Source organism: Corvus kubaryi, unplaced genomic scaffold (genome assembly GCF_017639235.1).
Source record: "Corvus kubaryi isolate FWS band 111438036 unplaced genomic scaffold, C.kubaryi_AGA036_p1.0 66, whole genome shotgun sequence".
NCBI lineage: Eukaryota > Metazoa > Chordata > Aves > Passeriformes > Corvidae > Corvus > Corvus kubaryi.
The window spans coordinates 26,783,970-26,855,117 of record NW_024582054.1 but is presented as its reverse complement, the minus strand read 5'-3'; the positions used below and the strand labels follow the sequence as shown (position 1 = coordinate 26,855,117).

At 45.2% G+C, this 71,148-nt stretch overlaps 2 protein-coding genes across 4 annotated transcripts; one reads left to right on the top strand and one right to left on the bottom strand.

The window, feature by feature from the left end:
- Positions 1–30,014: 30,014 nt before the first annotated feature.
- Positions 30,015–53,610, bottom strand: TRMT61A (tRNA methyltransferase 61A). 2 transcript variants are annotated; one of them, XM_042048195.1, is made up of 4 exons: positions 53,391–53,610; positions 50,395–50,759; positions 40,276–40,542; positions 30,015–31,425 (listed from the first exon to the last, which is right to left on the bottom strand). In XM_042048195.1, exons 2-4 carry the CDS (start codon positions 50,723–50,725, stop codon positions 31,097–31,099), a joined length of 927 nt encoding a protein of 308 aa, XP_041904129.1. In that variant the 5' UTR covers positions 50,726–50,759; positions 53,391–53,610; the 3' UTR covers positions 30,015–31,096. The 2 variants fall into 2 exon arrangements, with proteins under 2 accessions (XP_041904129.1, XP_041904130.1); XM_042048196.1 differs by having other exon boundaries at positions 53,450–53,610.
- A 4,239-nt stretch (positions 53,611–57,849) lies between these two features.
- On the top strand, positions 57,850–67,409 carry CKB (creatine kinase B). Of its 2 annotated transcripts, none has more exons than XM_042048193.1 (8): positions 57,850–57,951; positions 58,802–59,014; positions 60,130–60,284; positions 61,185–61,317; positions 62,206–62,377; positions 63,839–63,962; positions 64,686–64,875; positions 65,451–67,409. In XM_042048193.1, exons 2-8 carry the CDS (start codon positions 58,822–58,824, stop codon positions 65,627–65,629), a joined length of 1,146 nt encoding a protein of 381 aa, XP_041904127.1. In that variant the 5' UTR covers positions 57,850–57,951; positions 58,802–58,821; the 3' UTR covers positions 65,630–67,409. The 2 variants fall into 2 exon arrangements, with proteins under 2 accessions (XP_041904127.1, XP_041904128.1); XM_042048194.1 differs by lacking the exon at positions 58,802–59,014 and adding an exon at positions 59,462–59,649 and having other exon boundaries at positions 57,863–57,951.
- Positions 67,410–71,148: the final 3,739 nt, after the last annotated feature.

Below are 71,148 nucleotides of genomic sequence, written 5' to 3'. Positions count from 1 at the left end.
AGGCAGCTGACATTCTCTTTCTTCATTTCATCCTGCCAGCTGTCTTCTCAGTTCTGTCTTTTAGACCTGTTTTTGTTCCTGGGCAGAAATACTTGTGCAGGTCAGCACTGAGCTTTCATTCAGTAGCAAGCTAAGGAATTTTTTCAATGGCATAATGTTAGCCTATTTTAATCCCTGAATAAATTCACTCTCCTATAACCTGGATACATTTAATTTAATGACAACATTGAGCCACATCAAGAAAACAAGTGGAAGAGGTAAAAAAAAGGTCCCAAACCTTTTCTTTTGGCTGTCTCAGACAGACTGCAAAGTGGATGAAGAATGCAGAAATACACCTTACACTGCACCACCTTGGTGGCTTTTCCAGGCCACCAGAGCAGTTACTCAGTATCTGCTATTTCAGTTCCTAGCTCAGCCACAGATTTTACAGAGATAAATTTTCTACCTTTTGCTGGAAGTTGCTGACATAAGGAATAAGAAGCCAGGTTGCAGAATCAAACCTTGTGTCTCCCAAGCCAAGAGGGAATGATGCAATGGTTCTAAGAGTGTTTGGCAGTTCACCAACACCAACATTTCCCAAGTATGAATGTCAACCAAAAAAGCCCTCTTCCTAGCTAAAAAAAAAATCTAAGAGCCATCTCCATGTCTGCTTCCCCAAGGTCCCAATTACAGCCATGTAAGAAACTCTCCTCTCCCTTTCCTTTGCTTGCAGCCGTGTCTTTGTGGTGTGGGTGGAATTGCTCTTTGTAGGTAGCAGTGCCCCGGGGCTTCGTTCTGTGAATTTCGCTACAGCAGCCACTTCTTCTTATCTGCCAATCAAGGTGTTCTCCCACTAGTCATTTTATAATCTACCATGTAATACTTTACAATCTACTGTAGGGTAGACTTTTGACAAGATATTTCATGGTTTATTCAGAGTAAATGCACACTAAGCTCATTTAATCGAAAATCCATGTGGTTTCCAAAATTTCCTGTGCTCTCTGCATCCTCTTTATAAAAATACCAGCTTTTCCTCCTGCAGCTTGGATTCTAACAGGACTTTATTTCATTCCTCTACCTTTTGTCTTTCTTCTTTAACTGAAAGTTGCTACCAGCTTCTCCTGAAGACAAGGGCAAAGCTGTGATGGACTTCAGCAGGTGAAAGGCTGGGTCTTCAGCTATCACGCTCATCTACCAGAAATGAGAAGACCAGCATCACCTCCATGGGACGTGAGGGCACCTTTGAAACACATTATCCACCGTAAAAAGGAGGCCGTCCAGCAGCACAGCTGCAGGCAGACCACTCACTCAACACCAGATTGAGTTACCAGAAATCAGAGTTTTGAGTTACCACAATTACCCTGAGCTTTACACATTAGTCCTAGCAAATGCTAAGAAATGATTTCACGGTGTGAAAATCACGTTGTTGTTCCAAATGGATGTGCTCTGCACCAGCAAGAGGTTTGGTGGCTGCAAATATAATGTCTTTGGGGGGCATTCTTATGTCCTGACTGGTTGGGAGAGTTTTGGTGACAGCACGATTTCGCTGGACACAGCTCCTACAGAGTGGATCCCTGTGAGCAGCCTGAACATTCCCGGGGTGCCTCTCCCAGTGCTGTGCAGGGCTGTAACTCCCCAAGCTGAGGGTACAACTTGGTGCCAGCACCTCTCTGTGACCAGGGCGAGTGATGTTATAGAGGTGTGTATTTTCTCCATCCCTGTTGAGCAGTAAAATCAAGCCCTTCACATAGATGTGGGCTTGCCCCAGGGTTTCTGCAACTGGGCTCAACTGGTCCCATCTGTCACCACCGGCTGTTAGACACACAATGTGCCTCGCTGCAGGGTAAGTCCTGGTGTCAAGGGCCTGGGCTGCAGCTGCTGCACACCCAGATGCCCCCAGATCTCAGGTATCAGTTGGGGATTTTGTGGAGGTAAAGGGATACATTGACTGAATTCCTTGCCTCTCATTCCTCCTTTTGTTTTTGCAGAATATGCTGAATTGGAAGGGACTCCTCAGGATGAGTCCAGCTCCTGACCCTGAGCAGGACACCCCAAGAATCTCATTATGTGCCTGAGAGTATTGTCCAAATGCTTCTTGAACTCTGACAGGGTTGGTGCTGTGACCACTTCCCTTGGGGGTTTATTCCAGTGCCCAGCTACCCTTTGCATGAACAACCTTTTCTTGATATCCAACAGAAACCCACCCAACTCAGCTTCATGCTGTTTCCTTCTCTCCTCTTCTGCAAGCTGAACAGACCAAGTGACCTCAGCTTGACCTCAGCTACTCCTCATACAGATTCCCCTCCAGACCTGTCACCATCCTCATGGCCTCCTTTGGAAGCTCTGTAATAGCTTTATGTCTTTCTTATAATGTGGCACCCAAAACTGCCCCCAGCATTTGAGGTGAGGCTGCCCCAGAGCAGAGCAGAGCAGGACAATCCCCTCCCTTGCCCGGCTGGTGATGCTGTGCCTGATGCCCCCCAGGACAGGGTTGACCCTCCTGGCTGCCAGGGCACTGCTGACTCATGTTCAACTTGCCATCGACCAGGACCCCCAGGTCCCTTTCCACAGCGCTGCTCTCCAGCCTCTCATGCCCCAGTCCATACACACAGCCAGGGTTGCCCTGCCTCAGGTGCAGAATCCAGCACTTGCCCTTGTCAAACTTCATGCAGTTGGTGATTGCCCATCTCTAACTTGTTGAGGTCTCTCCGCAGGGCCTCTCTCCCCTCGAGGGAGTCGATGGCTCCTCCCAGTTTAGTGTTGGCAAACTTACTCAGCATTCTTTCCAGTCCTGCATCCAAGTTGTTAATGAACATTCTGAGTAATTCTGCTCCAGTCCTGCATCCAAGTTGTTAATGAACATTCTGAGTAATTCTGCTGGAATTACTTCTTCCTCACATTTTGAGGAAGCCTCTGGTCTGTGGTAGATCTTCAGGACATCAAGCAGACACATAGGAAGCGAATGGCCCAGAATTTTGTGAGGCCACCATGATTTTGCAGATGTTTTTTCTACAAGAAGGTTTTGTGAGGAGTGACACGTGTGGGAATGATGAGCACACAGCAGGGGGCAGTGCTCTATGGAAAATCCATCCACCGTCCTTCAGCCATTTTGAGCATGGAAACTCTGACATTACAGGGCCTGACGTAGCAGCCTGGAGCTTCTTTAACATCCCTTTTACTCCCTGTCCGGGAAGAATGATTGCAATGGAGAGAGGCTTGTGCACAACTCTCTCTGCACATCGTAGGCTTTGGTTCTGTCTCAGACACACACTTGGTTTTGAGATTGAAGAAAATTATCTAATGTTTCAGTGTTTAAACCCAGGCGTGTATTTCCCCAGATATATCTGGTGTCTCCTTGGGCCATTCCTAGAAAGAAAACCCAAAATGCCAAGCACCTCCAGAGCACCCTGAAAAGGGAGCCCTCGGCAGCTGGCCTGCCTTTATCAGCCATCAGGAATCACATGCTACCCCAAGAGGGGCCATTTTAATTAAACTTGAGACTATTGCCAGCCTTTCCACTTGACTCCAGCGTCAGCCCTTTTCCTGTGTTTACTGCAGACACATCCTGCCTGGAACTCTATCCAAACACAACAGCATCTTGCAAATAAACACTCAGTAGTGAAGTCCAAGCCTTCTCTCCTCCCTGTTTGCACTGCCCCGTGCTCAGGAGGCAGTGGCTGTGCTGTGGGATGACAGACCACTGTTTGGGAGGGAGCAGGGACGGGTGGCCCTGGTGAGCCGAGCTGCAGCTCACTTCTGCAATTAAACCGACTCAAAGCTTTGCTGAAGGTTTGCTGCTGCAATTTAGGGTAGAAAGTGGTTGTTTTCTCATTGTTTTGGACCATGTTGCCACTGGGGAGCTCAGCTAGAGGTAGTAAGGAGCTCTCTGTTCCCCTCTCCATCTCCTCTTGCCATTCTCCAGCGCTCACAGGTCTCAAGGGGATACCTTGTGTGAACCTCCACAGTACTTCCTGCAAGTGTCAGGGCAGTGAGAAGATTTTCCTATCTAATCTGTATCTAAGTACTTGCTTAGACTTGTAATAGGTGCAAGAGAGTGAGACTGCTCTTGCTGGTCCTGCCCTTCCCACCCAGGACGCAGGACCTCTGCTCGCTCTCCCGCTGGTGACATTTCCATGGAAACCACAGAAGTGGCATTCAGGGTAGAAGGAGTTTGGAAAGGATTGCAGGTCCTTGAAGAATCCTTTCACACCACAGGCTTTGTCTCCTACATCTTCAGAGGCCCCACAGGTTCCCAAAGCCACCAGAAGAGGCACGATGGAGCTGCCCAAGTTTTCAAGGGCCTCACAATGTTGGTCCTGTGCTTTGCTTTTTGTTTTTGTGATCTCTGCTCTCTGGCTTATCCCCTGATCCCTTTCTCCTCCCCTCTCTGACGTGCTGCTCTGGCTTTCCCAAGCACTATGCCAAAACACTAATTACATTCCTCGTGCTCCTGTTATTCCATTAATGGCTGAGGACTTGGACCCATTCCTTTTTCCTTCTCTCCTCCCAGCATACCTGCCCCTGGCCCAGAGATGGTCCTGTTCCAGGCAAAGAGCCGGTGCTGAGGGTGCCACATGGGATGGGGCAGGACTCTGTAATCCAAGCAAGCAGAGAGGAAACAGTCTGCACATTCCCCAAACACAAGTGTGAAGGTGGGACATGTCACCCCAAGGTTACACAGGCTCAAGAAACAATTAGACAAACTCACTGAAGGTAAGTATGCCCAGGGCTACTAAACACACAGACATGACCCCTAAATGAGAACGCCCCTGAGCTGTGGGTTGCAGGGAGCCAGGTGAGTGTTCTGGGAAAGGAACACATATTTTTGCTCTATTTGTAGCTCTTTTAAGTGTTGCACCAGCAAGTGCTCTGCAAAGTCAGAAAAATCATATGAGACCATAAATTCTCTTCCACAGGAATCTCTCTCAAAATATCCCCTGCCATATTCCCACTTGCTTGCTTGCAAGTTTTCAAAATATGGAGCTAATCGTCCAGCACAGGGAGCAGGGAACTGGCTTCACCTTGTGAATGGTGTACCAAGGTGGCAATGGTCTATCTGGCAAGAGAGAGCTCATGCAGATGGCTGCCTGTCCCCCTGATGGCGCAGGGTGCATCATTTTAGCACCAGCAATCCTCCTGGTTCACTGGCTGTATGCAAATAGAATTTTTTGGTATCCAAAACCAAGTTTTTGAGCCTTTTCAGTGATGTGCTGGAAGCCACACAGGACTTGATGGGAAGCTCCCCCAGTCAATCTCAGAGCTCAGCATTGCTGCTCAGCCTGTTGCTGTTCATCCAGGTGCTGCTGCTGCTGCCCATCTTGCCTGCACACAGCCTGTCCCCTCTGAGGGCTGGGACCCTGCCCCATATTCATGATCACTATCAGGTCCCAGCCTTGGGGTGCTGTGGGGTTCCTGTGCCTCCCCTGCACCGTGCACCCTCCGAGGGGCAGATCTGGGTCCCAAATTGTTTCTATATAGAGGAGGGGGCAGCCCTGGGAGAGCTGTCACTGCATCACATCAGTCCCCCAAGACAAGCTGCACCAGATCTGCTTAAAGCAATAGTCACCCGAAGGCTGTGCAGTGTCGCTCCCAGAAAAGGCTAGAGAAGCTGTTGTGCAAAGCTGACCTAATTTACAGCTTTTGGTGCTATTCTAGTAGTTTGGGATGTAGTGAAAAGGAACCTGGCATCTATCCTCATTTAATACCCATCTCAGCCTGACTTTGAAATGTCCTACTGAAAGTGCAGCCAAGGGAAACTTTTTTTTAAACAGACCAACAGCCAAGGGGGGAGTAAAAAGCAGGGAAGAGGGAGTGAGAAAGAAAGAAAGAAACAGCAACCAAGGATTTGGGGACGGCAAATAGCTTCATGAATAATATTATCCCCTGGAAATCAAGTGGCTAGAAACACTTGCTTGACCCAATATGCAAATCTGTCCTGGGAAGGGATGGGGCAGACGGGATTTCTTGTATCCAGCACTGGGCTGTTGTGGAGGGAGGCAATCCATGAAGGCTGGGCGCAGCCAGAGGTCTCCACCATGTGTGCCACCTTTGGGGATGCTACTGTGAATGAGGTCAGGTCATTTTGGTGAAAACTGGGGGAATGCTTTGAGGAGGAAGGGAATGCATGTGGTGGGTGGGGGGGCAGCACTTGCCCAGGGGAGCTCAGAGCACCTTGTGGTGGGAGCCCCTCTGCACCCACAGATAAATGTGAATGTGCATTCAAGAACAGACAGGGATCCCTTGCAACCCCCCTGGGGAATGTGGATCTTTTCTGAGGAACAGCAAAGAGTCTCCAACCCCATGGCATGGCTGTCACTGGCACCGTGCCACCAGCCCCTGTCTTGCAGCACACGAAGGGTGGATGCTCCACTCTCTGCCCTGCCAAGGCAGCTCCAACCGGCCCAGTCGGGAACACACTGCAGCAAACACACCTCTGTTTACAAAGTATTCATGGATAATGGCCCTGAGAGCGCACCAAGGCAGGCAACAGATCCTGACCAAGGCAAAGGGCGTTTGCTCGCCCTTGCCCTTGTCAGCCCGTGGCGTGGAGGAGCCTTTGCTGCTGTGTCCCTATTGCAGAGGAAGGGCCATCCCTCCTGCTGGCCTGCATGGTGCTTACTGTGGGATGTGGCTGCTGGATCCAGGCCCCTCTGTTCCCAGGAGCCCAGCGCAAGACTGAGACAAGGACTGTGTTTTTTACCTGGCAGTTTCTCAGGACATTTTCATGCATGATAGACTTGGCTTTCCAAGGCTGAGAGGTCCAAAATCAGAGTGACTTTTGTGAGTAGAGGTTATTAGGTTCCAATGACACATAATGTATCACTAGACATTTCCTCATCCCCAGTGCACACATGTGTACAGCATTCCCAGGACACAGTGTTTCACAGGGGCTGGCTGCTCTCAGTGACACACAGGGACTGGCATGCTGGCCTGGCACAGTAGGTAGAAACCACAATAAATGTGTCCTGGCAGAGGTGTTTGCACAAAACTGGCATTTTTGCCCTCAGAGTCCAGACACATGTGGTCATACTGTAGTGTAGCAACGCTCTCGCTGTGCCATTTCAGATCCCTTCCAGGGGTGTGTCTGCTCCCAATGGCTCATCTCACTCTGAAGACTTTTTCTTCATTTCTAACAAGAACATTCTTCTCTTTTTCTCATGACTCTGTTTTGACTCCCTACCCTTTCCCCTCCCTGGATAACCTTGTAACTGTTTTAATATGGAGTTACTGCCTCTGTTTATGGCATGGAGCTTGGGGATCACAGCAGTGCGTGCTTTTTGTTTTCATGTGACACATCATTCCATGTTTTGCACTTTTTATGTTTATTTGGGGAGTTGTCCCCATGGATGTGGCTCAATCCAGCTGCCTCTGGTGCAAATAACTTTGAGCATCCCTTTAGCATCAACACCCCTTTAAAGTATTTGGCACTGGAGAGTTAAGAGAACTCCCAGAACCACGATACATCTTGTCAGTCTCACATGAGAGGCCAGGACATTAAACTTGAGCACAAGGTGCCAGGACTTGAATTAAAATTAATTTGTGTAGCACGTTGTTGCCTGCAGTGCACTTGATAAAAACTGGAGCCAGCAGAGACCACCAGCAATTTGCTGGGGTGCAGCTTGCTGACCTCTCTCCTAACAAACCCACAGTGGGCTCATTCCTGCTTTGGTACAAGGAGCAATTGCAAAACTTTTAAAGACTGAGTTCTGATCGCTGCAGTTTGGTTCACCCTTTCATATGCCCAGGCAATTTGCATAGATTATGAAGGGTGAATCCTGCAATGGCTGCCTTGGATATCGAGGTACTGATGGGACTAAGCCTGTGTCAGTTGTGCTGTCTGGCACACAGCTGCAGTGGTTCCATGCTCTTACCAGGGTCTCTGTGCTTTGGCCTGCAAATTCACATGTGGCAGAAACCCACCCTTAAGCTACAAAGTGCTGTACTTGAGCTCCTTTCTCAACCAATTCTGTAGCGTTGTTCTTCATTTGTCTAGGATGGACTTTTTAATTTTAATCACTGGTCATGCAGCAGAGCCTGAAGGCATTAAATGGAAAAGGTTCTCCATAATTACAGTGAAATTGCTAATTTGAGGGTCAGTTTTAACACAAGCTTCAATTTTAACCACAGTTGCTTTGAAGACTGACAGACACAAAAGGGATCCAGGCCCGTTTGAGTTCAGATGTAAATTCTGCTCTGTAGTAGGACAAACAAATGGCAGAGCTCAACATCTCCAGGTGTAATGAAGTTTGATTTTCTTGATACCACAGCTGAAAATCTGACTCTGGGCTTTGCAGCACAGGTGTTGCTGACCCTGGGAATGTTTGCCGGGGTGTAGCTGTGTGGAATGGGTCTGGGTGAGGCTTGCAGCATAGTTTGAGTGTGGTTTGCAGCATTGCATAAGGTTTGCAGCACAGGCTACAAAGCCAGGAGCAACTGACCCCATGTATGGCTCCCTTCTCAGCCACTTCTATAGTGTTTTTCTCCATTTGTCTAGGATGGACTTTAATTTAATCACTGCTGTATGATTCCACATGTCTCCTCTGAGTTTGGGGCAGATTTTTGACTTCATCAAAATAAATACCCCAGGATAAAGATCTCCAAACCCAAACATACTGCTAGGGATGCATGGGATAGCTGTTTTCTTCCACCATCTTCTCCCCTTGCTGCTTCCACTTTTCCTCTTGTGCCAGTAGAGTGAGGAGGTTTAAGGAGATGGACAATCTGAAAAACTAATCCCACAAGGAAAAGGAGGATATCTGTTTGGTTCCTCCACATACTTGGAGAAACCCCAGTGCTTCATTGTAGGTGAGGGGAGGTAGGACCACCATTTTCAGCTCTGCAACCAGCTTAGCTGTATTGTCCTCATGCTTTCCTTTAATTTTCATTGCTTTTCCCCCCTCCCAGAGACATTCTTGTCATTTTGTACATGCCACCAAAATATAAAGAGGCAGTTTCCAGAAGGCAAAAGACAGGTAGCATCAAATGACTCCAGAAAACAGATTAGGAGTTTTAGAGCATGTGCTATGATAGGAATCTTCTTCACCTGCTATTGGGAAGAAGATACTTCAGCAGCTGTGGATATAAATAGCACTTATCAGGCAGTGAAAGGGAAACAAAGGTTTGGGTAATTACAAGAAGAAATGTCTATGGGAAGATGATTTTTTTAAAGAGCGATTAAATCGGCTCCCATGAAGCTGGTGAAGGAAGGAGATGTTTGGCAGCATGGTACAGAACAGCCAGGTCTAAGAAAGGTCGTTCAGTAAAGGTCAGATAAAAGCAGGGGCTGGGAGCTTGTGCATATATTGGACAAAAAAAAATCAGAAGTAAAGAAAGATGATTGTGACTTTAATAACTAAGCTAGAATTTCTCTGACTGAGGAACAAGAGCCTGAACCTCTTTCAGCTAAGGGCTGTTTTTTTCACAAACAGCATTTTTCTTGTATCTTCACCTTCCAAAGATGGGCAGCACATAATAGAAAAGCATAATTTCTCTGATGATTGTACTTCCTCTTGATTTCTTAATTTAAAAGAAAGATCTTGGGAATGACTTGAATGCCAGCAGGCCTCTGCAGTGTGCACAGATCCTTGGCATCAGCAGACTTGTGGTCAGGATGAGGTTGGGAATAGGGCAGGGGGCAGGTGCAGTGGTGATAGAGAGGTATGCTGCTGCATCCTTTCAACAAAGTGGTCTTGAGTGGGCCAAAAAGAAAGTTCACATGAACTTTCATTTCACATGAAAGTTCACAGGCAGAGGGCGTTGAAACCAGTGGAGCTACAACCACGAAATCAATAGAGGCCCAGGTTATTAATTCAGCATAAACCACATGACCAGTGATTTGTTTGACTGTGTTCAGATTGACTGCACTTACCTCAGTTCTACCCAACCTGCCAGTTTTGCCCCTACTGGAAAAGGGGCCAGGAAATATTTTACTAGAAAAAGGAAAACCTGCAAACACACAGCCCTCACTCAGGCAGCTGAGGCTCAGTTTATATATGTGGGATTACATTTGACTCATACAGTGCTCAGATAAATGGTGTGTGCTGCTTGAAATGTCAGCAAGGTTGCCCAAGGTGCTGGATGTGACAGGAAGGAGAGCTGATACTGCGAAGCCAGGCTGTTACCTCTGCTGTTCCTGCTGCCTGGAGCAATGAATTTCTGTATTTTGGCTGTGCCAGTGATTTGTTGCAGTGCACATGCTGCTCTTCAGAGAACAAAATGGTAATATGGCTACATAGATTACTTATCTGCTAATAAACCTCTTGCAATGAAAATTGGGGGAGTGAAACACTGCTGATCATGTGAGAGTGAGCAAGCAAATGCAAATACCTCAGCCTGTATCAATCTTTGGAAAAAAAAAATACATTCAGGGCCAACATAGTAGCAGGATTGTTGGTCACTTAGCTCTGCCCTGGAACAGTTTACTCCCAGCTTTTTTTGGTTTTAGTGACAATGAAGGACAAATTGCAGCTGCATCACGTGAGAAGGAATTACTTAACTGTGCTACAGTGTGTTTTTCATTAACTGTTGGGAGGCTGGTGCTTAGTGACTTAGTGACTTAGTGGCTAAGACTCTGGTGCATTTTGAAGTCTCACAGTATGAGAAACATGAGGGAAATAAAGTTTCCCTGAGATCCAGTGTGAAGGCTTAAGTCCTTAACAAAACTTTGCAAACCCTCCTCTCTGGCCCTGCCACGCTTACACATAACAGGGTCAAGACAAAACCAGCAAATAACAGTGAAACTTTTCTCAATTCTTAAGAACTGGATTTTTCAGAAGTGATGCTGGTATCTGGCTCTGGTCTTTGCTTGCCCATTTGGAAAGCCAACCCAAATAATCCTGCTCTCCCTAGACAAAGGGTCCTGCCTGTTTTTTGTTGCCCAGAGAAATGGACTTTTCTTGAGTTGGGGATGCTTCTGTCCACAATGCCGAGCCCTCAGCCTCAGCTCCCTGCCATTGTTCTGATGTGCACTGTGGAAAATGATGGGGATCTCAGGGTTAAAACAAGTTAGGATCACTTTTTTTTAGTAAGGCAAACAATCCCAGGGCTGCAGTGCCTAGGAGAAGCTCTGCCTCTTTCCATTCTGAGTGCTCAGACAGCACTCAGGCGTGCCAGGCATTTTTTCCCTTTCTGAACTAGACACTACTCTGTGGAAGAAAACTTAAAGAGCAGAAGGAAACTCTGCATTTCTTGGTATAAAATACTATGGTAAAATTTCTTACTGGTCTCACTGCATCTTGGGGTCTGCTATGAACTGGGCTTTCAAAGCCTCAATTCTCCTTGCAGGAGGTTGGACCCTCAGTGGTGTAGAGGCTTCAAGTCAGAGAGCTCGGTCACTCACTCTAGCCTTCTGCTAACAGCCAGAGGCAGCTGATGCTAGAGACATCCTGGTTTCCTTCTTTGGTTCCTGACCCCCAGGCCTGTGGGGAGGGGTCAAATGTTGCTATGTTTAGTGACATTTTTATGTGTGTTTGATTTTGATCAGTACTGGTCCTTTTGGAGTACCTAACAGCTTCCACAAGCCCAATCTGCAGCCATGGTGCTCGTTGGTACCAGGCTGGTCCTAACAAATCAGCTGCCAAATGGACTGCAAAGGTCACAGTCCACCTCCATCCCAGCTAATTTTTTCTGCAGACTAGCTGTGAGATACAAATCTTTCTGCAGGGAGGGCTCTTCTTGCTTCTCTTCTCTTCTCTTCTCTTCTCTTCTCTTCTCTTCTCTTCTCTTTTTTCTCTTCTCCTCTCTTCTCTCCTCTCCTCTCCTCTCCTCTTCCCCTCCCCTCCCCTCCCCTCCCCTCCTCTCTTCTTTCTTTTTTCCTTTTTCTTTCTTTCCTCTTCTTTGTGAGTGGTTTGCACATCTGAGATACCAAAGGAAGGCTGGTCCAACCCCATCTAAGCACATAGCAATGGACAGTGTATCTCTGTTCCTGGAGAGAGCATTGGGATGCAATGGGATGTGTTGATGTCTTGAGGCCCCTGAAAGCTGACCTGTTCAGGCCTAATGCAAGGAGGGTGCTTACCAAGAGCACCAGGAGAAATCTCCTGCTCACAAGGTAACATTATGGATTGTGCCCTGGATTCTTTAAAGCCCTTGACTTCTCTTCTCACTGCTCATCAATGATGTCAGTGAAGATTTTGTAAAACTTCAGCCTCCTCCATGTACACGTGCCCACACACCTGCCCTGAAGATGTGGGGCCAGTCAACACCCACCACTACTGAGACCACATCAGCACTTTGCATCCTGCGGCCCACCCTAACCCCTGTTCTGAATGCAAGTGGAAATAAGGAAGGCAAAAAAAGAAAGTATATCAAGGGAAATCAGAAATACCAGGAAAGCCTCAGGGGCTTTATCAAGGAGTTCAGTTCCAAATCAGTTTAAAATTCACAGGGCTGGATTGCAGTAACAATGATTGCAGTAACAGTGATGGACTGTGATTTTCCTGGGTCTGTGCGTCTGCCACCTCCTCTGGGCACAACCGAGTGAGAGGAGCTAATGAGGTCCAGGCTGATCCAAGTTGGAAGGAACACACAGTCTGCTTCTCAGAAGGATTAAGAATTAAAGAGCCACTGTCAGGTCCCATAAGTGTAAGCACGAGGTACAAAACCCAGCAGCCCTGAGCTGCTGAAGCCGAAAAAACTCATTGAATTCTTCACGGCAGGACGCAAAGGGCATCAGTCCAGCAGCGTCTGCAGAACAAGACCTGGCACTGTGTCAGGAGGAGGGGCTCTGCCAGGCAGGTTCTTGCAACAGGTTGAAAATGCAGTGATCGACAGAGGCAGATTAGCACCTATTTACCCAGGGGACAACTTCAGCCTGCATGTCCTGGTGCCATACTCTTCTCTGAACATACAGCTTTGTTGTACTGACCTGGTCCAAAGTGCATCTTGGAACAGCTCATCCCAAGTGCCCAGGCAGTAGCATGTCCCCCAATAGGTAGCAGAGGAGCAGAGGTGTTTTTGGAGAGGTTGTCCCAGCTGTGGTCCATGTGGATCCTGAGTCACCCTGCTCTGAACCTGGAAATCTGAGTCTTGGTCCCATTTCCCTGCTGGGCCAGGAGGGTTTGAATCAGATCACAACAGTGTGAATCAGGACTGGAACGCGCTCTTCTCCTGAGTGTCAGGAGGCTCTGAATCAGGTTGTGAATGAGTCCTTTCCTTCCAGACATGGAGAACTTGAGTCAGGGTCTAAGCTGATGCTCCTGCTCAAGAGCAGAGGGTGTTTACAGAGCATGATGGCGAGAATCCCTGGCTGGCAGAAGAAGAAGGGGAATCGTTGCGTGGTTTGGTTAAAAACTGCCTGAATGCTCTCGTTCTCTGCCAATTTGCTATACTATCACAGGACCTCCGAAGTGCAGACAAGAGAGAGGAATACCAAGAGGAGTATTCTGGACCAGTAATGATGATTGTGTTGGAGAAAGGGCACTAAATAGGATACTTGCACTAAATAGGATCCTTACAGGGCTGTCCTGATTCCAGAGAGGACATCTAGTAGTCTTCAGCCCACTACAGAGCCTATTGCCTCACTGCCTCTGCATGTAATGCAGCCAAGCACAGTCTGTGCAGACTGTTACCAAGATCTTGAGGGTTCCTGCCTAAATGTGGGGGTTCCTGTGTGCTGGGCAGAGGATGGTCACCTACCAGGGGAACTTGGAAAAACACCAAATCCAGACGATTAACAGTGCAGGAAAGGAGGCACCATCCATATTTTGTAGAATGAACATTGACATTATCCAAAGTCACCCAAGGGCACAGTGTTGCCAGCACAACTTCAGGCTCAACTTTTCCTACTGCTTTTGAAGCTTTGTTTTGCTGACACAGGCGTTCTCCCTCTCTGTCAGGGACTAAGGGATGCTTTCTTCAGCTTTATGCATTTTTGCACGCATTCACTTGCATGCTTTGGTTCATTGACTTGTTAGTGATGGGAGTAATTAGAGTGGGCTGCACGTGCTCTTCTGCACTCCTTGCTTTCTTTATTATTGCCCTTGACACTAATAGTGCTCTTGGGCTGGGATGGGGATGATTCATGTGACACATTTTATCAACTGGGAATGGAGTTTACAAGGTGTTTTTTCTTCTAAGCAGCACCATGGTAGCATCTCTCAAACCTTGGTTGTACCTAAGAGCTGCTGCAGTGGAGTACTGCTGTTGTGTGACCCATCCAGGGAGATGGTTTGTTACAAGAGAAGATGGAGGCAGAAGGAAAAATTTATTAAAGATGTGGGCCAGTTCCATTTGTGCATGCAGCTCTCTGGTTTCAGAGAATGTATGGGACAGGACAACATGGACAGCCAGTCACTGCTGACAGCTGATCACTGGCAGACATGAGTGGATCAGGCAGGATTGCCTGAATGTTTTCTCTCCATCTTAGCAGCTGCAAATGTGACAGCTGGGCGCCTGCTCCCTGCTTCCAGTGTCAAGGCAGAAGATGCTGGATCACATTTGGAGAAGGAGGATAGAGAGTGGTGCTTCTTTAGTAGAAGACATGTTGTGGTTGGAGACAAGACTGACTAATATCTGGCAGGAATGAAAGGATATTTTGAGCAATCTGTGTAACCTTCTGTTTCCTTTACCCTTTTCCTACAATATTCTCCCCTTCTATTACTTGCAGCTGCTGCATGTTGTATCTACTTCTGACCTGCTTTAGCACCCCTGGGAATCCCTCTGCTGAATTGAAAGGGACTTCTCATCTAACTGTCTCTGTGGTTTGTAGGAGAATTGTCATGCTATGTTTGGGTCAACAGTGATGATCAGAGCTTAAGTATTGAATTAAAAATAAAATAATAACTAAGTGGCATCTGCCCCTGGAGTGGTTTCCCAGCTCCCATCACTGAGCACAGAAACAAGTTTGGTCTTGTAGTTAAGTCTGTACACCCAGGGACAAAGTGGCTGTGCCACTGCTTTCTAACGCCATGCTTGGCATGTCCCAGATCATGCTGCTCCTCCAGCCCTGAGGAGTCAGTCTGGCACTTCAAAAGCCCCAGAAGGTGTAGCTCATGTCCCTGTTGCTCACCTAATGCCAGGTCTATGCCTTATGATGTGCATCACAGTAGCATTAAATGGCATGGAAACATCTGCTCAGGAGCTGAGGCCAGACCGGAGCATGGTGACCCAGACACTGACTGGTGGGAGCTTCAGCAGTGACTGAGAGCACCCAGGGACTGAGCCACCTATAAGAGTTCCATCACTGGCAGAATAAAATAAAACTGATTTCTACCATTTTTTTCACCCATCAACCCTTTATCAAGCAGTTCCTGTTTGTGCCAGAAGTGGAATTAACAGCTCTTATTTAGGTTGCCCTTTAAAGACTCACTTGGTGCCTCTACTTAATTGCCAAGTTACAACAGGAGGCAACTTCGCAGTCTGGAACATGACTTTGAATTTAACTGCAGTCGGCAACACTCAGGACGGATTTTTGCTTTTGTTTTGTTGTAGTCTTGTGGTATTGCCCAAGTGTAAAATGCTGGTAAGAAGAATAATCCCTCTAGTTTCCAAAGGGATGGCTGGCAGGAGTGTAACAACATTAGTTTGCATCCAAAGAATCCTGACACAGGAGGCTGGGAGGCCAGGAGAAAGGGGATATTGCTTGCATCTGAGCAGTGTTTGCAGCTCTGACAATAGCTATGGGTCTGGAGGCTTGGGGTGCTGCTCAAGGCCAGAAAGAAATCCCTGGCTCCTGCTGATGAGCTGCACAGCAGGCAACAGGTGGGAAGGATGGAGCAACTTGGCACAAGCAGTCATGATGGAGAGGAGACCGGCTCCTCCCTGCTTCTGAAAGGGCAGCAGTGACATGCCAGCCGGTGCCAGACCTTCCCAGGTGCTGGGAATGGGGACAGGCTGTAGGCACCCAACCGTCCCTACAGAGAGGTGTCCTGGAGGTGTGAGTCCAGCAGGAGAGGAGACAGCTCAGCCACGGGAGCAGTGGTTGTTCCTGTGTGTGGTTTGCTCTCTCTCCTCTCACAACCCCTTTGCTTTGGGAACCAGAGCGTGTCTGCTAATGGCAAGCTGACAAGTGAATCAGTGCATATGTGCAATCAGCAGTGCTGGGGAAAGGAAACAGGGATTTATCCTCCCCCCGTTGCTTTAGACAATGCTTCCGCTTGCAGCCTGAGCTCTGGTTAAGGACATTTATTGATTGCTTCTCTGGTTTACTACTGGCTGCCCAGGGAGCAAATAACAACATTTTAAATGAACAGGCTGAAATATGGCAAGGCGGGAGCTGACAGGCAGTGATTAAGCAGCTCTCTGATCTGGAGGAGGGTGAGAAACAAATGACAGTATATATAGATGTATGACAGCTAATATAGCAGGGGAGAGAATTAACTCATTGTAGGAAGGTGGAAGATCTTTCAGCTACTCTTATTCCTGTCTGATGATTAAGCTGCTAAACAAGAGGTTGCCAGAGGAAGAAATTACCCCAAATACATTTTTAAAAGGCTGCTGCCAGAGCACTGTGTATCCCTGTTCCCACAGCACCCACAGGAAAGGGGCTGATTCAAAGGCTGCTGAAGTCAATGGGAGGGTTTCCAGTGATGTCTGTGGGTGTAGGACTGACCCCCACATTCTGAGAATGGTTTCATTGAGAATTACACTTACTACATGGCACCCTTGAAAACTGGTCCCCAAATTACTGTCATGAGAAGAAAGGAAGCATTGCTGGTGACCTTCTGGGTGCCACAGTAGCAAGCACCCTGGATCACAGACATGCAATTTGTATTACACACATTTATATTATTTTGCTAATCTCAAGAGTTTAAGGGATTAAAGCCATATTTTCCCCTCCCCCCAGTTCTGAACTGGCACGTATAGGCTACGTTAGAGGGTCCACTCAGTGGTGGTCTGTAAAGCCTTTTGCTCAATGGGTCACTTGTGCTTAATGGTTCATTCCTTTTAGTTAGAACAAATAACTTTTTAGGTGGAAGGAATCCAGCTGCTGTTCTGCATGGTACCATGTGCTACCACTGTGTCACCTCGAGCCCTAATCACATATGTCTGGTGCTGCAAGTGCATTATCTGCTGATAAGAAATATTTGCGTAAGGCAGATCGATTTTTTTTTTTAATATATCTGTAACTTATATAAGAGGAAGTAAGTTCTTGGAAAATACTGGCAGAGAACTGGAGAGATACCAGAGTTCCTCTGACATCCGCCATCAGCCTTTAATCTCCCTCTATCACCAGTATTGCCATTTGCAGTGGGGCTAAAAGGCATTTCAAAGGGCTCAGGTGGTAAAAGAGCTGACTACAAGCTCCAAATCCACGGCTGAAGGTTACAGGCTGAGGTGGGGCCAGCAGTGGCAGGTCTGACAAATGGGTTGAAAGTCAGGTGCTCACTGTGCCATTGCTCTGTTAGACATGAACTCAAAAGCCCTTGAAGGTCACTGGGTGAGTTTTATAGCAGGCTGAGGGGAAAGGACTGTCTGCAAATCAGGTTTTCACCAAATGCAATGTTACTGTAGAATGAAAGTCCTCTTTGTTTAACTAGGACAACAGGTTTATAAAGATCTTATCATTGTGAGATATTACTATCGCTCTGCAAAAGCACACAGCAGGGTGCCTGAGAACACAGGAGGGACATCATATCATCTTAAAACTTGTAATTAAAAAAAGAGTTCTTGTTTGGAAAAAAATTAACAGAGAATGCCAATTCTTCAATTTTTTGAAGGCAGGCAGAATTGAGAGAGACATCATGCAAGATGCCCATGTTACATTGCGTCAGGCTGGACTCCACTGACTGTGCTTTCTGGGTGTCCCACAGAACCAAGTGGTTTCCACTGACAACATAAGCTGGCTTTGACTTTTGTCTCTGGGCATTTTCTTTTCTTGTCATTAAAATTAACTTTCCCCACTGGCGCTTTCTCCTGGTTGCCATTTCTGAGTTGTTGGACTTTCCTCGGGGAGAAGCAGCTGCAAGACCATATCACGTATACTCCATAACATGGACTTTGGAGGAAAGTGGGAGGAAAAGAAGTTGCAGATTTGGAGAGATGCAAAAGACACATTTAAAGCTGTTAAGGAAATGGCAAGCTTTCAAAAACAAGGCATTTTTATGAATAAGGAAAGCTCATTAAGACTTTTTAAACATCGCCAGCTCTAAGAAAGGGGCATTTTCATTTACCTTTGCGTGCGAGGGAGAACTTTTTGAGATTCTTGATATTTACATTGAGAACAGGCTATATCTTGTGAAGATCTGGAGAAAAATGACAGAACACTTTCTTTACTAAAGGGAAACGTTGCTCGTGTGTAACCCAGGCCTATGGGATGCAGGTGAGAGGAGATGCCCCAGGGCTCCATCACATTAATCCCTTCATGATATGTGCTACCACAGGCTCATCTGGCTCCCTGATAGTGTGTGTTAAAGCTGAACTTGGCTACTGCAACTCTATTCCAGAGACCTCCAAACACTTTGCTTTCTTATTAGATGAAGAGTAGAGTCCTTATTTTGTGCAGAGATGGGGCTGAATTATATTGGAACTTTCCCTGGCTTTCAGAAATATAAACTGTAGACCTGAATGATGTAATTATGAGAGATCTTTGCTTCTGTGTACATAAGAATTCTAAAAGACATTAATTTACTGAATAAACCCCTGATAAGCTGACTTTATAAAGCACCCTTCACTTTGCTTTTAGCATATAATCGATCATCATGTCCATATGGCCTTCGCAGAGTAGAAGGTAATATTATAAACAAGCATGTTAGAAGGCTTTATACGAATAATAAAAAACCAGTAGAACATTAAGGGCAGAGCCAGCAGCAGTGCCTGGCCCCATGCAGGCTGACTGCAGAGCTCTTGCCTGTGACAGTGCTGTGCTGGACCCAAATGAGCCATCCAAGGTCGGACACAGAGACCAGTCTGGCAGCACTGGCCCTACTCCATCAGCTGAAACTTTCCTGTAGGTAATCACATTTTCCTTGATTTCTTTGTTTTGAATTCGCAAGAAACTGCCCTGCCAATGGAGAGATTCATTCCCCAGAGAGGGGCAGGGGCAGTCTCCCTGCCTGTGCCCACCCCAAATCCGCAGTGGTGTTCCTGGACTTTAGCATTTCCTCAGTGACAGGCCTGACTGGGAGGAGGAGGACTGGCAGAGAAGTGAAAAGACTAATTTCAGCAAGGAACATGGAAAAAGCCTTCCCAGTTCTGGGGTGTGAGTTTCTGAAATTGCCTCCTCCCTCCTCGTGAGCTCCTGGTGAGAGATGTGGAGGCAGCATGGTTCCTCCAGAGGGATAACATCCGTTCCCTGCAGTGTCCCACGAGGTGACAGGGACACATGGGCACAGTGCACATGTGATCCTCCTGCTCTTGCAGCTCACAGCAGCATTGCCCCTGGGGAACATCCACCTCAGGGGGGAGCTTTCTGTTGCTTTGCAAGTGCGGACTGATGGCTGAGTGGGATTGTTTGTGGTGGAGGTACAACTGATTCATTTTCCCCAAATAAAACCTTTAATGCAAGAAAACCCCATCCATAACTAATGTCTGAATTTGCAGCACATCACGCAGGCAGGTGAAGCTATACAGGTGATTCTGGAGATAAAGCAAAGGATGCTGACTGCATGGCCTTGGCACATGCTGAAGTGCCAATGTGCCTTTTGGGGCATAAAACAGCCTTTCTTGTGCCTACCATGATGTGCAGTGCCATGAAATGAGGATGTGCTGCTGCTGTGAGAGCACTGTGCACTGTTCCTGCTCTCAGGCATCAGCCCCAACGCCACCGCACACCCTGAGAGCTGCCTGAGGAAGGGGAAGAGATTTAAACTGACACATTAAAGAGACCAAAATGAAAAGTTGTGGGTGCAATTGGGAATAAATGCTTCAGAGCTGCTAGAGCTTGTGCTCGAAAATAGCACAGAGGAGGGGGGTTTAAGCCCTGCACAGTATTTCCAAGTAGCCCTTTGGATAAATTAACACAAATTCCAGAGGGATTTTAACTATTAGGACAAGGATCCAGAGCCTCTGCTCTGCCTGTGCACAGGCTTTAACCATGTAATGGAAAAAGCCTGATTTCAGTTCCATGGGGCAGGGACAGGAATTTGGGAAGGATTATTTTTAGGTGTATGTATTGTACCTGGCCAAAAGAGTATGAGCAACACAAGCTCCCTTCAAATACAAGACTATATAGTTTTGTGAGAAATGACAAAATAAACATGTACCTAGTGAAAAGCTCAGGAATAGGGTTATTTTTTATTTTGGCTTCAGCTTGATTTTCCTGTTAAATAAATAATACTGCTGTTAAAGCTTCATTTGCAGAGAAGTGTGGTCTTCTTTTGAAACCAACTTTAAGCTGCATCATGGGGAAAACATCTCTTGGAATTCCCAAATGCTTCTCTTTTTGTGAGGTGGTGGTGGGGGACGAGCTAGGAAAGTGAAGCAGATGTTACTAGGATTCAGTTTATTCCTGCTGACTTTCCCCAGCTCCTGTGCTGCAGTGCAAAGCTGCTCTGCTCTGAACTGCGCGAAGGCACAAAGCTTCGCTGAGCAGGTTTACTCCAAGGTCCTCAAGAGGTGAAAGAGGAATTTGTCCTTTCGCTGGCAAAACCCACTGCTTACTCTGTTGCCCCTATAGTTCCTTATCTGTAGTTAAATACAGCAAAATTCCTTACAAGGCTGTTCAATCACCCACAGTCTGTGCCCCTCAGCCCAGTGCAGTGCAGTGCCAGAATTCAGACTCCAGCACTGGTACATTTGTCATATGGTTTTGAGGCTGCCTTGTCTCTTTTATCTGTATCTCAAAGATAATGAGCCAAACACATTTCTGATGTCATTGGTTTAAATTTCCTCATTAATTCTAATTGCACTGGGTATGGCATCAGGCTCTAATTGCACTGGGCATGGGGACAGGGGCTCTGGGCAGAGACATGGCAGTTTCCTGCTCTTGGAAGGCAAGGAAGGATGGCTTTAGGTGGTGATGAAAAGGGGAAATCATTAGAGCCATCTTATATACAGGTATCCCCCAAGTAAGCATAGAAGGTAACACGGTCTGGGGTGTTTATCAGATCAGAGCAAAGAGCAGAGCCTGCCCAGCCCATTCAGCCCCCATGAGCAGCTTGATAAGCCCAGTGCCAAGAAATGCAGATGAGAGACCTCCCATAAAACTGTACCAATGAGATCAGGAGGTCATCCTGATTGTGTGTGATTAACCAAGGAGGCAGGTAAAAACACCTCCTTAAGGCACGTAGGAATTAACAAGGTCAATTTATGCATGACAGGTTTAATCCCAGAGAGACCTTTCTGAGTTTGTCCATGTTATCCCATCAAGCCTGGGAAGGGAGTATCCTTCTTCCAGACCAGCGCTGAACCCACTTTTCCAGTGCCTGTTTTTAGGCTCTTGCCTGTCAGTGGCAGTTTTTGGACAGGGCTTGAATTACGGGGCCATTCCCATCCCCTCATTGCGTGAAACCTGCTGTTGCAGGCAGACAGCTGCTTTTACCTCTTCTGTGAAATTCTGTGAATTTTGGACCCTGTTCAAGACTGAACAAATCAACGGGGACTTTCCATTGTTTGCCGTGAGCTTTGGAGCAGCTGTTATTGTTCTTCATCATCTGCTGGAACATTTCTAATCGAGTTATTGTTGTCTCCTGAGGAAACTTTTAGAAGACTTTCAGAAACCTTCACATATTGGCAAAGCAAGTTTTTGGTTTCATTCCCAGGGCGATAGTCAGGCTTTTTCCTTTTTACTGACGTCATGGTTTTTGGATGTGCTCAGACTAACTCGTGGGTGAATTCAATATTCATCTTCGCGGCTTCTGCTACTTTTTCCTTTTTATCCCACGGTGGTTTACGGCCTCTAGTTCTTACAGAACCATGTTTAATTTCCACAAAAGAGTGAACTAAAGGCAGAAAAAGCCTTTATTCTTGAAATATTTCGGAAAAAACCCCCAAATGCTGTTGCTTATTATCCCAATGTCTTGTTGTTGTTGTTTTTGGGTTTGTTTTTTAATCCTTTTCCTTTACAAAGATTTCTCACACATATGTCCATCTGTAGCCATTTTTCTTGTATGTCTGGGTTTTGTCTCTCTCTTGTTGTGTGAAGACTGATAGGCATTGTCAGCTTTTTCCAAAGCTGTGGATTTAGAGATCCAGAAATCTACTAATTAGTTCATATTTAATCTGCATGATCTGCAAGAGCAGTTCTGGAGTCTTGTAGATTTGTTCCAGCACAGTCAAATTATGCTGATTAGATTGGTAAAAAGCCAAAAAAAGGGCATAAATAGCAATTATTTTAAATAAATTCCAAGCACATAAAGACTGATTTTAGCCTGGGCTGTTGAAAAATTTTGTGTAAATTGTAGTGTGTGTTTATTGCCTTTTTTTTTTCCAAAAGAAGTGGAAGAGTTGGACCTATAGTTGTCATAAATAAGCTGAAATATGATGGGCAGCTGTGATCAGGAGCAGTGAAACAGATCAACCCCACAGCTGTGTGGTGCCTTGCAGGGGAGAGCACCGTCACCAGTGTTTGCTGCATTGCCTGTTCCCAAGGCAGAGCTGCCTCTTAAAAATCCTTGTAACATCCCACTGCCTGAAAACAAGCCGCTGCTATTGAACTGTGCTACCTCCCAAGGACACTGGAGCTGCCAGGCGGGGAAACAGGGCTGCTTCCTGCTGCAGCCACGGAGCCCAGCCCCTGGAGCAGGCAATGGGCTGGGAGGGGCGGTCGCAGTACAGGGAGGGGTGCCCAGCTCTCCACCAGTCACTGCAAACAAAGGTGCTACCTGGCAGTGCCATTCCTGGCGCTCCAGTAGCTGCTGCCCTCGTTTTTGGGGTGTAATGGTGTTTAAATAAGTAATATAAAAGTCTTACTCTCTGGTTCATCACAAAGTCAAGCATGGGAGCCAGGAGGTTTAGCTCCCCAGGCTGCACTGCAGGTAGGAGGTTTCTTCTGTCTGTCTCTGAGGACTGCTGCACGTGCTAAACAGCAACACGCACACACAGAGGATAAATACAGGGTAGAAAACAAGTCAAGTATAATTTGAATGTTTATGGACACAGCTGAGCAAGCCCTCTGTTTTTCAAAGGCTTTCAAATGTTTAGGAAACAAAGTCATAACGAAAACCTCCCATCTTACAAGGGGGCAAATGTACTGTTAAGAACTACTAAAGTTGTGCAAGATAAATCTTATTATGTGATTGAAAACACAACTGGAACTTGACTCTGACTTGCAGCAAGCAGCCATTACATGTTTGGGAAGTGTCACAGAGCTTTAGACCATCACTGGCAGGAAAGTACAGAGGGACATTGGAGTAAATGGGAATGATCTCCTAGATTAGCTCCACTTAGTCACACTCTGCAAGGAGGTTTAAAACAGCTCCTGTGAAAAGGAACAAGCTTGTACTTCCCTCAGAGCATGACAGTGCTCCTCTCATGGTGTTTCTCAGCCTGGAGCAGCCAGCTGAGTACCGAGCTTCTCTGCCCTGGTGCTGCGGCCCCGGCAACCATCAACTCCCAATTCCCAACAGGGTTGTCCCCTGGTAACTCTTTGCATTTATCTGCAGGAGTTTCACCTGCCCTTTATTGCCCAGTCAGTCATTAGGCAGGAGTGACCTGTAAAGTCTTTCCATAGTTCCTTACAATCTGTCCCTATCCTAGTGCCATAAATAACTGTGCACTGTCAGCAGACTCCCCGACAAAGTGCTCAGCCCTTTTTCCAGGTCATTTATAACAACGTTGAGCTGCACAAGTACCAGCACAGACGCCAGGACGCCACTCGTGACCTCCAGACTCCTGTGAGACCCAGCTGGGACCTCAACCCTCTGTCCCTTATCCCTGAACTCATTACTCAGCCTTATTTATCCTACAACTAATGGCTTCAGAAAGTGCCTTAATTCTATTAGAATCCCTAGCTTTTTGCATGGGTGGCTCTGCAGCCTTACTCATGATCTTTTAATATTATTTTGGGGTGTATAATTGAATTCAACCACTCTTAGGTATTCTACAACAAAGTGGGGCAGGCATGGAGGAAAACACTGTGTTTTGAGCAATTAGCAGCCTTTGTGGTGTTGCTGCTTTGTTGATTTTTACTTGAGAAAGTATTCTGTAAAAGTGAAACAAAATGTGACTTGTTTCCTGCTAGTGTGACTGCTTTGGATCCAGACTATCCAAAACCAGTGCCATGTTTCAGCTGGTGGGGGAAGAGCACAGGATCTATCTATAGTCACTGATCCTTCTAATTCACAGGGAATTTGGGAGGTTTTTTTCAGCTCTGATAAAACTAATGCAGCACATAAGCCTCTTTGAGTCACCCTCTCTGCTATAAGAACTACCATAAACAGCTGATTTCTATGAGGCAGATGTATTTATAGGCTTGGGATAGAATGTAGATAGATTTTAAAATGCCACTTTTCTACTTCAAAGAGATTGACTTACATTTTTAATCTGTATAAAATTAATGCAGCTAATTAATGAAAATGGCTACAGAGTAAAATGAATTAAAGTTTCAGAAGATCATTAAGCATTGATATGGCTGCCTGCTCTGATTTGGTAATGAGTTGTGACACGAATCAAGACATTATCTGACTGTATTTGCATCCAGGTACTGTAAGAACTTGTGGGCACTGAGGTGCTGCCATGTGAGAGCTTTGCTCTGGAGGAGATTCTTGCTGAGCATTAGGAGAGCACTGTTATTTAGGAAGGAGTTGTGAGAAGATCTGGGATGTCAGGTCCTGTTTTACATTCTGCCACTGCCTTGCACAGTCCCCATCTGCATCAGCCTTTGAAAGGAGCACAGTGTTGTGTGATTTCCAAAGAGCCTACACAACCAGAGCCCAGGTGATCAAGGAAGTTGTGCTGAAATCCTACTGAAATAAGTAAGTAAGAGAAGTCAGTAGGAGCTGGGGCATGAAATCCCTTTACCTTCTTTGAGAAGCCTTGCTCTCTCTTCAGGCAGCCAGCTGCTCCCTAACGTGGAGGTACCACCATGCTCTCACAACAGCCGCGGGTACTTCCATCTCCTGCCACAGCCATTTTGCAAATCCCTTCCCCTCTCTGAGTAAATATTTGCAGGATCAAAGTCAAACTGCATGAGAAATGAGGATCTGTTTCCTTACGAAGCAGAAGTCCTGCCTCACACAGAGTTACCATGAGGAAGAACTGCATTTTCTTCTCCTAGGGAAGCACACTGCACCCTGACTCTTAGACTACAGCTCTGTCAGAAGTGGCACAGAAGGAGCTGGCAGGTGCAAAGGCACTTAGTCTGAGGGGAACAGTGAGCCCTCCTATTCCCTTGGAGGCAGAAGATGCTCCAAGGGATAATGCTCAAGACTCAGCACTGTCCCCGAGGCAGGAGGAAGCCCCGGGCTCGCTGCAGTGCCATGCAGTCGTGCACAGGTCACATTTTGCTGGTGGCTTTCTCAGTTGTGACAGGCCCCAGGTTTATGTGTTCAGCCCACTTGGGCCTCTTGGTGCTGTTCTAATGCCAGCAGTGCACAGGGCTGGGTGTGATGCCTTCAGAGGGAATACAGTCCCATTTATAGTCCATGTAAAAACCTAAAGGAGTCCAGCGCTGCCATCCTTGCTCTGACGTGTGTCTGCAGGCTGGTACTCAGCTGTAACCATGAGAGTATCTGCACATCCTGCTGAAAAAGGGCACTTTCCTCTCTCTTTAAAGGGCTGTTAAGATCAGTGAGGAAATGTTGACAATGAAGGATCCTCCTGGGAGCACTGGGTGGTAAAATCTGGAAGTCAATCTCCTGTCTGGGAAGATTGATGTGCTTGTGGGTTTTGTATTCCACTCAAGTATTATCCATTTTCTTACATGTTTCCACCTTATCTGACAGAGGACACAGAAACACAAGAGAACATGCAGAAACTGCAGCTAGTTTCTTAGTTAAACCTGTTTTTTCAATGTAAGTAATCAAATCTCTCTCTTATTCAATGCTCTTGCCCAGTAATGTCTTGAAATGGGTGATTCTTTATTGTATAATATATAACCATACTGTCTATTTTGCTAATGTAATTTAGACCATACTGAACTCCTCTAACAGTGTGACATGATGCACCTGTAATCCAACAGGCTGAGCTGACTGCAGACTTCTCTTCCTCTCCCTCCCTCCTTTCCACTCCATCAGCTGTAGATCCCACCCTACATCCTTTGTTAAAACAGCCTGATTGAACCAACATCCTCAGTAATGAGCATTTCTGATCCACAGCTTTCAAGAAGAGAATCTGGAACTTCCTGGGAAATTGCCTGTTTACTGCAAAAGGCCAGGAAAGGAAGAGCTTTCTCCTAGAAATCATTCTCTACCTTCCTACTGCTCCTTCCCCTTCTTCCTCTAAGCAGATTTGGTTCTCAAATCCAGCTGATTCCTACAAATCGGTGGCTCCTGATTATTTTAATTATTCTGAAATGGTACTTTATGGACAATCTCTAAGGGGATTGGGGACCAGTGTAAAAAGTATCAGAGCCTACAACTTCATCACCTTCCTCACCCCTCAAGTGGAATAGACTTCTGGGTCAGAATATTTTGACATCACAAACCCAGAATATTTTGGCATCACAAACTTTCATTCCACGTGCCCAGGGACCAGCCACGCTGAATTGCAGACACGTGGTAGGCGAAACTACTGCAAATGTATTTTTGACTCAGGTTAGGAGGGGGGACTACAGCTCTCCCAAAGCAACATGAGGGAGAGGAAAATCCCACTGCAGACTTCCCCTTCCTGCACAGTGCCTAATACAAAGGGAGGTTGCTAAAGCAACAGTTTCTCTGAGCTGACTAGACCTAGTCACACACATGGGCTTCATGCTGAATCAAGATCAGCTTTCAGAAAGAGATGGAAAAGGCTCCTTCTTCTCCTTACGGAGCTTTGACTACTCAGCTTGTACCTCTGGGAACAGCAGCTCTGAATTCACTCGGTCCTGGTCTCTGACATATCCTGCAGCTATCTGGACCCCTGGGGAGAGCTCCACAGCTCCACTGGAACCACTCATGCAAATTGGCCTCTTAACAACTATAAAGGAGTACGATATTTAGCATCAACCCACTCAGCCCCCACCGAAATAACTTCAGGCTGAGGTCTTCAGCAGCTCAAATGCTGCTGTGCTGCTCTGCTGTCTGCAGGGTGCCTGGTCAGGAGCACTCAGCTGTACCTGCAGGTCCTGATGGGGTGGCAAAACACAGCCCTTGTCCTGCACTCCAGTAAAGAGGAGAGGAAAATGCTCTGCCCCAAAGCCTGGCTGTGCAATCTCAGCGGGCTCAGAGTGGCACGAAGAGCTGGTGCATGCTGTTGGTATGGCTGTCGGCTTTGGGTCTGAGGGCAGGAGCAGGGAGACGATGGGAAGGGACCACTCACAGCAAGGGAAGCCCAGCTGTGGGCAATCGACCTTAGCAGCCAGGGGGAAACACGAGGTACAATGAGATGCCCAAAGGATAGTGTTCCCAGCTGGCCTTTGTGGTTATTCCTGTCAGCATATCAGCCAGTTTACCTCAGAGTTCAAAGCTGTTGCCCTGCAGCAGAGGAGAGCCTGCAAGAGGACACAGATCTCCTGGGTCAGATATGCAGGTAAAGGGCTGGATACCAGTGAGGAGAATTATCTTTATTTCACTGTTTAATTCAAGGTTTCTCTCTTCCCCGTGTTGATGCTGATGCAGATTCATTCCAGTTCAGAAGCTGTCACGTAGGGAGAAAGGAAATAACACAGTCTGGCTCCCTTCTTTTGGCATCTAAACAACATTGTTCCTCAGGAGCACTTGAGAGTCCAAGCAGCATGTAAATGCTTTCCCTCATGGTGACACAGACAGAACTTTCTGGTACTACAGCAACCCCCTTCCTTCCTTTGACTGGTCACAGCTGCACGTACCTTTGGTGTAACATCATGGTTATGAAATGCTGACTCTCCTGCTTGCTCTTATCGTGCCTCTCTCCTATTTGTGCAAGCAGAAGCCAAGACGGAGCCCAGCAACAGCCTCAAAGAGCTCAGCCATTTCTCAACCTTCCCTTTCTGAGCCTGCACTGCTCCCACTGGCAGAGAGATGAGCTGGGAGCACCAAACACTCCTGAGCTGCAGCCCAGGAGGGCACAGTTCTTCACTCTCTGACCAGAAGGAACCTGGGAAGGCATGAACACACAGGCTGTCCAGCGCACTCCTGCTCCCAAGTGATGCAGACCCTGCTGGGATGCGCACTCATGTTCCCAAATACATCACTGCATCTCTGGGCCCCCCTCATTTCTAGGTCACCATGATTTCCGCAATCATCCCATTCACCACGACTAATGGAGCACAGATGTACTCTCAAGGGAGTGAGTGTGAAGCGGAACCCTCATCTCTGGAACACTTCCCAGGAAGAACCATCTCCTGACCATCACGTATCCCAAAGTACCTAAGGAGAAGGCAGAGCAGGAAGCTGAGCAGAAGAGTGAGTTCCTAGAATTTTTGCCACTTTATCCCTTTAAGGTTCTCAAGCAGGATTTATGAGCATCTCTTCTTCAGAGAAGAGTGTTGTGCTAACAGGTAGGCAGGAAACAACCACATGAGATGCAGATCTGTGATGCTTTAATTAAAGCACAGGTAAACTGTGAACAGCAGCAGAGCTCAGAGTGTTTCTTAGTCACTCATCTTAGTCACTGCCGTTTGCCTTGTAGGCTGCCAGGTGTCACAGCCTGCTCTCCACGCCAGTCTTCAGGGCACAGGGCACAACCGGACCTGGCTGTGGTGCAGAGCTGTGTTCCAGAGCTCGTCTATGACTGAGGGATCCCAGTGCATGGCAGGAGTGAAAAGGTGCAGCCTGAACAAGTGAGTGAACTGCACCAGGGCAGGAAGAAGTATTTTATTCCATACTGGAGACTAAAATGTATTCAAAGGAGAAATGAGTCTCTAAATATATGGCCCAGGCAGATTCCCCCAGTGGGGAGGGAAAGACCCATCTTTCTGATCTACCCTTTTTGGCAGGGAGTGCAGCCAGAATGTAGAACGCAGGTGACCATAAGCAGCATTAAACAGTGGGGGGTCTGGCAGCACAGTACTGTCCACGCTGGACAGTGTGGGATCCTCCCTGTGACCCTGACAACAAAGCAACAGCAGGAAGTGGTGCAGTGCTGCTGGCCATGGCTGCCATCGGCAACAAAAACACAGAAGCCTTTTTAATATTGCAAAGACAGAAATGAAATCCTTCTCTTATGCAATGCTTGCCCTTCCTCAGCAGAGATCAAATCAATATGGGACCAAGCAAAGTCAATGGTTTATTTCAATTCAATTTTGAATTGGGCTTTCTAGGCAAAAAGGCATCAGCCTTGTTTCTAACTCCAGGAAGACTCCTTTGGTATTTACATTCCACATCTATTTGTAGCACAGAAACGTGACTTTGTTCCTTTTTAGTCCTGTTTAAATGTTACATTAGTTTAAAATAAGGTCTGTCAGGAAAAAACAATCAAGTTTAGGGCTAGAATTATCCCTGGAGAACCTTGGGGATCCTCCTTGCTAGTGAATGAGGATCACCTTGAAGGAAGTTAAGAAGAACCTTGTGGTTGAAATTCCCCCTGCTTTCTTCTGGAGTCTCTCAGCAGTGGAGCCATGCTGCTTGGTGGTGATCCCAGCACACACAAACATGTGCACACACACACACATGCACACACATTCTAACACAGCCACCAAACCCACACACAGCGTCGGCAGTTTACTGCATGGCCTGGAGAACATGAGCAGCAGCAGAAAGGGAACTTTCCCATAATTTCTGGGGAAATGGTGCAGTTGTAGGCCAACTTACATAACTGATTTAGCTGAACAGAATTGCTTTCTGCCTTTAATCTGCTCAACAGTTTATCTCTGCTGTCGTGATCGGTTGAGCTCTCTTTAAACCGTTATGGATTAGCGTTCTGCTATAACACGTTAAAAGCTTAGCTTTGTTTGTTTTTGTCAAGAATGGGGGAGGGATATCAGGTTAAATGTTCAGGCAGCAGTTTGTGAATGGCTGTTTTTCTTGCACAGCAATCGATATGCTCAGGTACCGAATGCAAGGCACAGCTAAATGCTTTGAGTGGCAGCACTAGTGGCTGGAAGAGAAATATTTGTGAACTTACTAAATAAGGAAAAAAGAAAAAAAGGAGGAACTTAATAAATTTGCATAATTATTTTAATCTATAAATACAAAATGTAATCCAGCATTCAAACAGTTCATCACACCCCCCACCTCTGTATAGAAGACCAAAGAGTAAATGATCTGAAAACTTAATTAATAAGGCTGGTTGAGGATTTTACTAAGTTTGCATTATTGATGTAATTTGGAGACAGAAATCCTGCCAAAAGCAATCTTTCTGTCATTCAGCTGCAGGAAAACAATATACCATAATGGAAATAAACCACCAAATAACTGGAACCTCATCCACACCACTTACAAAGAGGTGTTCAGATAATATTAGCCAGCTGTTCAGTTAATTTTCACAGTGGATTCATCAACTATGCAAGTGGTTGTTCCATTAGAACATGACTGTATGGATCCAGGTTCAAATTTTGCTACAAACTGATGAGCACAATATACCAATGTAAATTAAATTCAACGATTACCACACTTCTTTGACCTCTGTGTAGTCAAAATGATTTGCAGATGCCAGCCTGGAATGAGTAAGAGGTTGCGTTCCTGAGCGCTGCCAATAATCCACTGGAACACTATTCCAAGAAAACACTGATTCTGTGAACAGTTGTGCTGGGAACCCTATAATCTTGGAACTTTCTTATCTAAAATGGAGGAAGTAGGCACTTTCACATTCTTAAGAGCAACATAGACACTAGAGAAATTTTAAAAATAGTGTCCAGTGGTGCTAGGAAAAAATAAAAACATAAACCCGGGAAAGTAATTCAGAAAAAAAAGGAGGGGAAAATCCAACTCTTTGTAAATTGTCTGTTGTTTGTTTTGCTCTCTTGTGAGAAATCTTAATTCTGCGCATTCCAGTGAGTGGCCATTCGCTATTAATTTATCTTCTTTCTGACAGCAAGTGGAGCACCATTCCAGAGTTTCAACATTCCCTTGATGCTGCTCTGCTTAATGCTTGTGTGCTATTTAAACAAAGCATATTCCAACCAAATCTGACTATATATGGAATTCCCTGACAAGTAAAACTTTGGATGCCATACAAAAAAGAGCCATGAAAACAGAATGCACACAAAAACCCATTCCAGACTGCACAAGCTGGGCATGCACTACACCAGGCTCTTGGTGGCGAAGGTCAGGTACCCAGTGTGCCCAACCACCTCCCTCAGTGGCACGCCACTCTTGAACTGCACAGTCCCTTGCTGCAGATTAGCACACGGGCTACCTTGGTGTGATGGGTTGTTGCTGTCAAAGCCTGTGCTAGAATTATCCTCAGCTGCTTTTCCAAGGTCAGGGATTTGCAAGCTAATTGTCCTTACATTGTACACTCGGAGCAGAATTTCCAAGGTGTTAATTTCTGTAAAACCATATTCTTCCATTGCTAGGCAGGTTCTTTGAACTTGTTCAATGCAGGGGGAGAAAGAGCAGATGCGGCCACCTGCAAAATAAGACAGGTAGTGGAAAAGAGGGCAAAAGCCGAAATGAAGCAATTTTCATCTTTTTTTCAAATTCTCCCAGATGCCCATAGAATTATTATTATACAAAGTGAAAACATTCTTCAAGAAAATCTTCATAAGGCAACTTTGTTGGTTTAAAGCGTCAGCACAAAATCAAACACGGACAACTCTACAGGATGCTTCAGACCCTTTAAAAACAACAACAGCAACTTCATTCATCTTCCACATCCAATGCTGCCCTCGACATTTGTTCACAGTTAAACTGTTAAAGTTGATCCCTTTAGAGCAGTGGCTCTTTTGGAATCATTCTCCAGTGTTCTGGACTGAGGCACCAAACTGCAGTTGGCACGTACACAAAGCCAGAAGTCATTCTTTACACACTGCACAGGGCTAGAGCCCCAGCGTGCCTGCACACGCCCCTGACAAAAGGGGCTGTGTTTAGCTGAGGATGATGGTATGCATGGACAGAATAAAGGGATCTCTCCAGGCCATAGATGGAGTGCTGTTAAGGCTTTACCCTTTTAATCAAGCTGACTAGCATGTCTCCTGAGCATTGAAGTTTACTGGCTATCACATCATGCAGGCTTACAGTAAATGCTGTAAAACTCTAGGACAGGACTTTTAAGTGATAAACTAACACTTGTCTCCTTGTCTGTGCACAGTTCTGATTTTTGATTCTGAATACGGAGTATTAATAGGCCCCCTACACCTTTCTAAGTGATGCAATGTCACCTTAACAGCTGAGAATAGAATGATTCAGATTTACTCTGAAAAGCCACAGCCAAATCAGATCAAAGAATTATAAGGACACTGTCTGCCATAAAGCCAGGGCATGTGCTTTCACCCAGGACACAGTGTCCCCCGAGGCAACTGCCCTTCCTGAAAAGCTTTTGTGCAGGAGGAAGAAACACTGGGCAATGCAGCTTCAGCTATTGTTTCACTTATTACAATTAGATGAAAATGCCTGCTGACCTGATTTACATTCCTTCTCAGTCCTCTCCTGGGCTCATCCAGTCAAACCCTCCAACACCAGTTCATCTAAGTAGTTAAAGAACCCGTACAAGTCAGAGCAAAGCATCCTGCTAAAAACAGAGGCAATGCTGGGACTACACGAAGCCTGCTTTATCTCAAACTCCCCTTTCTTTCCTTTTTCGTTTCTAAAGTCAGATCTCTAAAAAAAGAAAGCATCAGGTCTGAACGCGTCACTGTAGCACTCTAGTTACTGTGCAGCAATGATGTGCTGGGTACTGCCTCGGGAAGAACACTTTCCACAACTATTAATCTACCATACACTAAGTGGGATTTAATTTTAGTCCTCAAATAAAGTCTCTGCACCAAGGGGTTCTTATCATGAATCTTCAGAACAAAGTACCCTGGACAAGTAATTCCCTGGAGTGACAATTAAAGCCCAAATCTAATAATCACCTGCAAAATTAATGCTGGTATGTGTCTTTATGAACCAAGTGTGTTGATGCTGATTTAATTGCACAGCCAGTCTATTAACTCCCATGAAATTGGATTTGTATGGTCATCAGGATGGCCAGCACTACCAAAATGTTCCGGAATCAGACAGCTAATCTTTTCTGGCCAAAGCACTACACACTTCTACCATGCTTGTAGATGTAAAACAGAAGAGCTCAGGAAAAAAAATCTGTTACATAATTAGAAAGCTACTATGATGCACACATGTTATAAAGAAAGAATTTATATTCTTATTGTGTAGGATACTGAACAAATGTCTGACTTAACTAAATGTCAGTTTACAATAACTCTTTGTCTGCAAAGCAAGAATCTGCCGAGAGACCAGAGACTTACTACTACTTCATTCAGGCTTTTTGGTTTTGATGTTTTATATTGCCATAAAAAAGCAATATATATTTACATTTACAGTACGTCTGTTCTTATTTATTCTGACTCTAAGGGTTTGAAGATATGTTTAGGCTTTTGAATTCACATGCTCTGGATTTACAGTCAGAAACTCAAAGCCTGCACACAGCTGTTGCCATACAAGCTGCAAAGCCACCTACGGTTCTTGTCAAGCCTTCAATTAAAGGCAGAGCACCCTCCCTCTTGCCTCGGGCTGGTCAGCTGAGCACAGCACGTCAACACCAAACTTGGTGAAGATTTATCAGGCTGCCTCCTCACAACTGCTGGGGGAAGTAGGGTTACAGAAAACAGGCTTTCAAGTCATTTGGTAGGAAGAAAGCTCTTGCTTGCAGTAGCAAATATCCAGAGGGGAAGCACAAAAAATAATGTTACTTTACTTCCTGTACTGCTGGAAGCTTCTCAGCTGTGAAAGAAGAGAAAACAGTGAACTGCTGGTATTACATCTAAGTGAGACCATCCAATGGGTTTTAGTAGATCTGCCAATTTTGTTTTTTCCCCCTTTCATGCCTATTGTTCTCATTATTTTTATACATCCCTCCCAAATAAATATACCTACGAAGGGCTTAGAAGCAAATCCATCAAGCATCTGTTCTTAGAGATCCTAACAAGTGGGAGAGGGGTCCCCTCTGCTTCTTTCTGTACACACCATCAGGCAGGCAGATCTGACTTGCATTACAGGCTGGAATTATTTGATTAAGCAGATATTAGGAGAGAAGATTGGAAAGCTACAATTAGCAAAACGTTGGAAGGCAAAAATGAAATTGCAGTTCCAGACTGTAAGAGGCTGTCTAAAATAGAAACATTTGGGAAGTTTCAATTCCTATGGTGTGTTTAGACCAGCAAAAAAAAGAGTAGAAAACCAGCACTCAGAAGGACATGCTCATCTGTCCTAGGAGCAGAGACACTGTCATCTTTAACAGAGCAGATGCTTCTGAATTCTGCACACTGTGGACTGCCCTCTGTACCCAGCTGGACTACCAGCTAGGCAACACCCCTTCTGTCACAATCACCAAACAGATATAAATCTAAATTTCAGCATTCACAGTTCTCAAATTCTTTGAGAGCCCTCTTGTCCTTTAGACACCAAGAGGCTTTTAGGGCTTAAAGGACTTGAATATGCATTACTTTGTCTTGCCATGCCAAGGATTCCTTAGTGAATGAAGAAAAGACCTGAACTCCCTCCCTTTCCTCTCCTTGCTAGGGCACGTTGCTCTGTTTGTGGATCACAAAGGGGTGGACTAGACTAGAGAGCAGTGGAAACATCTGAATGGAAACTTTTTTGTACAAATTGGGTTTGTGATTTCTCAGAGCTCTCCTTTTAGGAAAGCTACCGTTCCTATATTTGGTTAATGAGATCTGTGTGTCATCATAAATTGATATAGTAATTATGAGAGATTAATCCTGTTCACATTGGGAAGCTGTGTGAGCTTTTTGATCTGAAGAGCTGTCTAAAAATGTGTTTATTCATGTATAATGCATCTGACAAGTGCTACAGTTGAGGAGAAGAGAATAATGAGACTCTATGAAAGACTTAAGCTTCTTGCTACCTTCAATTTTACAGGGAGTTAGTTTGAAGCATTCAATGGAGAGGTTAAATATCCTGAATCCATAGCCTGGAACAAGCCCACATAGTCCTGGCAGTCATTGTAACCAGCAACAGAGTCGAGAGGATATGAAAATGGAAGTACAATTCAGACTGGAATGATTAGAAAAGCGAGCTTAAGGGAAGGAGGAAATAGAAGATTTTCATCCATATAGCACTGCACATTTCAACAGCCTGTATCTAATTGGTAATTGAGGGACACACCATTGCATCTCTACAAGAGGCCAGTGCCTCCGAAATTGCCAGAAAGTTCCTGTGCAACTCCAACAAACAATTTTGTTTCTGGTTTGTCTGAGCAAGGACTAACATCTCTACCAGCTCTATTTAGCCAGTAAGAGCATTAGCTTTCAAGTGTGGAAAATCTCAGTGCCACCAAATTGACAAGAACTCCAATGATATAGAAAACATGTCCAAGAAATGTGCTCTCACTTGTGTAGGTTATTGTACGTGTCACAAGTGCTCTGACAGGTTCTTTCATCATCCCAGTATTATTCAGAAGATGCAAAAAGAACACATGTAGCGCAGCACCATTAAGTTTTAGGGAAAAGGGCCAGTAATTTTAGAATGATTCTGTGACAAAAAGAATACAGAACAGCATTTTTACCTCTGGCAAAAGAACACAGCTTAGGTTTTGTGCCTTCACTGCATTGTCGTAACTGGAAGATTACGTTACAAAGATCTCAAGGAAGAAAAAAAAAACCACACAGGCATTATCTTTGTGTAGGGGTGAGGCAGGAGAGTCACTGAGCAGCATCACTGTGGCATTTACTCTGTGCTAGTAGGACACTAAAAATACTGTCTCTGCAAAAGGGGACAGAATGTCCTTTAAGTGTGTGTGCTCGTGGGCGATTTGATGTAGCTTCCCTGACAAGTGAAATTAGAGGATTTGGCTGTTGGAAGAAATTAAAGGATGTTTCTTGATTCAGAAAAGAGAATTTTCTCCAAATCACTTGCCAGCTCATTAATAGGAGCTTGATGTGATTTTCTGCAAATGTGACCTTAACCTCTGCACTTGTAGGTGCATCATTCAAAAGGAATTTATTCCTGCTCATTATTATAGGCTGGTAAAAGCATGTAACAAGGAAATTAAAAAATCAGTTGGCTCCATACCGGGGAAGAAAACCTAACAACTTTAAGGATCCTTTCTTTAAGGATCCTTTCATCTCGAACGACTTCCTTCAAACTCTGTAAAACCCAGTAGCTTTGGCTGGCATTCCACAGCAAGGATTTTGATACAGGAATCCTTCTGCTTGACTCTCTAAAAGTGAAAGAATCACTTGTACTTCAGGCCAGGCCCATTGTGTGCACCTGACAGACCCAAGCCAGGGCAATGCCCTCACACGAGATTCAACAACTGGGGCTGGCTCAGCAAACAGCCACTGCTTGGCAAACAGATGAAGCTACTTTGTGCGTTAGCACCTGGTCCTAGATCCCAGGGGGACAGCTCTGCACTAGACCAGATGGCCTCTCAATGTTGAGGGGATATGCTTCAATTTTTAGTTTGTGGATCTTTAACCTCACTTTGAGTTAATTCTCCTTCAAATCAAAGCATGTGCTACACTAGCAAAGGCTGGTGCTGACATTTTAGGAAGCATTTATTGCTTCATCCATTTATTCCAAAACAATATCTTGGGGACACGAGAAATGTTCCCACCAACTGGAGTACCACTCTCACGGGTGGAGAATGACAGCATGCTAGACTGTCAGGCTCCCCTTCCTGCCCCAACACATTCCCTGTGTGTTCCTGAGGCAGCCCAAGCCTGAAAAACATCAGCCTCGATGTCACTCTAGGTGCTCTCAGTGGGATTAAACCCTACCCAGATACCACACGGGTGAGAGCTGTGGCCAGGGATTTGCTCCTCAAAGCCACACCTCAGTGGTTTAAAAATAGGACCATGAATAACCTCTGAAGCTCAAGAAAAATAGCCAGTGGGACTTCCTACATGGACATGGAATTGCAGAAGCCCAAAGAGAGAGATGTTCAAAGTGAACTTTACCTGCAGAGTTTTGGGGGGAGAAGTGACAGCACCGTATTACCTGACTCAGGTGTTATTTAAAGGATCAAAATTCGACAAACTCATTATCTAGGGGCTTTATAATGCTCAAGAGGGAATGGAAAATCTGAATTTAAGAGTAAAATCTTTAAAGAAAGGAAGTAAAAGAGAGGTGGTTTTAATAATTTTGTGACTCAGAGTGTTAAACACCACAAGGAGCAACTTAAAATGCAAGAGGCTAATCCAACCTAATATATGGCTGTAATTTTCCATCCCCCTACCTGAAAATTTAAAATCTGTATGAAAATTATTGTACCAGTGGGTTTCTCCCTCATCTTCCACAGCTTTGGAAGAAATAGACAGTATTTATGAGAGTAGAGTAGGTGGGTGCAGAATTATATTCAAAGCACTACAGTATTCAGCTGTGAGATGACTGTGAGTCAAAAGTTTCAGGGCATTTAAGAATGGTAGAATATTGAGGATATTTTTGTTACCTCACAATTTTTTCATTTTCTTAATGTTTAAAAATTTAGCCAGAAGGGGTTAACATCAACTTTGCAAAAACTACCAAGGTCAGATATTGGGAACAGCAGCTATGACTACAGAAAAGCATTAATCAGCAGATGCTGCAGAAGAAAAACAGTGCAGGTCTGGAAATGAAAGGAAGTTCTGCAGTGCAGCAGTGCCTCAGAGATCCTTCAAGCAGCGTTTCTGCTGGAACTGTGACTGGTGACATCAGCACAAAAGGATGCAGCTGAGATGCAAACCTGAACGTGGGCAGAGAGCATCACCAGAGAACAAGAACCTTCTAGTCACAAACCTACTGTGCCATTTTATTCTTTCAGCTCTTCAGAGGTTGGCCGTGCTTTAAATGGGAGGCCAAGCTGCTGTAAGTAGTGTATTTACAGCATACTGCAAGGCATAACTTGAGTGATAATTGTACTCTGTAAAGAGGATCATTAACACTCAGCCTACCAGGAGCTGCAACTATTCAGGACCTTGAGCTAAAGCAGGAGAGAAAACACTGATCTGATAAGGTTTTGTTAAGGTTGAAAACTCTCCCATACTGTCTCAGCTGAACTCTCTATCACTAGTATTGTGGTTTAAAGGAAGAGAGCACCTAACACTATGTATTGAATTTGCTTAGTTCTGATTTAATTCAAAATACCTTAAGACTTCAGGGACTAAATTACCACTATGTGGCATTATATTTGCTGGCTGTGATATTTGCAGGGCACATCACAACAAAACCCACAGTGTGAACGGTTCACATGTGACCCTATCCAGATCTGAGAGGGTGTGGACAGAAAAGAGTGGAACGACTCATGTCCTGCAGTGATGCTTTTTCACTACAGGAACCCTCAACCCTCGGAAAGGGGTTGAATAACAGCAGAATGTACACAAGCTGTACTGCAGAAGAGCTTTAACTCTGTCAAAACAAAACAAAGGAGCACTGTTAAATTATCTGCCTGTGGTAGGGAAAGGCAAGCAGTTACAGATAACCTTCTGTCATATTTTAGATTTAACAGCTGTAAAAAAACCGTAACAAAACTACCCACATGAATAAAACAGGAAAGTGTGTAAGTTTGTACATATTACTACTACAATCAATTATATTTTATATGAAAAACAGTTTTTGTTTAAATGCAAAATAGCAAAACTTAAAAAAATTCCCCCAGTTAGTCAGGTACCAAGTTGGCCAAGAGAGGAGCCTTAGACCCGGACTAGACCTCAGACATGGGAGGCTGTTTGCAGCAAAAACTGCAGCAAGGATCAGCAACTTTGCCTTTTGAGTGGTTCATAAAGTGAATGACGCCACTTCACAAACACAGAAATGTGGGATTTTGAAGTCTTATTTATACTGCCTAAGCAGATGTAACCTTGTAGCATAGCACAGAAAAGTATAGCCAGATGGTATGGCCAGTTTGGGACTATAATACATTTTCTAGGATTTCAAATGCTCGAGTGAGACGAGGATTCAAAACCTGGAACTGTTCAAGCAGCCCTGCTTAGTATTCTAAGCATGCACCACTTAAATAATTCAAATTGGACTGCGCAATGCAGCGCCTTCTAAGCTGGGAAGTCAGCTGAGTGTTGCGCTCACTAGATTAGATAATTTGAGCATGGGAAGGGCATCGTACAGTGCAGTGATTTTTTTTCCCCCCTTAGGACACACTGGAAAGCTGCTACAAATTGAGCTGTAACCACTGCAGGTACAGAGTGCTAACAAGGCTCACTCTATTTATTCACTTTTTAAAGAAAGTGTGTTATGTGGGTATCACAAAGCTTTCTAGAAAATTTTCAGTAGTAGCTGAGGTAGCCTAACAGCGGGGCTGGTCCTGACTCAGCAAGGCAGTGCACATTCAGTGACCTTAAAGAACAAGCTTAAATCCTGTGATTTCAAGACGACTTAGTGATTCACTTGAAGTCCAGCCTGTGATTATATATTTTAACAAAGAACTGGGCCTTAGCATGTAATTGAGTTTTTTTAAACTCATGTCCCTGCATGGGCACTGTTCAGCACACCATGCTTTCTTGATTAGAAAAGTCACTTTTGTAGATGGAAGCAATTTGGCAAAAGTTATTTCAGATCCATACTATTATGACATTAATTAGAGGAAAACTTATTCCAGGATAAAAGAATTATTTATTCACTGAAGCTTATTTTCCAATGGGGAAAAGATGTATAATAAAGTGATGAAATCTGTGCAAAACCTCAACAGCAGTTCTCACTTGCTGTCACAATCCCAGAGTAACTGGCATAAAATAGAATATCCTTTATGTTCCATTCCCACTGCATCCAATGGCAAACTTCTCACTAGCTCCAACCACAAAGATTTAGGACATAAACTAGCAAGCATATTTAAGTGTAACCACATTTTTTTAACATTACCACTGGGGTGCTCTGTTAAATAGGTACAAATCTGCAATGATGGATATGAACTGAGGCTGAACACCTTTTATACAAACACCTTTCCACTGAATTGCCAAAGAAATTTGCTTTCAGCATTTGTTGTTACTTCTGCTTCCCACACACCTCAGATCTACCAAAATGCAGTGGTATTGACCACTATGGAACTTGACAAAGGTTCAAAGGAGTTTTTATAAACTGCCCATGCTAATTGTAGCAGCTCACATGGGCCTGTAGGAAAAAATTGTTCTTCTCCTTTCAAATCTTCCACTGTAAATTGAAGATGCCTTTTGAAGGTTTTACAGCCTTAGAAATGCCTAGAGACTGACATTGAGAACAGTGATCACACAAAAGAAGGGAGCACATCTAGCGTATGGCTCAAAGGCAGAGATGTGTGCACAGTGCTTCCTGAACAGAAAGAGAAAAACGCAGTTACCTTCAGCTTTTAATGCTGACTTTGCATGTCCTATGGCTTCCCATGGAGATGGAATATCTAGGAACACAGCATCTGCAACGTTTGAGACCCCAAAGCCATTTTTGCAGACATCCTGGTTGGTCACGGTGACCAGGTGCTCCACCCCATGCTCCCGAAACTCCTCCCGCGCCTTCTCGGCCCTTTGTTGGTGGAACTCCACTGTGTACAGGTGCCCAGTGGGAGCCACTGTCCGGATGAGAGCATGGGAGAGGGACCCACTGCCTGTACCTAGAAAAGACAAACAGCTCATGAAATTGAGTTTGTCAGTGCCAAACACCAGAACAAAAGTCTTCTCCATTAGTCTTCCTGCTTGGAACACTTGTTCAAAATTCAAATGAGCACAAACCACTGGTTCAGCTCCTGAAAGAGAACAGTCCCTCCTTCACAAGGAGAGAGGGACTTAGGTGACCTAGGAAACAGTCTTCTGAGTCCTCAAAGCATTCATGAAAAAATCTGGCAAACCCAGGATCTGTCCTATCTCCCCGGAGTAGGAAACTAATGCCAAGGGTCAGCTATAGCTGTAACAACTGCCTCTAGAGAACACGAGGAAGTAAATGCAACAGGAAAAATTCAGGGAAATTAACTGGAGAGGTTTTTTTCGAAGTGTCAGACTCTTCTGGGGTGAAAAGAGATTAAGGCAAATTTTAATGGATTTTCAAAACCTTATACTTCACTAAACAAAGAAAAGATGTTGGCAAGGGTCCGTGCTTGAAAATCCTATTAATATCCATGCAAATAAATGGCTGTCAGTATACAGTTTGCTTTGCACAGATCTCTTAAGAGACATCCTCAACTCCCACTGGAATTACCCAAAACTAAGGCCTCTTGGCTCCTTGCAGCCACACTGATCAAGCACCTGCTTTCACAGGTCACTTACACACATACACACCTACACAAGCTTAACTTAGTCTAACAAAATATACCACAAAATTGTAAGTAACTACAATTACCACATACAAACAGGGACTAACAAGACAAAGATTTTTTTTCCTTGTTTTAGTTTGATAATTTAGGAAACTTACTTTAAATGATCCGCTGGCATATTAAATAGATGAATGACTAATAATGAACATTTTCACTGAAGAAAACACCCATATACCAATTCCCATTGCAAATTGCTCACTCAAGTGGCATTTAACAGAGTAACCCCCCAAATTCAAAATTCCACAGCAACCCCAAATTATCTGTTTATTGATTCATAATTCTGTGCTTGGAACACATTTCTCCTGTAGAAATAAAATCAATTTCTAGCTATTTTCAATAACTGTTCAGCCTGAGGCAAGTTCTTTCAGCTAACATAAATATTGAAGAACTTACAAAGGACAGAATCTGAAGTACAGCAGCTCAGAAACAAGTAGCAAGGAAATTAATTAGGGGGCACAGGGGCTGTCACAGCCGCTTAATTGGCACAGTCCTTTCCATAATCATACAGGAAGTCCAAGTTCACTGGCAGATCCCAGGTTCTTGCCCTCTAGTCACATTAATGGGAGGAACACTGTTATGGCACTGTATTTAATCTGACATCTCTGAAAGGGGAGACATTCAGACTGTAAACAGAGCTCAGGCCCATGTTTGCCACCGGATCAAGCGGCTGTACTGTGGAATCAGCACTGCTCCTCTGCTTCCCTCTGAGAGGGCTCTGACCCAGCGGGCAACCTGGCACCCCCCTGCAGCTTCAGCAGGGCAGATTAGAGGTGGGGGGGGACCTACAGATTTTAGCACTGGCTTCAGAGAGGTCCAAGAGAAGAGAGAAACTTTTACACATATGTATTTAGTAAAGTGAAAATACAGGTATTCAAGGTAGTATTAAAATAAAACAAAGAAAAAGCAAAACACACCTACATGTGCATACATCAAAAATTACCCTGTCATGGCACTTGTAGGACTGAAGTGTCAACATGAACTTTTCCCTGGTCAAAGGACTAATGGTAGCACAGCAGCCATGTGGTTGTGAAAATTCAATGATATATCTGCATAGCAAAGAATTAGTCCATTCATATGTTTTTAATGACAAAAAGCAGGGAGCTATTACTCACAGGATGCTAAAGACTGAAACTCTGCTTTTACATTTCATGCCAAAAGAGAGGATTACACAACTGAGAACTATTGTAAAATGAGAGAATTTAATTGTTTTAACCTCTCAAATGCGTAGTGCTGCACATCTCTCTCTGCTGATCTAAAGGAGTGAACAGGAGGCCTGTCAGCACAGCTGGGCTGTAAGCAGAAGAGGAAGGCAGCTTGCACATGTATCCAGTTTCCTTGTTCATATTCTTTTACATTTTTAATCACTTTCCTTTTAATTCTGCTCTTGAAAATACCACAGAAGATACCATTTGTCTCCTCCATAGGAAAACCCATTAAGTTTTTTGGCTTCTTTTCTGATACTCTTCTTTTATTCACAAACACTCCAAGCCAAACCCTGAACTAAAACCAGGATGTTGGGAGTCACCACTTGCAGGCGTATTACAGACAGAGCTTTTGTTAAACAAGGTTGCCAGGAAGTATTTATTGTTGACTGACTACCACAAACATGAGAACAATACACATGTATCACATTTTAACATATCAAATTCTATCACATTATTATTATTAATGGGAGTATTTCTGAAGATGCTGCCTCTGTAACAACACTCTCAAAACTGCAGGAAACAAGGAACAAGATGGTTATGAATCACCCACCATTGTAAAGTCTCTCTTTAAAAACATATTCTGAACCTGTGACATGATGATGACCCTTAACTTTCATGTGCCCAATAGATCAGCACATTCGATGTGATCCATTAATGTGAGAGTCTGGCATGAGTCCATACCTGCCACAAGCTCTAAAGCCCAATCAGCACTGTCTACCCAAGGCAGGGGGTTCAACCCTATGTTTTTGTGATATTGTAAAAGGGGAAATTAATGTTTTTATTCACCTTCTTCCCTGCAAATCTGCAACATTCAACATTTCTGTCCTCCTGCCACCTTCTCAATTTCTCTTTGTCCTTATTTCAAAATCACTACTGAAAAAAAGCAAAATAGGACTCAAAGAGTCTTAGGCACCAGTTTGGACTAAGTTCTAGTCAGGTACAGGTTTCCTTGGGAATTGAAAGGTATCCTTAGCATGATACAGAATCAGTCAGGACAGCAGCAAAACATGAGGAATACCACTGCAGACATGTACTAGAATGCTACCAAACCAGAAATAGCATACCTGAATTACCTGTATACAAATGAAACAAAAAACTGGATACTCAAAAATTACTGTTTTGCATCAGAAGAGCCAAGACAAGAACTGGAAGAACATCAGCAGATTTTCATTCTCATAGAGGTGCAGTGAAATGCCTGTGTTCCTGATATGACCTAGAAAGCAGAAGGTAAGACAACTAGAACAACCAATTTATAATTTTTACACCAGGATGCTCCCTTTCTGACAACCTGCACTATAAATAGCCTTAGAAACCGTTTGCTCTCTACCACAGGATAATGCCCACTTACCTATTGCACATTAATCATGAATGGACTCTGCAGAAGAGAGGTAAAACAACAACAATTCAAACTGTACTGAAGACAACAGCACAGCTGCTCCTATAGAGCTCACCTAGGTGAGCACTTACGTCATTGCTAATTTTCACTTGGAAAATGTGATGCTCTTTCACATTGACTGTTCTGTGATCTCAAACATCTTAGTCAAAAAGCAGACATCTGCATTGCAGACATTTAATGAGACACCGCAGGGGCCCCAATATGCCACACAAAGCTCAACATCTGAGGAGGCAGCACTGTGCAGGGGCAGCCCAGAGTAAACTAGGAATGGGCTCCACTTCAGTCCAAAGGCAGGAATTAAGCTCCTGTGTTAAACCCACAGGATTTACGTAGCTAATGGCCCTGCACAGATGCAGTATCCTTTCCTTCTTCTTGGGCTCAAGCACATGACATTCTCCTTCTCAATAGGAGAGTGTTTCTGCTCCTCTCCCAAAACAAAGAGAATACTGCAGTTTTAGGATTTCAGTCCTAACAAGTGGACACCTATTGAAACACTCTAGATCAGCACCTACTGATATTTCCTTCTGATTTGCAGACAAGAAAGTATTGATCAGACAAACTTCTCGACTGCCCTGACCTCCAACAGATCTGTTCTTCTCACCCTCTGCTTATTCAAGTGACAGGTTTTCCACAGAGAAGCCACCACATACTTCAGCCATCCTGAGGCAATGTCCACGTTAAAATAATTTCTCACCTTCTCAAAGTAGCAGTGGACAACATCTGAGCTGTTCAAAAATAAGCATGTTCTTTCAGCATAGAATACTGCCAAGACTGAGCATCACCACAGCATCGTGCACAGCACTTAACTGATACAGAATACATGGCACATTTTACACTGTTTTCTGTTTAGTCTGGTTTCCTTATTGCAAAGGATATTTGTCTAATCTCCTGGAATCCTACCCATGCCATAAATATAAGTGACCTGATTCTGTGTTCCACTACGTTTTCTCTTTGCAGGCTATCGCTTAGCTTGTCTTCCCTAGAAATTTCTCATCATAGTACTTCTTTTTAAAAAAAGAGCTACAAATTGTCATTTAGGATCTATAGATGTTTACAACTGTATGTAAGCAAAAGCATTTTGGAATAAAGCTGAATAAGCTCTTAAGTGCATAAAAAGGCTCATATTGCTTGCAAACGGGAAAAAAGAAAAGTATGCAAAGTGTTATTTAATACTGGGTTTCTAAAATATCTAGTAACATTTTAGTAGAACTTAAGCTTCTGATGCAAAATTTGGCTACCTAAGATATTCTGAAATGAGTAAATACAACAAAACAATCACAGTGTTGCTCTATTTGTCTCCTAGCTACGCCACTTAGCCCTAGCAAATAGTAAGATAGGTCATGAGTCAGCCATGAGAACGGAAGGAGCCTCAAAACCAAGGGAAAATTAATCTTGAGAAAGAGCTAACAACTCCACAGCTAAAATCTGTCAGGAAACACTGAACAGATGAAGACTGCTTGCTGTACATGACAAGTTTGTATAATGAATTGTAATGAATATATGAAAAGATATTAAGAATTTGATGGAAATTAACCCAAATATCTTACTGGGAAGATAGTCAAGGGCACGAATCATGGTGGCAGAGGTAAAACACGGGAAGTGCATGGACAGAGAAGGAAGAAGAGAGGGGGGAGAGAATTTCAAGGAGATGAGGTGATGGTTGAAAGAGAAAACAGCTAATCAAGAAGTTCACTTTACAGTCAAGAAGTTCCCTTTACAGAAGATTAGCTTCTCTCCTGCCTATCTGTCAATGACACCATGCTGAAGCAGGCATTTTAGGCAACAGGCTGGAGATCAGAGAGGGCCTCTGCTCACTGACCAGACAGAGGACTTGAGGCAAGGATAGTAGGGAGGTTTTCAAGGCTAGCACTGCCTACAAAAGAATGTGAAGAATTAACTTTTTCTTAGAGATTCAAATTTTTCTTATAGATTCAAAAGTCTGAATTTTTTAGGGAAGAATATTCTACAAAATGGACATAATAGTGTTAAGAACATAGTTAGGTTCAGAGCTGTGTGAAAAGTGTGCTTCGTGGTCAGGTGAAATTACAGGATGAAAGTTGAGTCCAGAAAGTCTGGAAACAAAGGCTTTAGGGTATGAACGGCATTCCTCACCAGCTACATGACAGCCACAACTCTGAATACATTACAGTGATGCCTCATGTGGTCAGAAGTTTGGTTCATAGAATCATCAGAGACTCATAGAATGGTTTGGGTTGAAGGACACCTTAAAGAGTTTCTAGTTCCAACCCATCTGCCTGGGGCAGGGACATCTTTCCAGTAGACCAGGTTGCTCAAAACCCTATCCAGCCTGGGCTACACCACCTCCAGGGATGTGGCATTCACAGCTTCTCTGGGGCAACCTGTGCCAGGGCCTCAGCACCCTCACAGTAATGGGCTTCTTCCTAATATCTAATCTAAATCTACTCTCTTTCAGTTTAAAGCTATTACCCCTTGTCCTATCACTCCATGCCCTTGTAAAATTTCCCCTCCCCAGCTCTCTTGCAGCCCCTTTAGGTACTAGAAGGTGCTATATGAGCTCACTGGAGCCTTCTCTTGTCCAGGCTGAACAACCCCAGCTCTCTCAGCCTGTCTCCATGGGGAAGGTGCTCCAGCCCCCCAATCATCTTCATGGCCTCCTATGGACTTGCTCCAATAGATCCCCATCTTTCTTACTGGCCCCTCTGTTGGGGGCCCCAACACCAGTTCAGTGCTTTGGTATGGCAAGAGAATACTGTGGTTTATGACATTTGTACTGATGAGGTCGGCCTTTCTAATACTTCAAGAGGTGCTATACAAGGAACGGGTTTTCTAATTCTTCTCTCACTCTAACCTGAACAGCTGCGAAGAGGTAGATAAGGGAGACATTAAAAAACACAGACATAATTAGTTTGGGCACATTCCAGAATCAAATTAATACTTCCAAACTTTGGTCTGTAGTGTACACTAAAAACAAAGCTGCCAACAATTTACATGTCCTTATGACACAAAAACTGTAAAGACATGAGCAGTATTTGTCAAAAAGTCTATAAGCACTTCAGAAGAGTCGTAAGCATAAGGCTGACTTGCTGGGACTCCACAATAAACTCTGAAACATTTATTAAGTATCCATTAATCATTAAGTCCTCATTACTTTTTTATGAGTGTACTCTTTGACAAAATCTATACCCAGGCTGTGAGTTTGAAAATTTCGTAATTGTTTTTGAGAAGCTCTAGTGTAAGGCTGGGTGGGAGCTCCTGTTACTCCTTCTCTGAGAAACCATGAGGAGCCAGAACACCGCTCTCAGCCTTCAGAAATCCAGTCCCTGAGCTCAGAAACCCATTGCTGTGTGGCAATGAATAGGGTTTAGCAATTTTTAATTTGGGATTTAGCTGAAGGGAAACAAAAAAATCCAATTAACATTTTTGCTCATGTGAGTCCAATTTTGTGAATGCTGAAGGATCACTGGGATGGTGGTTAAAGTACTTTTGACTAAATTACGTTTTGTCTAAATACTCTGCTCCATCAAAGCCAAAATATTTTTGAGATTTATCAGATTAAATGAGGTTTCACATGCTGTACTATTAGGACAGTCACTCTTATGTCTCACCATGGAGAGAGGACAGTAAAAAAGCTTTGATGTGTGGGGACTGGAAAGAAGGGACTTTTTTTTGGAAAAAATATTTGAAAGGTTTCATATTGGTTCCCAGGTAGTATCAAAAATAAATGTAAACTCCTCAAAATCAGCTGTCAAATGGAAATATTATCCTACAGGGAGCCTAGCCTGGGAAGTTGACATCAAGACTAGATTTGGAGAGTGGGGTGACACAAAAGTGAAAGATTTAGCCTTTTCCATTATCTAGGCATTGCTGCACATGCAATAAACACAAATGGGATTATTAGAGTTACCTGACAAGAATGAAATTTTCATACTATTGGGCTACTCATAGCAGGAATTTAAGCAGCTATTTTGAGTCTCATAGTTCTGGAAAGATGGGGCAGTTAAAAACTGTATCCAGGTGGGGAATTCCTCAGAGCAGGGACCAGTATTTCAAAAAGATCTTAGCTCTAGTAACAGTGCTAACAGTTTTAAAACTCAACATACCTTTATAAATTAGAAATTAGCAGAAGACAGAAAAAGGATCATATTCCTACACCTCCATGTCATCAGGCAGATGCAGAGCCTCCTTATAGCCTCCTCAACAGAGTATGCCTGGGTCATTTTAATTATGCATGTACTGCTGACAAACTTGTTCTTTATGTGTTTATTAGAGAGGATTAAAAATAGCAAAAATTGTATTAATATGTTTGTATCTTCTAGGACAAATCATGACTAATCAATTTAAACTATATGATTAAAGTGATATAAAATCAAGCCTTCTGGTTACTCTACTCCATTTTTATTATCACATGCAGAGTATCATTTATATTCACAACATTTTCACATGACACAGAGGGTATTTCATCTTACTTTTTCAATCATTTCTTCTCACAGTTGTGGAGACTAATTCAAAATTCTGCTTGCTTACAAAGGCTAATACAGGACACACTTCCACAGTCGAGTTAGTAAGACAAGAGGAAAAGAGCCCAGCTTTTTTTACAGAGCCTGCTTTGCCAGTCAGTACAGCAACTGTGTATGTAAGTCCAAATAATAAAAAGGACAGACCTCTGTGCTAATTAATGCTCAAAATACACCTAAACCCAGCACCAGCAGGAAGCAGACTCAAGAGTCTTACTAGACCAGATTTCCTGTCGTTCTACTCATCATCACTGGGCTGGCTCTGTCTAGCCCACAAAAGGTTAATTTAGAGCTAATGATTTTGGATCACCAAATACCACCGAATTTAGGATGGCACCAAAGCAGGCTACATCACCACACCGGAGGCTCCAGTCAACACCTGTCAAGTTTTTAATTCAAAGTAAATCTGCAGTAAGCTCTCTTGCTTCAAGGTTAGCCAGACGGATTTGTTGCAGTACTCTTTCTTCTTTCCTTTCTTTGTGGACAGTGAACCTTGCAAGCAATACAAGCATAAATACAGCAGTAAAACTGTTCACTTTGCCTAGAAAGCTGAAGTTGCAATACATTGATAGTACAGGCATTAAAATGAACCTGGTGACAGTTTCCCATTAGGCAAAAAGGATTGTTTGTGGCTACGACTTTTGACTCACAACATTTTTGGAAATGGAGTGTTTCCATTTCTTAGCTGTTTAGATAAGCAAGAGATTAAACATTTTCATCCTCTCTAGGCACCTTTGACATTATTGAAAATATTTTATGTACAGCTCTGTATGTTTGACTACTCCAAGTGAGACAGGACATGGAGCAATTAAAATTCCCCCCCCCGCCCCAATAATTTGTTATTTATTTTTCCCATCCTGTCTAAACATAGCAGGAGGGGAAGAGCTGATGAATACAGCAACTTGCCATGACAAAACTAAAAATGTCTAATCATCCTACAAACCAAACTACAAACTCATAGGACCCAACCGTTTTCAGAGTATCAGAGGCTTCTGCACAGGGCTTTGCCTGCTTCAAGTGCTGCTGTACAGCAGGCAGCTCAACGCACTGCCTGGTTCTTAATGGGTGAAACTGGATGCAGAGATAAGTGGTGTTTCAGTTGTGCTGGAAAGTGGTCATTATGCCTGAAAAGCTGCCCAAAATTATGCATGAGTGGGAACAGTAAATGGTAAGCGCAAGAAAGTACAGTGCATCACAGTCCTGTCATACTGGTCCTTTGCCATATCTAGGCTTGAGAAGTGTATGAAACTGCTTCATAAAAATGCTCAGCCAGAAAAAACAAGGGCAAACTACCTCAGTTCCTATTTCTCCAAACCACCGAGATTCACTCAAATCAAGCAAGCCTCACAGTGCCTGTAGTAATAGTTATGAAGACATTATAAACTTTATGTAACCAAGAAATCATTTATATTGAATTTCACTCCTTACTTCCGTATCAAGCAAAATCACAAAAGGTGTAATAAATTAAACCAAGTTTAGAAACAAAACACAGCCCTGTGGTGAACACATCATCCATTGTATTATATCAGGGATTTTGCATAAGGTTGTGGTGCTACAAGTAGATTACACTTGGGAAGAGAAGAATGAAATTCATGTACTTACATGGCAAATATATATAAATACTGCCAATTTATTTCTCTTATTAGTTCAGCACCCTATCACCAGAGTCTCTTTCACCAGATTATCTCAACTATGTTCTCTGAACTGCAAATTCAAAGCTGGAATCTTGATTCAAATCATGTATTTAAAAATATTTTTTAAGTACTTAACAACAGTTTTAGACAAGCGAAATGAAAATGTTTACGTATTTCTTCTAAGAAGATGAATTAACCAAACACATGCTGAGAGGTATAGCCATACATGACAACATCAATTTTTGAAGAAACAGCAGCTGATAACATGTGCACACGAAACAGAATTCTTCAACATGTGGGCAGGGAGAATTGTATCACAGTTGAAAAAAAGTGCAACTTTTTGCAAAATACAAAGAAAATCCTGTTTTTTCATGAAAGTGTTGGTGTTAGTTCCTAATAAAGGATTTCAACATAGTAATTGTTACCTGATTCACATACTATGGAGCCTGGCTTCAGTTCCAACATCATGGTGATTAGAGAGATGTCAGTGGAATACAGAATCTGCGTCCTGTGCGGGAGATTCATGGTCCACAGTTCTGGAGTTGGATGAAGAATGAACACCCATCCTCCTTTACTGCAGGTCACTTTGGAGCCATACTTCTTGCCTATGAGGTCTGTGGAATGCCTGATGACCCCATACTTAGTCTGTGTTACAGTTCCATGCTGGACTTTCACAGGAAACATGGACTCGTGGCCCAAGAACACAATAGCTGTGTCACCATCCTTTATCGTATCTCTGTATTCAACAAAACTCATTGTGACAGTCTTGTTGCTGACTGATGATTGTCACCTAGAGAAGAATAAATATGTCAGGATAATTTCACAGGACCACAATGGAGCTGAACCTACAGACATAAACCCAAGTAATTTTATTTTCTCCAATACAGAACAAAACCCCACTGTGCAAATAAGACGTTAGCAAGAGAGCTCCAGGAAGTTCAGAGACCTGCATCCACTGTACTCTTGATCCAATTACAATCAATGGAAATATCCCACAGATTTGAACATAACAAGTATTTTTCCTGGTTTATGGCACATTTTAAAGAAAAACCGAGAAATACATCATTATTTACTCAGCCTGCTCCACAATGCTACTGCAGGTTACCACCAATTTCAGCATCCTGCTCAATTACAGTTCATGAGCACTCAGAGCATGTTATTAAGTAGTAACTTCTATTCCCATCTTCTTGCTTATTTCTTGGTGATTTACAACACAAAGACATTCTGCTACTTGCCTGGACCTCAATCACCAGCTATTAGGAACACTAACAAAAGTATACTTGAAAGTTTTCCAAATGAACGTTTAGAGATAGGCTAAAGGCATTAATTTATGCATACACTTGACTAACTACATGGAAAAAAAAAATTGTGGCCTTTAATTTGCTATTGGGGGTGCCAAGTAATTGTCTGGGAAGTGATATCCGCTACAACTAAATGTAAACAACCATTTGCAAGCTAATGCAAACAGCTGAATCACTTCAGCCCCGTGGTCTCAGGGCTGTTTTAGAGAATTACAATTAAATTTTGATGGCTTTGAGAAGACAATCTAGAAATCAGAAGGCAGCTTACAATGAAACCTGAAGTTGCCTTTCAGATAACGCAGCTAACTATCTAAGCTACAGGTTGATCAGTTCATGCAAGAATTGTTTAATGAAGTAATAGGGATCCCAAAGTTAGAAATTAAAGCCTATGCCAGAAGGCTTTGAAAGTCAGATTTTTGGTACATCATCCCTGGCAGAATTAAAAGCAGCGTTACTTTTCGTTTCAGAATAATTACTGAATTGCAGTACTTTTGTACTGAATATTTAACAATTTGGTCCTGCTTCACCATTTTAATTAAAAACGTTCAGTTCTCAAATTGTAGTCTGGTTTTGCTGACCAGAACTCCATGTACCTCAATTTGCTGTTAAGAAGCTAGATTTGTAATTTTTCCACTGAACTCACTGAGGTTGATAAAACAGATGTGCTTGTGGCCGAAACTTCCAAAGTTTATGACATGCTTATTGCGTAAGGTGTTCAGATGCCAAGGCAGAAGAGGCTTGTCTGGACATATGGTGAAATAGCAAAAAAGGCATCCCATGAATTCAGAAATGTATACATAAAGGACTTTGTGAGACAGAACAAATGCTGTGTTTTATAGCTTACACCTTATGATTATGTTCACGTCTTAATCTTTCATAAATGATACTTATAGTTCTCATTCCAGATACTATTAATGCAGTGCAGTTTTCAGCTCTCATAAGTGTCATTTGAAAGGACCTCAAATGGAAGCCATTTCTTTCACAGTATTTACTGCACTTACACCCATGTGCAAAAGAACATTCCTGCAGAAGGCCTGCAGGAACACTGACTGAACTCTCCCTATGATTACACCAACTGGCTCCCAGCTTCCTTGCCTTCCTTTGAGCCACTACACTTACCATAGCTAATTGTCACAGAAGTGAATCACAGAATCATCAAGGCTGGAAGGGAACCTTTAAGATCACCAAGTCCAGCAAGTCCATCCATGTCAATGCACACTGACATCCCAAGTGACACATCTCTCAGGCTCAGACCTCACCTGGCACATTATATTCATACACTTGGGGTAAAATTGGCATCTGTGAGGAATTTTGGAAGTTTCTTTGCCTCACCCCTTGTCAAGGAGCAAAGTGAGCTACAACCACTTGAAATACTTCCCATTCCGTGGCAGTGCAGAGGCTCCCGCACTGTTACATTTCTCCCGGAGCAGCACACGCAGGGGATTGGTGCAGCACCGCTGTTGCCACACGCTGTGGGGGGAATTGGCGATGGGGGGGATGGCAGTGGCGGGAAACTGAGGCGGTGCCCCCCTGCCACGGGGTCAGGACTTTCCTGTGGGATTGCCACGGCTGCAGCGACCTAAACCCAACGCCCCAGGCCATCCCTCGCAGCCTCACAAACTAAACAACTAACACGATTCTGTGTTCCCACGCACACACCTCTCTCCCCTGACCAGATCCCACAGGGAGCTCCTGCAGGCTACCCCCTTCCCCCTCCTGAAGCCTGGCTGCAGCCGAGGTAGGCACAGCCGGGGTAGGCACAGCCCCCTCACCGCCCAGGCACACGCACACTGGGGAGTCGCTCCCTGCCCCCGCTCAGAGCTGACCCCGGTGCCGGGGCCCCCCTCAGCCCCCTTCCGTAGCCCGAGGACGGTAACGCGCCTCCTGCACCCTAGCAGCTCCTCAGCCCGTCCCAGCGGACCCGGGAACCTCAGCTGCGGGAGAGTGAGAAGCACGGACTGGACAGGGAAGGGGTGAGAGGTGGGGGATTCGTCTGCGAGAGAGCAGCGTTAACCCGTGACGGCCGCGGGCGCCGGCTCCGCGGGGGAGGAACGCCATCGCCCCAGCGCCCCGTGTCCCCCCGGCTGCCACCGGCTCTCCCCGTGCCCCCGAGCCGTTACCTCCCCAGGCCCGGCCCGACCCGGCCCGGCTCTCCTCACACGCGGAGCCCGCCCAGCACCTCCTTCCGCCCCGGTCGCAGGTTGCTGACGCTCCCGCCGCCTCCGCCCCCGTCAGCCGTGCCTGGAGCCGGGGACTCGCCGCCGCCTGTACCCGGCGCGTTCAGACCAAGTTCCTCCAGCCCCATCGAGGCGCCCGTTTCCCTCAGCCTGTCATGCCCACAGTCCCATCGAAGCATCCATCCCCCTCAGCACACCCGCCCCCTCAGCCCCATCGAGGCGCCTGTCCCCCGCAGCCCTATGGTGACTGCCCCCGCCCCATCCTCTCAGCGCTCCTTGCTGGCTCCTGAGGAGTGCGGACGGTCACTGACGACCTTCAGCAGCCCCCCCGCCCCCGGCACCCCGGCGGGGTGTTCCTGGCAGTGAAACTTGAGGGGGCCCAGTGGGTCACTGTGAAAAGCCATCATGGGGACTGATAGCCCCAGGGGGAACTTGGTGTTTATCACCCATTAAACGTGTGGGGTGTTTCGAGGGCCACCGCCAGCAGGGCTGAAGCCCCTTCCCCTGGTAATGATTCTGCCTTTGCCATTGGCAGACCTGGGTCTTGCCTCCAGGGCCCAGGCAGGCAGCTTCCAGAAAGATCCACATGCCCTTCCCCCAAGGCACCCTCAGGGAAAGGCAGCTTGAGGCCAAGCAAGCTCTTCACAGGGGTTTCATAAGGCTGGTGGAGAAACCACACTGCACTGAAACTCAGAAGCAGCAGAATTGTTATCTAACCCCCTAACAGCATGGTACTAACTCCTACTTCTGTCTCGTGTTTAGGATTGAAGTGATGTGGAGAGCCCTGCCTGCCCTGGTGGTACGGGGGCTGTAGTCAGGAGGCAAGGAGGAGCAAAGGAGGAGAATATCTCCTCATCTTCTGTTCACAACAAGCCCAGGCCACCTGGCATGGGAGCGGTATGGGCATAGCAGGGAGCATGTGAATCACCCTGGACGTGCAGGTAGTGTTCCCGGCTAAATCAGATAACACTTTGTACTGTGCTGCATTCACCAGTAACCTGCAATACACAGTAATGGAGAAAAAGTCATCCTTTCACAATCACAAACACAGTAACGGAGAGCTGTTTAGATGATGATCTGTGATTTTTTAAGTTAATGTATAAGAGGTTTTTTTCCCATTACCTTCAGTGAGAACATATTTTTTGTTATGGTGTTGACCTGCCCATAGCATAATTGCAGTAGTCTTTGTTAGTTATGAAACTCTCCTCCATCTAATCTAAACATAATGTATGCAGTTTCAGAGGTTTCTTAAACTGCAAACTCCTACTCAGCTGTTTTTCTGACTGGCAATCATGGCTCTACTGTGCCTTTATATTTGCACCCACTTCGTTTAATTTTCTGTCATTTTTAGTGTCATTGGTTATATTTGTCATTGTTTATGTTCTCATGTCCTTTCTTTCCCATGATGGGCTGCTGTTCAGATCACTGTGGGCCTGACGGTATGCAAGATTGAGACACTCAGCAACTCCTCATGTCCACAGGCACTCAGCTCACTGGAAACAATCAGTAATTTTCAACAGACTGCCTACAGTGAGAAAAAATACACCAAGGATAATAACTAAGCAAATATATTTTAAGTGATAAATGGGAAGAGAAGTTTCATTTGACAAGTTAAGCAGATGCAGCTATGGCCAATTTCTTTAATCTACCAGTACATGAGTGTTATGTTTAATTTTCAAGTGGTGTTTAGTTGTAGATTAGGAATTGGAAACAATTCAGTTGTTCACAGCAAACCACCTACTCTTGCTGTTTCCTAATTTGGAATATTCTTCTGTGTTTTCAAGACGATGTTTATCCCCTAATTCTTCAGGTTCATATTACGTTCATGCAAGTAATTTCAGAAGACACATTCACTAACTAACACCCATCTCCTCTTGCACTTGTACACCACACAACATTTATAATTAAGCCTCTTAGGAAGTTAGCTGCATGGCCCATGATTAATTTCCCTTAATTCTTCATTGTTAAAGCTCAGTTCAAAGATCCCTGGAGTAATCAGCCCACCTTTCCATCCGGAAATGTAGCATATAAATCAGTATTCACTAAGATTCCATCCCAGCATGGAAAGCGAGTATTCGTGCCTTTATCACAGTCTAACAGGCCATACAGGCTTATCCAAAGGGAGTGTTTCCCAGCAGATGAGGCAGATAAAGCGGGTGATCAGAGGCTGTTGACACAGGGCACAGCATCTGTAATTAAGTCACTAGGGAAGCTGGCACTGAATGCTGTGACCAAGATAGCATCCAATTTACACACAGCTTTCAGCAAATCTTAAAATGCTGTCTGAGTAAAACCCAGCCACTTCTGACTTCCTGCATGCTAGAAATTTGTCAAATAGTGGTGAGAAAAGGTGGGTAGAGGGCGCATTGTTTATCAAACATGTAAATTGGATATATTTTAGTGGTTTTACGTTCGTGACTCTCTTTCCATGTCACCCAAGTTCTGTGAAGAAGAGGTGTGTGTTTGTGTTGGAAGTTTAATGTATGGCACACTGAGACTACTTACTACCTGCTTACCATGACTGGTATTCCCTGTTCTGCAAGACTGGGAGAGAAAGAGCATATCCAATGAATAGAAATGGATCCTTGGGTTTTGGATCTTGAGGTGACCTTGACTCCACAAATCTCCTGAACAATTAAATTACAGAACAGTTGATTGCTTTTTTGTTTGTATGGCAATAGATTACAAAATAAGATAAAAGGAGCCTTCAGAACCTACCCTGATAGGTTTTTTTTGTCTTTTTGTGGAGAACACCACCACAAAAATATGGTGTAAGAAAATGTTTTTAATATATTTCTGTTTCAAATTAAAAATAAAAACCACGTGTTTTACATTTTAAAAAATCCACAATCAGAATTGTGTTTTCAACTGAGGTAATCCAGTAATATTACATTTATATTGTAATTTATTGAGGACTCTAGGTACAATTTTACACTTATAATTAATTAATACTTATTTGGCCATGCATTATTTGCAATTTACACTATTCGAAAGCGTGAGCATTGTGTAAAACTAGTAGTGTGTAGGGGAAGATTTTGCGAGGTTAAAAGTGCAGAGGAGACCTAGAGAGAGGATTTGTTCTTTGATCCGGAAGCTAAGAGACTGGACTTGCACAGATGCCGAGCCCTTGGCTTCTCCTGGAGATCTGTATACTCAGCATCTCAGTCTACCAGACCTGGAATAACTCGGAAATCTGGATGGCAGCCAAACACAGCACATTTTTATTTGAAGCAGTCTAGGTTTTTTATTTTGCAATGATTTCCTCTATATGTATATTATTACTTTTAAGTCCTAAGCAGTTCTGTAAAGTGCACATGCTTCTTGTTGTTAGGGTGAGGGTACTGGTCATGGTGCTGAAAGGATTGTGGTGAGGAAAGAGTTCCAGGTGATGTCACCTGACATTCATAGCTCATGTCAAGGAAAGCAACTCTGGGACTCAGATCCGCATTCTCACGGATAAGTACGCTCTGTTTGGACAGGAGGATCAACATGGGTTCTGCTGTGAGACACACGTCAGAGAAAGATAAAGATACTATTATGTAAACGTGAAAGTCAAGTCAAGATACTCATTCACATTGTTAACATGTATTATTTCTGCATACAGCAGGACTCTCAGCTGCATTTTAGCTTTGGGACAAACCTGCTCATTTCTACAAAAAGAGCAGTGGAAGTCCCTATTTTCGTGAATTTCAGGTGAGCTTTAGATGGGTCAGATCCCAGAGTTCCTGTGCCTGTCTTTAGCAGGAAATCACCCACTCTCCAATAAAAGCTGAAGACTTTTTTTTTTTTTTTTTTGGCACATGACAAGAGCAGAGGATTCACTGTGATTTACACAACCACCCTACTTCCTTTCAAATTAAACTGTAAAACGAGCCCACGGCTTTGCAGGTGCTGGAGGCGAGGTGCAGGTCCTCCCTCTGCAGAACCAGGCTGCCGGGGGCTGGGCGCCACATCCGCAGCCACCTCAGGGGCTTCTGCCAGCTCGGGGGCAGTTGCCACTCACAAGGCTCACGGCACGGCCAGTCTGCACACTACATAACCCTTATTTTGTGATGGTGCATTGTCACACCCGCGTTTGAACCTTCGACCAAGGCGTTGACAAAGGTGTGAAGCCTGCAACCGGCTATGTTGGTGTGCAATCGATGGCAGCCGCGGGCCCGTGGCACACGGCATGGACTCCATCCCTCCCGCTCGCAGTAACGGATGGCGCCGGGGCCGCCTCAGCGCCGCGAGAGCGCCCCGGGGGGTCCCTCCACCCCCACTCGGCCTCCCCGACGCCGAGCAAAATGGCGGCAAGCGCGGGCCCGGCCGGCGGCACAACGCCCGCCCCACCCGCCGACGCGCGGCCCAATGGAATGAATGGGCTATAAATAGCAGCCAATGGGGTGCCGGCTTGCGCTCTATATAAAAGAGGCGCGGCGGCGGTGCCGGAGCTTCACTCGGATTCGGGCGGTGCGGTCCGCGGAGCGGCGGGGAGGTTCTTGCTGTAGCTGCGAAGCCCGCGGTAAGTCCCGGGGCAGCCGAGCCATTCTGCAGCTTTAAAACGAAGGACTTTGGTTTTTTTTCCTTTTTTTTTTTTTTTTTCCTCCCCTCCTGCTGTGTGGGGTGGAGCCGGTCCAGCTGAGGAGGGGCGGCGTGGGGCAGGGGCGCAGCCGGGGCGGGGAGCGGCGCAGGTGCTCGCCGGGCTGGTTAGGCTCTAAAACCAGATTAACCCGGTATTTAGCAGGGTAGTTACATACGTTTGCCCCGTCCAGGTTCCCTGAGAGAGCCGTTTGTTGTGCAAGGGCTTGTTGGATGCTGCCCTCTCCTCCCCTTCCCGGTCGGGGAGCAGCTGGGGCTCCGCGGACGCGGAGGGTGCCGGCACTGTCGGTCCTCGGGATCCCCTCCCCCGGCAGCGGCGGGAGGAGGCGCGGCCGCGCACTGAGGGCGCAGCGGTGCCGCCCCGCTCACCTGTCGGCCGGCCCGGGGTCCGGCAGGGCCGAGCACCCCCCGGCCCGCGGCGGCCCGGCAGCTCCCCGCGCCCCGGAGCCGCGCGCGGGGTCTGCCCGGTGCCGCAGCGGCTGCTCCGCGCGACCTTGGGCGCGTCCCCTCACCCGGGCGGCGCCTCGGGAGGCAGGAGAACCTTTGCCCCTGCGGCCGGGGATGGTGAGCACGGGGCAGGGGTGGTGGAGGTGAAGAACTTTACATCTATCTTCCTCCTTGGCGCAGGTGGAAGGTGGTGTAGCAGCAAAGGTGTGAAAGACGCGGGTGGAATGTGAGCCAAGGTGACCTTCTGGGTGCCTGGCGTTCCCTCGGGCGGTCCGGAGGCTGCCAAACAAACCCCCAGTGATAGGCTTCCCATCTTTCTCCCCTAGTGACTGCGGTAGGGTCAGCCATGCCCTTCTCAAACAGCCACAACCTCCTGAAGATGAAGTACAATCCTGAGGAGGAGTACCCTGACCTGAAAGCTCACAACAATCACATGGCTAAAGTGCTGACCCCGGACCTGTACAAGAAATTGAGAGATAAACAGACTCCCAGTGGATTTACCCTGGATGATTGCATCCAGACTGGGGTTGACAACCCAGGTAATGGGATCATTAGGTCTGCATAATGATCTGTTCTCCCTCCTGACTGGAAGTGCTTCTTGACAATGGTACCCAAAGTTCTCGAGCTACTGAGGGACAAATCTTCTAAAACATTGAGACTGCTCTAAAGGCATGGCTGTGTTAGGAAGCCATGTTTCCATCACGCTATGTTCTATGCTGTGATCTGACATAACAATTCCCAGACACTTCAATTATGTAACTGCTCTGCTAAATACTTTCAATCTGAAGAGAAAAAAAAAAAAGCCAAACCAAATGCATTCTAATTATAACTCAGCTGGGGAGGGGGGGGGAAAAGTAAGTTTACCTGGCTGTTCTGGTCTATTCCTATTCCAGACTGTGGTTATGTGATGTTCTCTAGCACTTCTATGAAAAAGGGGGAGCAGATGTGTTTACATGTTAACATTACAGTATTTATTTTTACTCTAGCAATATCAAAATGGCCCAACTAAATAATCAGAGACTGCCTCCTGATGAGGAGTACCCGGACCTGAGCACCCACAACAACCACATGGCCAAAGTTCTAACCCTGGATTTATACAAGAAACTGAGAGACAGAGTCACACCCAGTGGCTTCACCCTGGATGATGTCATTCAGACTGGGGTTGATAATCCTGGTAAACTGCATTGAGAATATTCCATGTGAACCAGCTGAAGTAACTGGTGCTTTTGAATATGGTGACTTAAAACTTATCTTGTGGAGGTGGTATTTATAAGCAGACTACAGAAATGTAGCTCTGTAGCAGAAGGAGCAAAAGCAAAGCATGCTTGCTTGCAGCAAAGCATGATTGTTTAGACATGAAGTTCTATGCAGTGATCTAAATTAGCTAGTGAAATTAGATGTGCTGTGTAAATTTGTCCTAAACCAAGCTTGGCAAATGAGCATGGTTTAATGACAACAGCTATGGGTTTCCACAGCACTGCACTTGACTAACTGGATGAAATGTAAAATGTAGGGTCTCTCCAAATGTTTTCATGTAAGAACAAATTTCTAAGTGACTAGTCTTGCCACTAAAGAACTTGCCTGGTTAGTGCTGCACTGGAGTACAGCCAAATGTCACCCAAACTTAGCTTTTCTGACTTTATTACCACTCCAGGCCATCCCTTCATAATGACAGTAGGATGCGTGGCTGGTGATGAAGAGTCCTATGAAGTGTTCAAGGAGCTCTTTGATCCAGTTATTGAAGACAGGCATGGTGGCTACAAACCAAGTGATCAGCACAAGACCGACCTGAATGCTGATAACCTGCAGGTATGAACTTCTGATCAGTTACAGATTATTGGTCTGAGGACTGTGAAGTTGTTGGCAGCTGCCTAAACTGGTTGCTCAGGCTCTATTCCCTCGCTTCCATTGAGCATGGACACTTGGGCTGTGAGTCTGGTGCGATTAGCCTGAAGAGCTTGCTGCTGTGGGATGTCAGTGGCTGGGTACAGCCAGGCAGCAGGTGTGCAGCAGGAGCTTTATTCAGGTGCTGCTGCAGTGTGGGTTGTGCCACACACCTTCAGTGTGTGTTTCCATAAGCTGTGGGCTGTAATAGTCAAGCTGAACAGTACTGTCCTGGGAGTCAAGGACTACCATGAAACTTAAAACACTTTTTGGATCTTAATTACCAACTGATGGTGTCATACTATTGAGTAAGTATTTTTACAGCTAGGACTAAGGATTCCTGATAACTTTATGGATTTTAAATGTTACTGTAAACTCTGGGAGTTCCTAACTCCATGTTGATTTGCTATCCATAGATCATATTGAAAGTAAGAGGCTTGGGAGAACAGAAATGAATAATTTTCATTTACAAGAGTAAACACCTAAAGAATGTTTTGCCTCATGTTGATATCTCTAGATTGCAAATCTGAAGGGGTAACTGAAGCCCAGACCACAGTCTGAAATGGACATAAAACTGTTGTTCTGGTGATGTCTCTGTCTTCTAGGACTGCTTAGTAGCTGTAGCCTTGGCCTCAAAACAAGAGTCGTTACACAGATACTTGATGTAATGCTGAAGAAAATAGTCCTGAAGTGAGGCACTGGCTTACAGCCCAAGCAGTCAATACCTCAGGTGGAAAGTGCATTCTTAAATGCATGGGGGCTACATGTGTTTAGGGGAGGTATCTTGGTATTAGAGTCGTACTCACTGGTTTCCTAATCTTGTAGGGAGGTGATGACCTGGATCCCAATTATGTGCTAAGTTCCCGTGTCAGAACTGGCAGAAGCATCCGTGGATTCTGTCTTCCCCCGCACTGCAGTCGAGGAGAGAGGCGGGCTATCGAGAAGCTCTCTGTTGAAGGTAAAGTGAGAACTGGGTGCATCAGGGGAGTACTTCTGTCCTTTGCTCAAGAGGTGTCCTTTGCAGTTTGAAAATAGAGGCACTTGGCAAAAGCCACCTCCCTGGAGGCTTAGTCTGAACATGGAGCTTTCCCTGGAAAAGGCTCACTTCATGAGAGCTGCCTCAGCATTGGCAGCTTGTAGCTTGAGAGCAAGAGCACATGGCAGAGGGAAGTTGCACTGCATTAAGTTGACCTCGGCTGATCTCTCAAAAGCCCTTCTGTCTGTGTGGGGAAAGAGGTTGGTTCATCAGGGCTCAAACCTGAAATGTAACAGGTATGTAGCAACTACAGCTCTTGAGTCATGGGGTGCAGTATTTTGTGGCTGCTTTTAATTGACTTTCATTAATGCTTAGCTTGCGTAGAGACATAGTCCTGCTCCAAATCTGCAGCTGACTAGAATAAGACTTGGTTTTCAGTGAGACTCCTCAGCTGTTTTTTTTTCTATTGGTTCCCTGTGCTCAAGGTACAGTTCTAGAGACTGAGACTGTAGTTGTTTCAAAACCTCTCAAGGGCAGGGTAACAGTCCTTGACTAGCATAATACTGCTTGTTACATTCATAACCTTTGTTCTCATTGGAAGAAAAGCAGTCTCCGTTTTTACAGTTCAGCAGCAGTAGTGATTCTATACTGCATGTAAGGGAACAAAGGCTACTTGCATAAGCCTGGAAGGTGCAGACAAATCATCTGACACTGCCTCAAGTTCTTTAATGCCACAAGGGCATTGCCATTACAGATGAAAGCAAGGGAGGAACCAGACCCAGCAGATCAGATGTTGCTGTGTGTGGCCTCCAGAGTGCTGGGAAAGTCTAGCACCCTTAGTCCCATTCTAAAAAAGCCTCTCTTTTTCAGCTCTGGGTAGTCTGGATGGTGATCTCAAGGGGAAGTACTATGCTCTGAGGAACATGACTGATGCCGAGCAGCAGCAGCTGATTGATGACCACTTCTTGTTTGACAAGCCAGTTTCTCCTCTGCTGTTGGCCTCTGGGATGGCACGAGACTGGCCTGATGCCAGGGGTATCTGGTGAGTATGTGTGTGAGGAAGCAGTCATAGAAGTCAAAAAAGTCTAGCAGTTTCAGTGGTGACTTGTACTGTTGGGCAAAATAGCAGCTTGTATTGCTGAATCTGATGAGAACTTTCCATGGGGGAAGTTGCAGCTTAACCAGCAGAATTTGGACAAGTGTTCTTCTGCTGGTAAGAGAAAGCCAGCTTGGCTAGCCCAGAACCAGAACCTGCCCATCCAACACAGGTTAGTGAAGTACCAAGCAAAAACTGAATGAGTTTATAGAACCTACATCACCTGTAAAGGAGCAGATGTACCACTACAGTTGACTCTTCCCACAAGAGTTGAGAGTAACTTGTGGTACAAACCACAGCATTGTCTTAGCTCAGAGTTGATCCTGAATGCATAGTTACTTCCTTGTAGTCTTTTCACTTCTGCTTGCAGAAACTCTTGGTGTTGAACTAGTATGGCTTTACCTGTACTAGTGATGAGATTTCCCCCCTTGTCCCCAGAGACTTCGTGACAGGAATTGACTGATGCAGGGGTGTGGAATGGAAGGATTCTGCTTGTTTTAGATGTAGGTCACCTACATAAAACTCCACATCTCAGGAGCTTCTGCAGCATAATTAACTTGCTCCCTTGTAAGCTAAGGGCTAGGTTTTTATCAACAGGAATGCTCCGATCTTATTACTGCAGCTGTTTCAGTACAACCCAGAGGAAGCATGCTTTGTTTCTGTAGGTCACCTTTAAGATTGCATCATCTACCTGCAGATTGCCAGCACCAGATAGTGCTGTCATCTGAGCATGACTAATCTACAGGCTTGAAGTGTAATGTCTTAGTGTTGTCTGCATAAATAACTTTCCTCGGGTACTAGCTAATTTCTGATCCTAATCAAGTTCAGAAATTACCAGCATGATAAACACTGATAGTACTTGCTGTCAGCTGCAAGCTGGGACAAGAGGAGCCATTGTTCAGAGGATTTTTATATAGCTTCTCTGAAGAGCCCTGATCTAAAATTAATAGTGAAACTAAGGTACAAAGTGCAGTTTGACAGAATCTGACAAAATTCTGCTGAAAAGGCTTGTTAAACCTGGTGTCATTATGAACATTATTGTACAGGACTCCCTCAAAGTCTACTGATCACCTTCCTGCAAATTGCTGAGCAGAAATACCTTAATTTGTCAACTGTGGTTGCAAGTGAACCAGGGAGATGAGGGGGTTTTAGGTTTTGATACTGTTAGACGAGGTAATGCCATGTTACTACTCACTCTGTAAAGGCCAATTCAAACTACCTCTTAAAAAGAGCAGGGTAACAACTATCAGCTTAACTCAGGTCCTGTGTGGGCAAAAGCAGGAAGATCAATCTTGTTGAAGCAGCTGAGTGATCCTCTTGAACTAAAAACTACAGTGATGAGCAATTTGGTGCCATCTTCAAAATGTGAGGTGGGAAAGACAGCAGATTGATTGCTTTGTCTCCTAGGCACAATGACAACAAGACCTTCCTTGTTTGGATCAATGAAGAGGACCACCTTAGAGTTATTTCCATGCAGAAAGGTGGCAACATGAAGGAAGTATTTAACCGCTTCTGTACTGGGCTAACAAAGGTAAATCACTATTGTCTGAGCTGTGGGTTCAAATGGCACATGGTTCTCTGGTTAGATCTGAGAACACAATTTTCAAGCCCCCTCTGGAGTCCTGTGTGGTGGTGTTTCATAGCCTGGACCTCTGGGAACACCCTGATGAGATCCAGAGCTGTGAGGGCTCCAAAATACCTGTTCTGGCAAAAAAGCCTTGTGGCTGTGAAATCTAGAATATGTTTGCTTGATGTGGTGGCATCCTTATCCAAATGTCTCAACTGTATTTTAAAGACATTCTACATGATTGTCTAAAGCTTTGAGACACATTGGGGGGGGGGGGGAGGAGAAGTTGCTTGAAAGTGGATGGGCAAAGCTGGACTCAGCTGAACAGCTGGATGCTGTTCTCTACTTCTAGTTGTGATATGAGCTTGAGCTTTACCAGCCCTTTTCCTGATCCTAAGAGATGTGCCAGCTTGAGATGTATTGAGTCCAGCTTCCCAACACATAGTGACATATGATGATAGCTTTTAAACTTAGCCTGTCTCACTGCTAGGAGCAAGATGAAGGTCTTAAAAGCCCCTTGTTGGTGGCTGGTTTTTTCCATAGGGGAGGGGGCTTATGTGGCTGAAATAGATATTCTGAGTGTTGTGGCTGTTGCTGGGTGAGTAAAGCTGCAAGTGAGCAATAATGGATGTCTTACAGTCTTAAGGCAGAGAACAAACTCTAAACATTCATTTTTTCTATTTATAGATAGAAAGTCTCTTCAAGGCCAAAAACTATGAGTTCATGTGGAATCCACACTTGGGCTACATCCTGACCTGCCCATCCAACCTTGGAACAGGGCTCCGTGCTGGTGTGCACATCAAGATCCCACACCTTGGGAAACATGAGAAATTTGGAGAAGTCCTCAAGAGGCTTCGGCTGCAGAAACGAGGCACAGGTGAGAGTTGGTTACACTGATGGCTGAGTCAGTCTGCCCTAAGACACCAGCAAAAGCCTGGTTAGGGCCAGAGCCATCTCTTGGTTCGCACTGTCAGTGCCTGTCACACCATCCAAGAAGGTGCCTTTATAAAGGAGAGAAAAGTTTTCTAATTGTATATTGAAGGAGTTGAAGATGCCAGTGCTTTGTATGTTCTATGTCTGGTGATCTAGTTAGTGTCCTGTGTGTCATTCTGAGCACCAGATAAGGTGGACCTGGTGGCAGCTGTTCCTGTTCTAAGCAAGGATGGGAATCCTGGTTTAACCTATGGTTGGGAGATGGCTCCAGCAGGTACTTGTGACCTCAGGTTAGATTGCTCATGGGTCAGAAGAATAAAGAGCTGGCCTAGTGGCATGTTCTGTGGTTCATGTTGGCGGTCACACATGGCTTCATCCTCCTGCATGTAGGAGGAGGCACCAGTGGCAGCTTGTAGAGAATGATCCTGCTGTGTCCTTGCCTTAAGCTAGGTGAGGGAAGAAAGGCAGACTCACCTGCTCTAGCTGAGGTCAATGTTGTAACTGAATCTCTTGCTGCAGGTGGTGTGGACACAGCTGCTGTGGGAGGAGTGTTTGATGTCTCCAATGCTGATCGTCTTGGTTTCTCTGAGGTGGAGCTGGTGCAGATGGTGGTGGATGGTGTGAAGCTTCTCATTGAAATGGAGAAACGCCTTGAAAAAGGCCAGTCCATTGATGACCTCATGCCAGCTCAGAAATAAAGCACTTTATTCTCATGCTTCCTAACTTATTGGATGAATAATAAAAATGTCACTCCAATTCAAACCCTTGGGGTCAGAGCCCACTTAGTTACACTGTAGAGAAGTCTTCCATCCATCTGTGTTAGAGTTTATTTTTTTGATGGTTGAGATGTTGCTGAAAATGAAATAAACTATTGTTTGGCCTGAGATGTCTTAGATATGTTAACTGAATGTCTTTGAGATTTAAGTGGCTTGGTTTTCATAGTTATGCTAGGTGGTCTGGTTTTGTCTGCAAGCACATCTTCCTGGATGTGTTGCTGCAGACCAGCTGCATTGAAATGTTGTTAAAGCAGTTTCAGAAGTTGAACCTTTTAACTTGATTGTAGTTGCTGTACATTTGAGAACTAGTGTTAAACATGAATCACTGCAAACATGCCCTACCTCCAAGGCTTTGACTTGTGCATCTGCTCATGCCAACTGTAAACTGTCATTATCCTGAGTACTGCAAGCCAGGCTGGCTCCTGTAAGGGGGGCTGGGGACAACGACAGGGCTGGCTCCTCTCAGATGGGCCCTCTGGTGCTGCAGGGCAAGGCTCTGCAGTCAGACTACAGCCCATGGTACCACTGACCCTGAGCTGGTTTGTGGGGAGTTGTCTTCAATCTAGGGTGGTGCAGAGAGCTGGTGTGAACAACCAGTTGCCCTTTTGAGGGTAAAGGGGGGAGGTGAAACCTAGATTCTCTCAGCTCATGCTTGTTTCTTAAGTGATTTCAGCTCAGCCAGGGCAGAGATAGGGGCTGGAAGCTGCCACTTACAGGAAAATAGCAGCTAATTAGCTTTAGTCAGCTGACTCTTGGCCCATGTACCAGTTGCCCCATGAACCTAAAAATGAACAGTATAGTCAATTAAAACATGACAAACAGTTTTTTTTCCAAATTGGGCCTGGCTTGCAAGCTCAGGTAGTTCTCTGGGTGTGAGCTCAAGATTGCATCAAGTAGGTCTGTTCTCCAGAATGGCTGTACATGTGTGCTTGCTGTATGGAAGCATCACATTATTAACATAAAGAGCAGCATTTTCCACAAGTATTGCTAACTGGGACCATCAGACCCTTGGAATGAACAGCCTTTGCAGCTCATGCAGATGCACCTGTTCAACAGCTCTAAGCACTGCTAAAGCCCAGCTTTGATGGAGGGAAGATGATGAGAGGTTGATGCAGAGCTCTGTGGCGTGCAGCTTTATATAGGTTTGTGTAGATTACTGAAGCTTTCTTTTGTAAAGGCTGTGATTGCAGGCTGTCACTTAGCTGAAGAGATGATTCCAGCTGGGGTAAGCTAATTTAATTTTTGTGAGAAAAGGCTGAGTGAACATCTCAGATAAGATTTCTTTTTTTTTCTTTTAATACAGCTTTCTATGTGTTTCAAAGTTAACTGGGTGGGGGAGAGGAGATCACATGTAAGAGTTTTGTTCTGTGCTGGGTGTTCCTGTATTTGAGTTAATAAGCACAGGAGTTTTCTGTATGAAGCTTGTGAGAGCAGGGAAGGGAAAATGGTGCAAGAGACAACTGGTTGGTTCTGTATATTCTTTAGATCCCCCATGCTGTGCTTCGTGTCACTATTCACAGATGCTTGGCAAATAGCTGGTTTTGCTTCTTGTAATCAGAGAGTGTTCATTTAGTGGTGCCTCTCCTCAACACAGCGTTGTTACTGCGCTCACAGCAATTACCTAATGGAAGGAGTTGCCTGAAAACTTGTCTATTTTTTTCTAGCTATATCAGCTGGACTAATAAAAACATTTCTCTCTCTATGCATCTTGTTTCTCCTATGTTCTTAACCCACCAGAGCTGTTATATGTGTCTGCTTTCAGCCCCTAAGTCCCCACAGTCTGAGGCAGCACCTGTAGCTGGCTAAACAGTTGTGCTCAAAGCAGCAAGCCAGTCTTTAGTGCCTGCATCCGACTAGAAAATATTTGTTTTTAACTGGTTTTCTTTTCCACTACCTTTGCTGTGTTCCCTCCTGTTGCTGCCACGCAACTGTGCTTTTGTACAAAGTGATTGCAAATATTCCAAAGAAAGAATGTGTCCTGGCAAAGGCTGGACACCATGACTGTTGCAGTGGGGATACTGCAACATGCATATATCAAAACCAGGAGTCCCGTGGAAAGGAAGTATATATGGACAGACAGATTCTTGATAGCTGTTTCAGAGAGATGTTTATTTCTCCAGCCGCATGGCCGGGGCTCTGCCCAGGAACTGTCCCAGTCACGGGACCAAGGGTCCTTCTGCCCGCGCAGGGAACACAAACCAACCCATGGGAACGAGGCTGAGCAGGGGCAGGGAAACCCCGTGTCTGTGCCCTCAGGGCCCCTCTCCCAGGGCTACACAGCGGGGCAGGGACCCCAACACATGACCAAGGTTTTTAGCATGTCCCCAGGTGGGATGTGCTAAAAACCTCTGATCAAGAGAGAAATTAAACCTCCTCCTCCTTCACCTTAAAGCTTTGGTTTAGTTTTTGGCATTACTCACCATTGTGCCCTGGGTGCCCATCCTGGATTCTATGGAGCAGCCATGTGCTCGTGCCCTGGGCATCCAAAATGGTGCCAGGTGCTGGCAGGCTGCTTCGGGACCAGGGTGCTTGGCCTTAAACCCAGGGGAGGAGAGGGAGGTTATGGGTCAGTGCTGTGCTTTATCCAGGGAACCTGCCATTAGCCACCTGTGTCCAGTAGTTTTTGGAAAGGAGCCATGTGGCTCCTACTCTCATCACACCCCACAGTGATGGCAGTGTTCCTTACCAGGCCTGGAGTGGGGACTCCTCCATGGTCCCACCAGTGCTGGAGGTGTGGGCAGGGGGAGGAGAGGGGCCAGGAGCCCTTTGGGCCACCTCTGGGCTTTCCTGTGACATTTCAGCTGAGATTTTCTCCCCCACAGATGGGGGAGCAGGGGTGGTTGCTGCTATCCTGCTGCTGCGAGGCAGCCCCTTGTGTTGTCCTCTTTCACTACCCCTGCTCCTACAGGCTGGCATGCTGTTCCTGGGGTGCTGTGAGACATGCACCACTTTTACAATGTTTTAAAGGGAAATTTTTGTTTGTCATTATCTTTTCCTCCTGACTTTCTGTTTCCCCTCAGGGAGCAGCTGCCCAGCCCTGGTTGGTGTGGTGCCAAGCCTTGCCTCTGGACACGCGTGGCACAGGCAGCACGCTGCCTGCTGGCACCCCAGGGTCCTTGCTCAAGAAATGAAGCTGCTTGGGAAACCATTTGCCTCTCGTGTTACACTCACAGGCAGCAGACTGCCCATAAATGCTCCTTATCCCACTTCTGTGCTATCTACTGGAAAATGATTCATGGTGTCTCACCCTCTTGTGGACTCAGCACCATGGCACCCGCCCTGGGCTCTCAGCCCTGGCTTGGGAGGCTCCCAGCCCTCAGCGAAGTGGTCAAGCTCCCCACACGCTCCCTTGTGCCTCTGGCCAGGCGAGGGGACAGAATGACTGCTTCCCAAGCAGCTCCTGGTGCTGCAGGGAGACTCCTGCTTCCTGGGATGAGGTGGCCAAACCGTGTGCCTCCTCTTTCACAAAAACAGGGGATGGAGCAAGGTGGTTTTACCTGCTGGATGCCTGGGGCACAGGAGGCTCCTGCTCGAGTCCTGCTCTCTGCAGAGGATTCTTGCTCAGCTCCAACCACAGCTTAGGGCAGGGCAGTGCTTTCTTCAGCTTTCCATTTTGCTCAGCATCCATTGCTAGGCCAAGAAGGAAAAGGAAGGTGCTATTGCCTAATGTTTCCTAAACCTGGGAGGGTTTAGGCTCCAGCCTGTCCTCAGATGAGCATTACCATATTTTTACACAACATGGAATAACTTGAGCAGAAGACTTTGAGTGATCTTTATTCTTTTCTCCACCCACCCACCCACACACAGAAAATGTGGTAGTGTGGTAGGCAGGGCACTCTTCTGAGGATGGAGATGGCATCACAGGCTTTTCATCTCCTGTTTGCTTTGCTTTTTCCCTGGGGAAGCAGCCGGCCAGCAGGCTCCTTTGGCTGCTCCGCATTCCTCTGGCTAGTCTGCCTTCCCACCTCCTAAAAAAACATAGTTACAAAGCTGGAAATAGCCTGGGTGACATTTTCTCCAGCTCTCCACCAGTGGGACAGGGCACTTCCCCACCATCATGGGGCTTTGTTGGGTTTTATTTGTCCACAGTGGAGGGGGAGCCCAGCCCAGCAATGGAGAGCACCCCACAGCAAGAGATGAGAAGCTAATCACAACTGGCCTCTTGCATTGCTTGACCCTCCTCCCCTGGTTATAACATGTTAGGATTTATTTTCTCACACAGAAATCACACAAGCCCCTGACCAGCTGCGTTCCCTGGCCAGTTTGACGCACAGGCCACTTGCCCTGGACTCCCAGTCCCCCATGACCTCACTGGCCACGAGCCGCTGGCCAGTGGCGATGGCTGCCTGAGGTGTCAGTACTGAAACACTGGGCTTCCCCCAGCTTTTGAAACACCATCTAGATTTTTTTTTTTGTCCAAATGTTGCACAGAGCCAGGCTGAATGTGCCAGGTGAGAAGTAGTACCTGCTATACCCACAGCGTGGGTCTAGTGATTAAATTGGCAGTGTGAGCTCAGCCTGGGATTGACGATTGGGAAAGTCTGCAGTATCAGACAGGGTAAAAATAAACTCAGATGCATCCAAACCTACCAAAGATTTTTGTTTTTCTCCTCCAGCTAGTGAGTAAGACTCTTGAGAAACTGTTTATATATATATATATATATACACACACACACATATATATATATATATGAATTAATGTTTCAAAAGGGCAAAATGCCTCATGCTCAACACCCAGGAAAATGTGTAGAAAAATGTTAACGTTGAAGTTTTAATGAATGTGAAAAGTTCAGCTAAAAATATACAAGAATGGGCAACCCTGAGCTTTCTTCAATGCAATTTCAGAATAAAACCAAAATTGAAGTTTAATTTATAGAACGCATGCAACTCCAGATCTTTGCAAAGACCTCAGCTTTTCCCTGTGTTTCGTGCAGGTGGGTGTGAGGTTTGGCTGACAGCTGCAGTCTGGTTGCTTTTTCCACATCCATTATTGATGACCCGAGAGTGAAACTGAGAATAACCTGGAAGACCTGGAAGTGTCAGCTTTTATTTTTGCAGTGACTTAACTGTGATGGTGTTTGATGGTAGCACTCGAGCGCAGCAAAGCTTTCCTGGATTACTTGGGAAAGAGTGAGACTGAAAAATTACTGAATTAACTCACCTGAAACCCCATGCCTGGTCCAGCAGAACAGTGAGCACATACACCAAGGAGAGCTTTGCTGGGGTGTAAATAGTGTCTGTTTGCAGTTCAAATGCTGCTGCACATCCAAACTGCAGCGAAGCTGGAGGGAAAACCAATGGAAGGTTCAACTCTAGTGCCAGCTCTGCCCATGGGAGCTGATGGAGGTTGGGCACTGTCTTCGGCACAGAGGTGACTTCTCCTGCTTTGCTGTCCCAGCTGGCCAGGGACAGGCTGGAGGCAGTGAGATGCAAACGAGGTG

Coding starts and splice junctions, on each gene's coding strand:
- TRMT61A (XM_042048195.1), bottom strand. CDS start 50,725: ATGAGTTTTGTTGAATACAGAGATACGATAAAGGATGGTGACACAGCT. Junction 40,543..50,394: donor CTCCATAGTATGTGAATCAG/GTAACAATTACT, acceptor TGTCTTTTCTAG/GTACAGGCAGTGGGTCCCTC. Junction 31,426..40,275: donor GTCAGCATTAAAAGCTGAAG/GTAACTGCGTTT, acceptor CTTATTTTGCAG/GTGGCCGCATCTGCTCTTTC.
- CKB (XM_042048193.1), top strand. CDS start 58,822: ATGCCCTTCTCAAACAGCCACAACCTCCTGAAGATGAAGTACAATCCT. Junction 62,378..63,838: donor CCTGATGCCAGGGGTATCTG/GTGAGTATGTGT, acceptor TTTGTCTCCTAG/GCACAATGACAACAAGACCT. Junction 64,876..65,450: donor GCTGCAGAAACGAGGCACAG/GTGAGAGTTGGT, acceptor CTCTTGCTGCAG/GTGGTGTGGACACAGCTGCT.